This window comes from Musa acuminata, chromosome BXJ3-3 (assembly GCF_036884655.1).
Source record: "Musa acuminata AAA Group cultivar baxijiao chromosome BXJ3-3, Cavendish_Baxijiao_AAA, whole genome shotgun sequence".
Classification (NCBI taxonomy): domain Eukaryota; kingdom Viridiplantae; phylum Streptophyta; class Magnoliopsida; order Zingiberales; family Musaceae; genus Musa; species Musa acuminata.
The window spans coordinates 27,668,240-27,740,328 of record NC_088351.1 but is presented as its reverse complement, the minus strand read 5'-3'; the positions used below and the strand labels follow the sequence as shown (position 1 = coordinate 27,740,328).

The following is a 72,089-nucleotide window of genomic DNA, read 5'->3' as shown; positions in this document are numbered from 1 at the left end:
TCAAGACACCACTATATGCCTAGCATCAGACTAGTCGATGCACATTTACGTAAGGTAGGATCGAAAGCTCCTGAGCTCATCGTCAACATGGGAGAGGCTACGTGTATACAACGCCTTGCTAGGCAACAACAGCTCAGTGCTTATATGCTACATTCTTGAAAATATAACGATTATTTTAGACACGAGTAAACCATAAAGACTTAAGTGATTCATGATCAAAATCATAAGAGCTAAAATGGATCTTAACCAAAATTTCAACCAACAGACGGTGTCGTTACCATCCCCAATCGCCCTCACTATTTTGTCCGGAGATTATTAGGGTTAGGGTTTTGCCGGCCCTCATTGTAACCTCATTCCTTTCCTCAATTCGACCCATTAGGTTTCTACTTCTTCCGATATCATTAGGTTCTTGATTCCTCGGTGCTAATCTTTTTAATTTGGCATTTTGTTTGCCCAATTGATCAAAATCCGATTATTTTTGACATTTTTCCTCCCGATAATATCTCTTTTTTTGGATCGGAAAATATTTTGGTTCTTTGCGTTTTAGGTCTTCTTGCATCAAAAGAATCTGCTTAGAATTTTGATCTGATCACATCAGACATCTTCTCTAATGGTTCTTGTTTCTAGATGGATTGGCAAGGCCAGAAGTTGGCCAATATTTTGATGCAGATCATTCTTGTAGTGTCCACGATCACTGCTTTCGGCATCGGATACTCCATCGGCTCCTTCCAAATGATGATGTTTACATACGCTGGTGGAGTTGTGCTCACTGCGCTGATCACTGTGCCCAATTGGCAATTCTTTAACTACCACCACCTCAAATGGTTGGATCCGAGCGAAGCAGAGCGTCACCCGATGCCACAGTTGAACGATGCTGCTGTTGCTGCTCCTAAGAAGAAGGCAACAAAGATCAAGTAGGAGCAGGTAATCTAGCACTGATGAGCATATTATCGGATATTTACCTTGTTGTGGTGATCAATATCCGATAATATGCTCATCAGTGGATATCGGCTTTACCAGCATATCTGCTGTCAAGAAACAGACGATCAAAGGTAGGAATGAATAGCCTAACACTGCTTAACACATGAAAAGAAAGACAGGACAAGATTAGCTCAATCCTTTAGAAGTTTCAGATATCGATTAATCATTGGCTAAATGTATATGAAATATCAAAATTGCCTTGAGACAACAGTGATGTGATCAATGACATGACTTCAGTTTCTAATGTTAGTATAATGGGAAGCAAGACTGTCTTGCAATTAATTGCATGTTAGTGTGAAGGATCAACCGCAAATTCTTATCTTTTTTGTGCTTGAATGAATGAATGAATGAATGAATGAATTTAGCACATGATAATTTCTGAGTTAGAACAATTATTGAAAGGTATGGAGAAAAGATGAAAGAATTGCATGTAGGTTTGTCGATTTAGAATAGCTTATGATGGAGTTCTTAGAGATGTTTATGGTTGTTCTTGATAAAAGGAGTCCAAGTGGATAGATAGAATGATGTGATCAAATACATGACTCAAAGTTACTAGTGTTGGTATATTAGGAGGCAAGTCCTCCTTGCAATTGGAGATTAGTGTGAAGGATCAACCTTAAGTCCTTATCTTGTTGTTCTTGAAAGAATGAATTTACCACACATTTTCTCAATATTTTGTAATTAAACTTTAACAAACATCAATCAATCATGGAACAATATTAAGAATAATGATGATACTGATAACAATGTGAATGTGGTGAGGTATGTTCCATTCAATCACTGGTTCTTGTGATTTGGGTGGCCCAAATTCCCACCAGATTCTTCCTCCCCAGGCAGGTTGGCAACCATTTGTCTGACATATGGTGTGTGTGTGTGTGTGTGTAGTAAAAGATGAAGTTTTTGGTTGCAAAGACACAGGCCACAATTCACAAGAAAATAAACATAAAAATTCACATGAAAATACTTTCTATCCCTCAAATTTTGTTGTCACAACTATATTTTCCTTTATAGAAAATGATTCAGCCATGCAGATTGTAATGTAAATGAACAATACTCTCATCCTTCAACCATCTCTTGATTGTATATATCTATATATTGTTTGCCTATTATTTTTGTTTCTTACAAGACAATTTTCCATACACCAATATTATCTTTGGTCATAAGCTCTCTCTCTGTCTCTCTTCCCTCAAGATTTGGTAAAACATTTGGAAATAAAATATTTAATACTTCATTTATTTGACTGGCTAGAAATATTCCATGCATTCAGCAAAAGGAACATCCACAATTTGGGGGATTTGCTTCTCCACCAACTCCTATCCTGCTCCTGATAAATACAAAAGAAGTAAGAACAAGAACCCTCACTACACTGCTTGCCACAAGAATCAGCACTTGGCTTGTTCTCTTAGTTCTTTCCTGTCTGTTTGCATCAACCACCACAAGATTTATCTGCTGTTGCTTCTCTTCTTATCTCAAGCCTATCACTCATTATTAGGTGCCACAAGATTCATCTGCCACAAGCAGTGCAGTCTTTTCTTTATGCTGATTGATTGAGTAGAGTTGGTGTCAAAATCCTAGCCATATACCGAACCTACTCCTTGAGTTCAAAGATTAGGAAGAATGCAACATCACATGATTCATGAACTATTATAAAAAGACAAAATTATGTTTAGCTGCAGCTTTCTTTGAATTGGCAAACAGTTGCATTAAACTTTGATTTCCTGCCACACATGGAAGCTTCACTTTAGTTTCTTTTGTTTATACCATGGAATATATATTGCATCACATGCACATCAAATCCTTTTTGAGTCCATGTTAACAAATTTAATAGGAATGATTTGTCTCAACTACAGTTGATTTGGTCTCTTTTTAATTGTCTATGTGATTTGGTTGTGGAATGAAAAGTCTTCTCCATTACTATCAAACCAATAGTGTTTTGACTGAGTCTTCAAATATATATATATATATATATATATATATGCCACTCTTCCCATTTGTGAAAATTTTTTAATATAATAAAAAAATAAATCTAATACAGTAGACTCCTACCAGTGCATGTATATATACTATAATATTTAAAGATAATCCGTATCTTTATTTCTTGATCTAACATATCACCCAACCATATCTCGTCATGATTGACCACATCTCTGCTCTCAAGCTTCATCACAACCCCTATCATCCGCAATATTTTGACCCACTTCCTCCATAAGGTCATGGAAGCCCAACACATCCATCACACTTACCGTAATTCCTAATCTTCAGCTTTGACGACGTGTTGCTTGGCATTTAAATTAATCATCCATCTCAAACCCATGCTTATCGATTTGTGTCTTTTATATGGGAAAGTTTAGGTGGATAGGGGTTAATTAGTATCGGATTTGATGTTAACCACATTTAGAAGCCCATTAAAAAGGCAATCTTCCACCAACCCATCCATAATGCGACATTGATTAACGTTGTTAATGAAAACCGACCCGAAATTCACGTACGGATCCTCAAAATTGGATCCATTAAGATTAAGTGCATGAATTTAAATTTATATTTGGAATGTGTATAAATTTGGTACCTATTCTGAATTCTCATTTTGGATCCATAAGCTTATCCAACTATAATCCTCTAACAAGACCTTCATAATGATGATAATAATAATAGTAATAATTATAATAATAAATATTTCCATATATATTGGACAGGGGTGCCAATTATGAACATTATTTAAACAATTATATATGAGATAATGTTAATATGATGTATGCACATCGATTCGGGAACAACACATTCGGATATGAATAACATGATCCATTGGCAATAATCTTTTGGGATATTATATGACAATCATTTTATAAAATACTTTACATATATGATAAATCATGAAATTAATAATTATCTTACAAGGATATTGAACTTTTTTATTATATAATTGAAAGAGAAGAGAATCTTATTATATTTATAATTCTCTCGTTTCTTCAAAATATATGCTCTCGTTGGCTTCCTTCTCATCCTTTTTCATTATATTATTAAATTATTTATATAATAAATATGTTTTTATATATTTTTTACTATAATATGCAATCATATATTTTATTATTATTATTATTCTTTTTTTTGTGCATGTCCAAATCCCTTTGACTAAAATGCTCCTCTCTCTCTCTCTCTCTCTCTCTCTCTCTTTCCATTTCCCTTCAAATACTCCTCTCTCCCCACTGCTTTACCTCTGTTTCCTCCCCTTCAATTCCTCTGCTGCTGCCTCCATCTCTCTTTCCGCATTCTTTGCTCATACCATTAGCGGATTGGCATCCAAACTCGGGTAGATTTCATCGCCTTACCCCCTCATTCTTCGTTGGCATCGCTCCTCTCTTGCGGGTCGGAGCCCCCAAGTTTTGATTTTTCCGTTGTGATTCTTCTCCGAAAACCCTCGTTTGATCTCACCTTGCTTTTCTTTTCCATTTTCTAGGCGGTATTTTTTTTTTCGTTTTCTTTCACCTCGTTGCTTAGGAATTTTTCGAGCGGATTCGGTTTTCTTGGATTAGATTAGAAAGCTAATTTTTTTACTCCTTGTTCTTATTTGTCCATTATATATAAGGATAAGGTTGGTGTGGTATTCTAATTTTGATTGCAATATCTGAAGTTGTGTGTTCATATTCTTGCATCTTTTTCCCCAGTTGTTTTATATTTTGATGCATTTTGTTGTTAATTCTTTTGATCTTGTCATATTTCTTGATTTTTGCGGTGTTTTTGGTGCGTTTCTTTAAAGAATTGGGATCAGGACAAGGAGGACTAGCTTTTGATTGTGAGGTGCTGAGTGTATGATAGGAGGCAGGTGTTGCTTAAGCTTATATAATATTTTCCAGTAATTGCTTCAACATATCCTGGAAGCTGCTTTATAAGATTCTATTTTAAGTTTTTTATCTTCATATGTTACATTTCACACTTAAGGTTGTTACTTTATCTTTCTATACTTCCACTTTAAATTAAAGTCCTTTTTTTCTTAGGAAAAAATAAGAAGGAAAACAACTTGCCTGGTTTTTTTTGCCCTAAGAAAATGATCTTTTTTGGAACATTAAATTTGTTCACATATAAGCAGTTTCTTATGTTTATTCTCCCAATTGGTAATAGCAACCTTGGCTAAGTTGGCTTGGTTAAGATATTGATTCTGTGTATATAAGTTGCTAAAGAAGATTGGTCTAGGAATTGGTTTTGTCCTTCTAGAGGACCATTGGATCCTTCAGATCATATATTGTTCTCTAGTTAACTTTATGTTGATATATTTCTTTTTTATCTTATGAGTGATGAAGGTGATGACAACATGAGGGATAAAATGGATCATTTTTTAGATTACCTTACCTCCTCAGGTTGTTTGAGCGAAGGGTTTAGGCCTTCTTGTAAATGGTTCTGGAAATTATAATGAGAATATGGGTTATTTTTTTCTATTTTATTTCTAAAATTTGCTTTGGTGGACTGTACAACTTGATATGCTTCTCGGAGGAATAAAGGATGTTGACAATGTACTTAAGGACAATATTGTTTTTAAATGTTAATGCTATTTTTGAGTTATGATTTTTCATATCCTCAGATGAATCTTTCTTAGAAACAGGAAGCCTTTCCTTACATGTCAAATCATATGAAGTTCCTCATCATTCATCTTCTTGCATAAACTGATCATTTTTAGTTACAGTTAGGAATATTATAATGGTTTTAACAAGGGATCACTCGTTTGCTGATATAATCTTATGAAATTTATTGTGTTCGTTGAATTATAGAAGGGTCTTAGATGTGTGTAGCTTGCCATCAATGGTCATATTTTTGTTGTATTATTTAGTATGCACTCTAAAAAAGGGGTTATTTGCACTTCCATCCAGATACTGTCTTGTGGGTCTGCACCTTACAAAGAAAAAAGCTTGCGTGTGCTTAGTTAGCCACTTTTTTATGAAAAGTCTTGATTCATCCATTTCTGATACTTTCTTTTCCTCAATTTTTCTGCCATATTGAAGTTATAGATAATAACCATCTTCTCGTATGAATATCATATGTTCAAAGTGGGGCATCAAGTTCAATAATGAGAAATTGTACAAAATATTAATAGGTACCTGCTTTATCAGATACAAGGCTCTCCTAGTAGAACTTGCTGGAAATTGTTATGCTTTACATTAATCATTAATAGTTAACTATCTGTTTCTAACATCAGTAAGCTGGCTGGAGTTAGTCTACCATTTTAAAATAGACTACTGGATGATTGATTAGAATTTGAATAACTTTTTTGGGCATGTGTGTTTTGGGTGAAGAAAGTTTTAGTTTCTTTTCACAGTACATTTGGTTAATGAGGTACTGGAAAGATGTAATATCTGAACTTCTATACCTATTAAACAACATTTATTACATAGTTCTTGTTATATTATCCATTTAATTGCAACCATGATTTACTTCTCATGAGCATTCCCATTATGTTATTCATTTACCTATAGCCATGTGTTACTGCTTGCAAGCATTTTCTGTAGAACCTGAAGTGCTTTTTTTAAAGAATTTCGAGGGTAAACAAAAAAAATTGACAATACCTTTCTGCATTTTCTTTCAGTTGATTCTGAATGGATTCTACTGCTGGTTAACTATAACTAAAATTTATGGCCTTTGGTAATTATCTTTCTCTCTCTCACTCTGTATTTATATTTCTTCATTTATGTATCTTGTGTGTCTATGAATAACAGCTTTATCTTCTCGATAAATTTACACAGATTTTGGGGTGATGTTCTGGGGGGAGAACAAGAATTATGTCATCAGATTGGATCATAGTGCCTGCACATTGATTTGGAAGAGCTATACTAAGAGCAGCAACTGTGGAATGGCATTCAGAACATCCCCAAGAAAACAGAAAACATCCTTGGGATTTGCACCTGTGCTTTTTGAATCTTTGCCATCTTTTATACCTTTGTCTATCAAGATCCCTATGGATGATGGTTACCATGAATCCTTTTCTCTATATTGCTGTTTTTTATAACATTATTGATTTCTATACGAGGCGCTCAAGGATTTGATTGAGCCAGGAAGGAAATTTATAACATTCTCAAAATGCCCAGTTTAGGAATTCATGGCCTTCTTGGTGGTAGAAAAAGATTTGTTGATTTGGAGGTGCAACTACATGTTCCAGTTCAAACTAATCTGGCCCTTACCCTGCAAGCATCGCAGGAGTTATACTGCCCTGTTATTCCTGGGTTGCCTGATGATGTGGCCAAGTTCTGTCTCACGCTTGTGCCCCGCAGAGACCTCCCTGTTATAGGTGCTGTTTGTAAGAGATGGATGTCATTCATTAAAAGCAAGGAGTTCCTTGCTGTAAGGAAGGAGGCTGGAAAGCTCGAGGAGTGGGTGTATGTCTTAACTGGTGATGCCGATGGAAGGGAGAACCATTGGGAAGTATTAGTTGGCTCTGGGGAAAAAGGCAAGGTGCTGCCCTCAATGCCTGGTCCTGTCAAAGCTGGGTTTGGAGTTGTCGTTATTGATGCCATCCTTTTCATTATTGCTGGTTACTCAGTTGACATTGGGAAAGCATGTGTTTCGAATGATGTTTATCAGTATGATTCTCGTCTTAACAGGTATCTGATAAATCTTTATCATATTATGTGTATGTTTTCTCATTCTTGCCTAGTTGTGTTATTGAACAAAGGAATCTTTGACTTAAATAAACTTTGACTGTAATTTGTTTTCTAGTGCCTCTTGTTTAATTGGTATCAACAACCTTGGTTAGTTTAGCATGTTAAGAAATTAGAGTGTATATACGTTGCTAAAAGGAGCTTGGTCTGGTGATTGACTTTGTCCTTCTAGAGGACCATTGGATCTTTTAGATCATATAGTGTTCTCTAACTGACTCTATGATGATATATTTCATTTTGATGTCAGTAGTGATGAATGTGATGACGGCATGAAGAATAAAATGGGTCATTTTTGAAGTGAACTTACCTTCTTAAGTTGTTTTAATGAAGAGTATATGCCTTCTTGTAAATGGTTCTGGAAATTATAATGAGAATTTGGGTTTTTTTCACTCTCATTTTTAAAATATGTCTGGGTGGACTATACAACTTGATATGTCTCTCATAGGAATAGTAAATGTTGATTATGTACTCAAGAACAATATTCTTTCTTTAGCTCAGGGAGTCAATCTGGTCAAGAAGCAGGCCTCATGAGCTTTAGGCCAAAGGTATACTAACTAATGAGGCATCTCCATGTCTGATTCTTCTGAGTGATTGTTCAAATCAACACAAATAAATAATTACTGTAAGCTTCATTGTTCATTGTTGCATTTTGTTGGTTTTATTTGGACTCGCAGAATATCTAAGAACTATAGCAACTACCTCATCTGATTCAACAGTATCCTATGAGGAAATTGTATAATAAGAGTTAATCTTTTATTACAGATGGAGCACATTAGCCAAGATGAATGTTGCTCGCCATGACTTTGCTTGTGCCGAGCTTAATGGCAACATATATGCTGTGGGTGGGTTTGATTCTAATGGTGACTGCTTATCGAGTGTTGAAGTTTATGACCCCAACAGAAATATGTGGACCTTAATCGCAAGCCTTCGCTGCCCAAGGTGGGGTTGCTTTGCTTGCAGCTTTGAGGGCAAGCTTTATGTAATGGGTGGGCGTTCTAGCTTCACAATCGGCAACTCCAGGTTTGTGAATGTGTACAATCCACAGCACCAGTCATGGTGCGAGATGAAAAGTGGCTGTTTGATGGTTACTGCACATGCTGTGCTGGCCAAGAAGCTATTCTGTTTCGAGTGGAAGAATCAGCGGAAGTTGGCAATATACGATCCGGTTGACAACTCATGGCGTAAGATCCCTGTGCCTGTTACAGGGAGCTCAGCCGTAGCATTCCGCTTTGGGATATTTGATGGCAAGTTACTGCTTTTCTCACTCGAGAAGGTACCGGGGTACCAGACACTGCTTTATGATCCTGATGCTCCTGTAGGATCTGAGTGGAAAACATCTTCACTTAAGCCTTCTGGCTTGTGTTTGTGCAGTGTCACAATCAAGGCATAATGGTCACATGCTTAGGGTTCTGTGAATGGTTGTTATTGTTCATATGTTCTTCACATTGCATATAAGACCTGTTCTCCTATTATGTCAATTAGGTCTATGAACTCTGGAATTGTTGACTGCATATTCCTGCAAGTTGTGGTGGATTTTTAGTAGCATTTGCCTCTTATCTATTACATAAAGTTGTTCATGGTTGCACTCAAAACTTTGATTTTTGTGTTATGAAGTAATTGACAAATATTGACTTCATCTGGAATTTGGTTGTAACACAAATCTCTTTTTGCTAAAATGTGGTACTCAGTGGTCAGCATGCTTCAATTCTAGTTATTGATTGATATGCGAAGAAATGAAGAAAATTAGAGATCTATGCAAACTTAATTATTCTCAGAGTTGGGATGAGATCTATGCAAGTGACATTCATTTCTTATTAAATCAAGCACAATCTTTTTCCAAATTACAGAATGTGGTAACAAAAGGAAAATGACTAATGGGGATTTTTGCATTATTATGGATTCTTTTGGTTTGGTGCTGTTGCTGCAGCTGCCGAACTGACCTTTCTAGTTTTCCTCCGCAAACAAGCTTTGTGATCTCAGACCATCCATCATCTTTATCACAGTGTTCTTGTTTTCTACATTGTGAAGATTTGCAAAAACCCGATATCATGTTATGAGTCGGCTGGATTTGGTCCGATGTGATCCAAATGCTTAAGTCTAAATTAATGATAATACACGCATAATATTATGCACTAACTCATAAATCTTCTTCCACTTTATGATATATTTTGCTCGACTACCTCTTCACAAAGCCTTCTCCCACACTAATCGAACAGTTCTAATTTACTCCAAACGATTCTTCAATCACCTTATGGTCTCTGATTTGCATTCAAACTACTCTTCACTTGGAACTGCACCTGAGAAAATTATTTTCATCCCATGTGAGCCATGACTACCTCAGGAAGAACAACATGAAATCAGAAAGTTGTTGGTGCCAATCTTTGTGATGTGTATCGGAGAGCTCTTAACAGTTCCTACTAATTGCTTTTTGAAGGTAATCAATCACCTTGACATGTTGTATTTTTCACTCGAGTGAATCCCAGAAAAATTTCAGTAGAAAAACATGAATCAAAATAAATTTCGAGGATAAATGACAGATGTCATGAAATTTATACTTCTTATGCGGTGCACCGTTTTCATTAAATTCCTTATTCATTATCATTAAATTTCTTCATCCATTCTTATTAAATTTCTTTATTCACTGTGGTCCAAACGTTTTGAATTTAAATTAAGAATTATGGTAGTGGAGAAAAACATTCTCGATGCTACAACTATATAAATGAGTTTTTGATCCTCGGGCTTATCTCAAATTTTTTAAGAGTTCTCTACACAATAAAGTAAGAATTGTGGGCCAAAAAGTACTAAAATACTAAAAGAAATTATTGTTGAAATTCTCAACAACAATGACAGGAGATATATAATTTCCGTATTAGTAATTTTTGCATTAGTTTCTTTATATTTTTATTATGATATTTTAGAAACATATTTTGGTCTTTAAATTGACTTACAATTAGCACCTAATGGATGTAGTAACATTGAAGGTTGTGTTGCTATGAGATCTTTACATCTCAACTTGGGATGGATTTTAGTTGTTCTAACAACTAGGCTGATGGAGCCTTTAGGATCAAACTATACTGATTCAAAGTATCATTGCTAATTCATCATTAAAAAAAAGAAATGATTGTCACTTTTGCAACATTCAAGTCAAATATTTTTTCCCTTTTGACTTGTAGAAAAATCCATCCCCAAAGATCTCAGGGAGAAGTGAGATTGATTGATTTTTCTTTTAAAGAAGTGATGAATGTGATAAAGGGGGTAGAAAAAAAGCAATAAAAAGGTGTGTTCAATTGCAAGCCACCTTAAATCACTTCAACCTTTTGATGCCTTGTCTTGGGGATTTGTCAGTTTCTGATGTCTATGAAGTCTGGCTGGATATGGGTAGTAGTAGGACCAGAAGAAAAGTCATGCAGGGTTTGAAGACTGGTTTTGGTGTCTGCCATGCAATTGCAATAGGAGGAAGATTAGTGTCTGCTTCCAATTAGGAGTAATTAAGACCAACTTAATCATGGATGCAATATTAATCCATAAAGCTGTGTGTGTAGCACATGATAGCCTTTATGAAGAGCATGAGCTGGGCATGCTCTTTGACTAAATTTCTACTGCTTGTTCTGATAAGTTTTATTAATCATCATACAATTAGTCTCTCTTCTCTCTCTCTCTCTCTCTCTCTCTCTTGATAGATGGAAAAGGCAAAGCTCTAATAGTTTATTAAGCTACAGTTTGTAGATTACATTGAAAAAAGATGTTCATAAATTATGGCTATATTAGATTTAAGCATTTTTGAGTCATGTAATTTAGATTGATCAAGTTAATATTCAATCATTTATGGGATCAAATAATGGTTATTGGTATGTGGGTGAGAGATTCGAGTAGAAGGAGATGGTGCAACAAAATGTTACCCTCATTTAATTTGGTAATAGAAATCGAAACATGATCCGAAATCAATATAGGAATGAATAGATGAGTCAACCATCCGACTTCATCAAGCATGCTGGATCACATAATTTAAACCGATTAAATTAATAGATCAGTCGTCCCATCAGAAGACTGATGAGATGAGGAGTTTAATATATATATATATATATAATAAATAATTTTTGATCCCCATTCAAAATATTTGTCAGGCTGTATTCCAATTCCCAACACTAAATGACAGGAGGAGTTAGCAAACTTGATGTGCCATAGATTTCTCAGTACGATGGCAATCAAACCGATGAATACACTCACTCGCAAAATGGAATTACGGACAATCAGATCTTCATTTATGTGAGCAGCAACAAAGAACAGATGCGTGTTGTATTCAGAGTACGATTGCAGGGACCAATGAGGACGAGGAGAGACAAAACCATTTGACCTGTCCCGCGAAAGAGAGAGAGAAGAAGCAAAGGTTTCACCTACATGACAACACCTGTTCGCGTAGCCGTTCACGGGACTCTGCCCCCACTTTCTCTGGATTGATTGAAGAAGATGTGTCAAGCTCGCTCGTCGAGGGCATCATCAGCTGGTGTTGGACCAATGATTCCACCCTTCTCTATTCTTCTGAACCCAATGAGAGAGAGAGAGAGAGAGAGGCAGCCGGTGTGTTGGCCTTTGGGACGCCGAAGAGCCATTTTTAGCTCCGCCCGTCTGTTTCATGGATGGCTGCTGTGATCGGAACACTTGCCTTGTTCGGATTGGTCGACCGCAAACTAGATCTGGATCGCAGACGATTGAATGTCCAGGACCGGTGTCGAGTAGTTTGCTTGGGGTGGAAGATTTGGATAAGGCTTGCTTTAGAGTAGACGAACAGTTCAGCTTGAATTGGGTCCACCGGTGCCGTCTCCACCTGCACAACTGTAAAAGCCGCTCCTCCTCCACATGCACGACATTAGCGTCCAAACCATCCTCCGCTTGCCACGTTGACTTTCACATGCAAATCGCATATCTATTTCACGTATTTGTTCTATTCGATGAGAAATTTAGGTTTTTCTCATAAACGTGAGATAAACATTGAATCATTCATTTACGATCTATCTAGTAAGATCTGAGAAGCAAAAGTAGTAGTTTATCTATCTTTACTTGCAAAGATCTCGTGCATTGAGTTGTCTTATAAGATTTGAGAAGCAGAAATAATTGATCTCTCTCTATTTTATGGTGTCTTTATGCATTCAGAGTTGGAAAATCACATCTCGAAAGGAACTGAAAAGAGAGTTTGAAGAGAGGAATTTCCTTCTTTTGTTGCTGTTAAGATCAATTTCATGTTTGAGCCCTGTATGATTTGATAATGACAAATCATTGACCATCAAGGTTAGGTTATTCTGTGGTATATGCTAAATGGAGGATCAGCTCCCCAATTTCAAATCAGGAAGAGTTGTTGTCTCAGAGTGTAACACAAAATGTGATGCAACTGTGGGAAGAAATGGAATGGCCTATTCAAAGCATCTCTAAAACTTCGTATTGGTTTGATGAATCTTTTCAATCAAGTCCTATTTCATGACGGCTTTAGAAAATTAAGAATTTAAAGAGTCAGATTGATTAAATTCACTACTTAACAAGTTTTCGGTGTCAAATTATATATAATCTCATATAATAATCATGTCTTTTTGCTTAGGCTTCTTCCTTATTCTTTTTCTTCCTTTCGTAAACCCCTCTCGAAAGCTTTTATTGTTAGATTCTGTCTTTTTTTTTTTTCTTCTTCTTCTCCATGTATATATCTCTGTCTCTCTCTCTCTTTACTAAAGTGAAAAGGAAAGATAGAGATGAGCATCGTTTCTTCCCTCGAATGCCACAAGAATACGATGGGAACAATAGTCATTCTCATTCACACATCTATGTGATTGTATTCCTCCAAAAAAAAAGCTGACTTGAGGATAACCCTAATCAAATTTTAGAAACTCATCGAGAAATATAAAGTTTAGGAATTAATTTAAAATAGGACTGATAAATAAAGGATTATGCATGTAATGTGATGATTAATAATTGTACATGTTCGAGTCCTTATATACTCTTGCTATTAATTACATTATCTTGATAGGTTATCCGTTTTCATTCATGAACAATTATACGTAACTTCGATTAAAAATAAAATGAGATCAAATTATTTAAGATAATATGAATATTATTAAAAATTATTATCAAGACTATCACTCAATTTTTGTAGATAAATTTATCAATCACAAGAAGCATCAATCATGGGGGAATTCCACAAACCGATTGATTATTTCCTGATTTCTTGAGTTCCAAAGGTCTTTGTTACACAATCAAATTTGACTTGATTAATCGATTATATATATATATATATATATATATACCCTTGATTGATAATGGCACTCCACCATGTTCTGGACAATGTCAAATACCAGTTATACTACTCGACTCCATGCTTAATGCCATATTCTTGCAACACAAGGAGACATCCAAAAAGTCCAATTGTCCCTTTGCTTTCATTGTGCCTTGCTAGCAAGGAAGAGACCACACTGCCTGTCCTTTCCCTACACCCAAGTCCGAAGCCGCCTCCTCCTCTTTCCCTTCTCTCTCTCTCTCTCTCTCTCTCTCATGTTTGGGTTGCAGGCATCAATGAAAATGTATCAGTGAGACTCGAAGGGTGGAAGAGGAAATGAGAAGGATTAGATTTCGGTGACGTCTGATGATGATTCGAGGGTGGCATGGATATTTTAGTCCACCGATGGCATCCACCAGGATATGGATATGCCCACCGCTCCATCCGCCTCCCTCCTCGTCGTCCCAAGGGAAGACAAGCTTGTCTTAAGCTGTCCATGGCGAGGGAGTTGTAGATTTGCAAGGTGACATTATTTGCTCTAATCTAATCCACATGGATTCCGTGCTCCGTCCTTGTTTCATTATTTTAGCTTCCCAATTTTTTTCTTTTACCTCCGAAAGGGATGTCAAAGGGGCCACAGATGGCCTCCTTCGATGCCATGGAAGAAGATATGGGCATTAAACAAACCTTCGTCCTGATGCCTGTGACCCCTTTAAATGTACAGTGTGCTTTCGGTGTCAGTTCTCATCTTCCTCCTTTCCCCTGTCAGTTGAACCTGCTCCATTGTAGGCGAGGCGAGCTCAGCATCCATGGAGGACAGCTCGAGTTCATCCCCACCTGCTGCTGCAGCAGTGGTGGTCGATGGAGGAGAAGGAGAGCTTGATCCTGAAAGCAACTCGCTGCAGCAGCCACTGCTCAAGCGAAGCCCCACCCTCACCTCCAGCCATTACGCCATGGTCGGTGCCAAGGTTTCGCACATCGAGAGCTTGGACTACGAGTAAGAACTCCCGCGCACCCCCACCCCCCCCCCCCCCTGGCCCTGCGCTGGAAGCCTGGGTTCCTTCTTCTCTGCATCTGCTGACGTCTCCGCGAGTGCAGGATTAACGAGAACGACCTGTTCAAACACGACTGGAGAAGCAGATCCAGCACCGAGGTGCTGCAGTACATATTCCTCAAGTGGACGCTGGCGTTCCTCGTCGGCCTCCTCACCGGCGTCACGGCTTCCCTCATCAACCTCGCCATCGAGAACATAGCCGGCATCAAAATGCTTTACCTCGCCCGCTTCGTGAAGGACCAAAGTTGAGTTGCTTCTCCTCCCCCGCCTTTCCGTGTTGCGGCGAGCGAGAACTCCTCCGTTCTGAGACCGAGAGGAATTCTTGTTGCCGGTGTTTGCAGGTACATAACTGGCTTCGTTTACTTGGCGGGTGTAAACCTTGCTCTCACCACGGTGGCGGCATCTCTGTGTGTCGTCTTCGCTCCCACTGCGGCGGGCCCTGGAATTCCGGAGATCAAGGCTTACCTCAACGGAGTCGATACGCCGAACATGTTTGGGGTGTCGACATTGGTGGTCAAGGTGAGATAGACTGCAGATACTCTGAAGCTTGGATCTGAAGACGATCCGCAGTGAGATTGGATCCTTCGCTTTCACCTCTGCAGATCATTGGAAGCATCGGATCGGTGTCCGCCGGCCTCGACCTGGGAAAAGAAGGGCCGCTGGTGCACATCGGGGCCTGCTTTGCGTCCTTGCTCGGCCAAGGCGGGTCGGAGAACTACCGCCTCCGGTGGAAGTGGCTACGCTACTTCAAGAACGACCGGGACCGGCGCGACCTCATCACCTGCGGAGCCTCCTCCGGGGTCTGCGCTGCGTTCCGCTCGCCGGTGGGCGGCGTCCTGTTCGCGCTCGAGGAGGTGGCGACGTGGTGGCGGAGCGCGCTGCTGTGGCGGACCTTCTTCAGCACCGCGGTCGTGGTGGTCGTGCTCAGGGGATTCATCGAGTACTGCAACTCCGGGAGGTGCGGCCTGTTCGGCCGCGGCGGGCTCATCCTCTTCGACGTCAGTGACGTCACCGTCACGTACCATGTGAACGACCTCCTCCCGGTGGCGCTCGTCGGCGTGTTGGGCGGCTTGCTGGGCAGCCTCTACAACTACGTCCTGTACAAAGTTCTCAGGGTCTACAGCCTCATCAACGAGTGAGCTTCTGTCACGGATTCCTTCCTCCATGGGAGATCAGATTCGATGATGTTTGTTGTTATTGTGATGCCGCAGGAGGGGAAAAATGGCGAAGCTGCTGCTTAGTCTTGCTGTCTCGCTCTTCACCTCTGTCTGCCTTTACTGCCTCCCGTTCTTGGCACCATGCACGCCCTGCGACCCCTCGTCGGAGACCATCTGCCCCACTCCCGAGGGAAGCGGCAACTTCAAGCAGTTCAATTGCCCCAATGGCTACTACAACGACCTCGCCAGCCTCCTCTATGCCACCAACGACGACGCGGTGCGCAACATCTTCTCCACCTCCACGCCCAACGAGTTCCGCAGCATCTCCCTCCTTATCTTCTTCGCTCTCTACTGCGTGCTGGGCCTCGTCACCTTCGGCATCGCCGTCCCCTCGGGGCTGTTCCTCCCCATCATCCTGATGGGCTCCGCGTACGGCCGCCTGCTGGCGCTCGCGCTCAGGTCCTTCATCCACATCGACCAGGGCCTCTACGCCGTGCTCGGCGCCGCGGCGCTCATGTCCGGCTCCATGAGAATGACCGTCTCCCTCTGCGTCATCTTCCTCGAGCTCACCAACAACCTCCTCCTGCTGCCCATCACCATGTTCGTGCTGCTCATCGCCAAGACCGTGGGCGACTCCTTCAACCCCAGCATTTACGAAATCATACTCGAGCTGAAGGGGCTGCCGTTCTTGGAAGCCAGCCCTGAGCCATGGATGAGGAATCTGACGGTGGGGGAGCTTGCAGCCGCCAAACCCCGCATCGTCAGCCTCCGGGGCATCGAGAGGGTCGCCCGAGTCGTCGACGTGCTGAAGCACACCAGCCACAACGGCTTCCCGGTCGTCGACCAGGGAGCGCCATCGTCCCCAACCGGCACAACGGAGCTGCACGGCCTAGTCCTGCGGGCGCACCTCGTAGCGGTGCTGAGCAAGAAGTGGTTCCTGAAGGAGAGGAGGAGGACGGCGGAGTGGGAAGTGCGGGCGGCATTCACGTCGGTAGATCTAGCAGAGAAGGGGCAGAAGGTGGAGCACGTGAAGCTGACGGAGGAGGAGATGGACATGTACGTCGACCTCCACCCCTTCACCAACACGACGCCGTACACGGTGGTGGAGAGCATGTCGGTGGCGAAGGCCGTGGTGCTCTTTCGACAGGTCGGCCTCCGCCATTTGCTGGTGATCCCCAAGTACCAGGGCGCAGGGGTGAGCTCACTCTCTCTTCTTCCTCCACATTTACTTGAAGAGTCTGCCATTAGCAAACACAGCCTTCATTTGCTTCTACAACAACAACACAATAAAATCAATGAATTCTCACCTTCTTACATTGTGTCTGACATGTTTGGAAAAGAATTCGAGTATCACATAGCTAAATATCTAATAAACTAAGATGTCAATTAGCTTAGTTGATAAAGAAATATACAGAATGATGCATAATTCAATATTGATGATCCTTATTATGACACTAATAAATACTGGTCGATATGTCCTGAAACTAGAAACCATGACTTGGTATGCTGCTAAGTTGCTAATTTATGTTGTTGTGCAGATATCTCCTGTGGTAGGAATTCTGACAAGGCAAGATCTGAGGGCCCATAACATTTTGGGTGCTTTCCCCCATCTAGCAAACAAGAGAGGTGGTGAAGAGGGAAGAAGCAAGAAAGGTGAAGTGGGAAAAAGTGCAGAGTCCTGTGTTGGGAGGAAGTAGCATTCATCAAGTTTGCAGAACATCGTGATCATGTCAACACTCCATCAAATTTTACTACCAGAAATTTTTGTTCTTTTTCTCTTTTCATTTCATGAGAATTGAGGAAATAAAAAACCACAATTTCTACACAGCATTAATGCCTGTTGCTGGCGCCCACATCTAATCCAACAAGTGAACTTGTTATACCGGGCCACAGTTTCATGTAAGAGAGTGTGTTTCAGAGCTTTTGTTCCTTGGTCCCAAGTTAAAAGAGTAATAAAGCTGCAATTTTTTTGCCTTCTTTATTTATACTTGTGAGCAAAGAGTAGTGAGTACAAAGACTGATGCCACTTGTTATAGTAAACCAGCATTCCCTTGTGCTTGCCACTTCATCGTAAATCCAGATACTGAATACTATTTAATAATTCTTTCAATTTTATCCAGCTATCCATCCAACTTATACCTAATTAATTATTCAGGGAAAAAATATTTATTTTTTTTAGTAAATCCATATATTCAACTCGATTTTCTTTTTAATTGTTTGACACTTAGATAAAACATCACTGACCTAAAGACTCTTATAAATTATTATTTTAAAGTTAAAGATATATCACACAGAACCTATTAGACACGCTTTATGAAATTTTAATATAGTTAATAACTATACTATTGATATTCTTTATAACATCAATATAACATATTACTTTCTAAAATCCATCATATCATATGCTTTCATCCATAAAAAGCATATGTAAATCTTTTTTCATTTTCTCTATCTTTTTCTTAATTAACTTAATAGATAAGTAGCTTCTGTTGATCATTCAAGCATAAAATCGAATCAAATTATATTTATTTAATAGAGTCAATATTTAGAAAGGTACACTGTGACTCCTAATCATTAATACTTGATCTTTGGATCCTCATCCTGAAAATACTAATCATGTAACTTTGTTAACCAGTAAATATCATCCTTAGAAAGTAATTGAGGTTTTTAATCTCCACCCAATAAAAGAAAACACTATGGGAATTTAAGGCTCTCGTAGAGTAATTTCAATGATCTGAACCTAACAATCAATGATGCACTTATAATACACTTAGACTACCACAATTTTCTCTTCTTATCAGCTAAAATCTGAAAATATTTCAATCCAGGAGAGCAGCTTGCAGATTCAAAAGAATCACTTGGATGTCATTTGCGATTGGTGAAATCACTCGCCTGATAGAAATGCACAAATAGTATAGCAATATAGGGAGAATGGAAACAGGATACAAGGCACTAATAAAACAATATCCTGAGTCCATGGGTTCACGGAGGGAAGTATTCTTGCAGTGGATATGGTGGCAGGTTTAGCATGCAATTAATACATAAAGAAAACAGGTTTACAAAGACTGACACAGAAGACCTCCACAAAAGCAATGGTGAAATATTAAAAACTCAGCTGACCCTAATTAGCTAATGATGAGTCAGTCTATTAATACACTATGAAATGCACCATATATATCAATGTTTAGTTGCTATGAAGACTTCTTCTAACATGCAGCAAACCACAGAAGATAAAAAGCCCAAATGCACAAGTTTTGTCATCTTAGTCTGTCTGTTTGAAAATCTAAAGAATAGCTCATATTCACTACCAGTCATTAGTTTCTACCGCCACCATAGCCACGATAAGCGTGGAAGCTGCCTCACATAAACAAGGCTACTACTTATCAGTAAAAGCAAACATTTGATTAGGTACAATCCAAATGACACTCATCAACAACCCTGCTTGAATAGCTCACAAAGATATTTGACCTTAGACCTTTCTAAAGATAATCGAAGATACAAATGAAAACCTCCCAATTAATTGTAAACCCAAACAAATTATAACAATATAATCGACCAAGATGATATCATACACCCTCTGAGTCTACAAGGAATCAAAAGAAATATCTAGAAAAGCAACAGGCAGATATTGCACCTTTACTATCGATTTTGTCTACTTCCAAGTATCAGTTTGAGAATTGCAAGCATCGGAAACCGGCACCTGTTTTCACTCATGTGCCGAGCTAGTCAGCAGAAATTGCACTCAGCAAGTACAAAGAAGCATCCAGTGCTCTTGTTGGTTGCCCATTTCTGATTTTAACTTAAATTCCATAAAATCAAAATGCCAATGTCAACCAAAATTTTGTGCACGAATATTTCTTGATCAAGCCATTTTTGTTTGGATTTGCCGGTGGACATGTACAAGGAACTCAACATAGGAGAGGCCTCCAGGAGTTTTATCTTCGACCATATATGACATAAAATGCATGCCTGTATCATTGAGTTTCACAAATTAAATCAACCACTTGTGTATAAAAAATTCCAAACAAAATATTAAACAACAAAACAATATCATGCTTCATATGGTTTCAACTTATAACTGACCCGAGGGATCGCCCTTTCTGCACAGCCTCAAACTGCAGAAAAATTAAAATTTAAGCATGTTTTACAAAAATGGATCTGTTAAGAAACAATGACAAAAGCAAAGCATCTGCTAACCGTAGATATGAACATCTCTGCTTTCGTATCTCATTAACAATGTCATTTAATTTCTTTGACAGATCATTATCAAATTGCTCCAATACAAGCTGCATTGACCAAGAACAGTAAGTAACAAAACATGCTAACTGATTAACAGTGGCAAAGGACCATGTCTTTGGCAGTTAAGCACGTGGATAGTTAAAAATCGGACAAATATCCAATGCATGTACTACTTAAAGCTACAGCTTAATGAAATTGTAATATCTTTGATGTATAAAATCTAAATAAACACCCATCATGTTAGTACAGTATTTGAAATGAGGATTGTTATAACATGATGTAATCATGTATTCTGCAAAGAGACAGACACGTGAACAAGAAAAAACACAAATCAGAATAGACAAATGGACACATAGACGCAGAAGAGTTAGATCATCAGATACATTACTGTAGATGAGCGGGGTAAATAATCTTAGTTAGCCATCAAAGTTTCATCAAGATCATGGATATTTTAATGTTTTCAGCTTGGTGAGTAAATAGAAAGGACCATGATATATAGATCAGTTGTCAATGCAAAGAAGCTGAAAGAAACAAATGTTACCTGAGCTGGAAGCCCATCCACAGAAGAAACTCCAAAAATCTGTTGAAGAGTCTCTGGGTTGGCCATGTTCCCAATATAAATCAGGCCATCTTCACCGTTTTCCAGGAGATAAATTCCATCATCATTTATGTGCTCACTAGAAAGAGGAATACTAGCAGGTAAAAGGGATTCATCATCCTCCTGCAGCATAAGAGTAGTTTGAATGCAAACAAACTTTTGATAGAACTAGCTTTAAGTTTGATGTTCAATTTTAAACAACAATTGACCATACATACCTTGGCAGTCAGGTTATGAATTGTTATCATCCTGGGATATACTAAAGGAATAGCCAATGATATAGAAAGTGATGTGACAAGACTAACCCAATAAGAACGATCATCCAACCGCGCATCATTTCGCAACCCAATGCTTTTAGCCAAAGCTGAAGAAAGCAGAATAACAATAAGGGTGGTGATTCACATATGTTACAGAGCAGAATGGTTCTTATTCATGCAATATACACTAAGTATGACAATGGAGATGATAAGTATCGAAATATCTAATCCAAACATACTTTAAGCTCAATGGAAATGACCACGATGCTAATATATATTAAAGGTCTCTATATTACATTACTTACCAATGATAGAAAATTTACTAGTTTAAAAGTAAATATTATTTCATGGACACAAGCACAAAACTGTGATACAGATGTGTAACCAATATCCAATTCATTGGGAGAATAAAATGGAGACATGAGAATACAAAACAAAATTAAAAGGTGTAATATGTAGATAAAATATAATGTCGTGTGAAACTCTGAAATTTAAGTTCAGAAGAAACTTTAGAACCATAAGAGATCCACTTTCTATAAAGATCTAACTGAAAAGTTCGATGAGCATCCAACTTGCAAAAACATGGATGCATAACCAACATAAATGTAGTTGTTGGATGCAGGAATCCATGCCAAAAATCAGTTCTAACCTCGAATAATTGGATATGGTTTGTTAGTCATCATAACATTTAGATCAGAAAGCAGAGAGGATAGTCGGCTTATTTCGAAGATTATGTATATTAAAATCAGGATTCCCCTTGTATCCCTCTGTATGTAAGCAGATAGTCAACAATCCCCTCTATATGGAAGCAGAGCTCAACAATTTCTGGCACCACACAAATAGTTTCCTTTAGAACTTATTAATAAGTTTCTCCCATGTAAATGATATCAACATCAAGGTCCAAAATCTCATACCAGACACATAACAGTTGCTGGTTAGATTGATAAAGGTCCAATACATATAATCATACTGACACAGTATGACAGCATATTGGTTAGCACAGACCAAACAGAAAGAGGTAGAGAACAAGGAGGAGGACGATGATGATGATGAAGGAAAAGGTGGAGAATTAGGAGGAACAAAGGAGGAAGAGAAGGCGGAGAAGACGGCAAAAGAGGGAGTGAAGAGGGAGGAGGAGGAGGAGAGAAGGAAAAATAGAAGGTGGCAGAGGAGCAGGTGGAGGAAGAATAGGAGGAGAAGAAAAGGAAAAGATGGCAGAGGAGGCATATCAGAGGGGAAGTGACAAGCAACGGGACAGGTGGCATGGCTACGGAGGGGAGAGTGATAAGTGAGGAGAGGAGGGGGGAGGAGAGAGAGAGAGAGGAGCAAGGGAAGGAAAAGAAACAAAAAAAGGATAATTGACAGATGTAAATGAAAAAAGATATTGGTTTTGGATGCCTGGATGGTAAGCTTACTGATTTTATCTGTTGAAAGGATTTGGCTTACCATCAGTACCAGAGGGTAACCCCAGTCTGGTCGGATTACCAAACATTAAGCCTGTTGCAGACCAGGTTGAGCATCATGTTTTCTGGTTGGACCAATAAATACCGGTTGGTGCGGACTGGTTCGAACGGCTTAAAAACCTTGATTGGCAATTTAGCATTATGTGTTTTAGTTTCTTGCAAGCATTTGATCACATTATCATAAGAACTGATAATCATATAGCTAAAAGAAACATGCAGTAGCCAGCTTAACATTCTGTGACAGGAACAATTCTTAGAAAATTGAGCTTCATAGACGATTGTGCAAGACCAGGTATTCGTTTTGTTCAAGCAACTTTACCATCCAACTCACCAACCTAAATATATTTAGAAATTACAACTTGATTATCTTAGAAGAGCTTACCCTATAAAAAGTTTTCGTTAGTCACTTCAACATAGTTATTAGATAGAAAAAAGGTCAACAGATTATCAGAAGCTACTTTGATATTAGGACTTGAGTAAAAGAAAACATATCTCAACAGTAGGACTGCATAGCTAGGTAATGAAATAGCAAATCTTTAAAGCACAAATACAGGGAAACTGAAGGTGTGGCAACATCCAATAGGCACCAAACACATGAACATCAAATTTGTATCATACATGTTGAACCAAGTAAAAATTGCAATTCATTCAGAACCAGCAACCTCCACCACCGGCATGTGTATGCAGCAAGTTAAACACTAGTGTGATATATCCCTAGTGAGGCAGCAAGCAGCAACATCATGCAACGCCAACATCCTTTTTGACATTCATTGCTCAAAATGCACCACCACCATGTGAGGCAGACTTCAGAACACAATAAATTCTGCCTTTGTACCATTTATTGCTCAAAATGCACCACCACCAACATCACACAACCCCATTTATGCCTTCATTTCAGCAGACTTCAGAACACAATAAATTCTGGTTTTCTTCTTTTACTTTTTTTTCATTTTCTTTTTTGGTGGCATATGGAAAAGACAAACAATTGTCTGGAATTTCATATGAAATTAATGGCATTTTTTTCCATAAGATTCCACAGTTGCATCTGTCTGAACTTTCTTTGCTTTTTCTATTTGTTGGATCTTTAACAGCGAGATAGGACTTGGAACTTTAAGTATAAAGATAAGAAAGCAAGAAAATAGGGCTTCATTTGTGAAGCTAACTGGACTAATGACCTCATTTATTTTATAAGAAAGTGTGAGTTATTAAATTAGATTTATTTTAATTTATATTTTAATATATTAGTATTAATATATTGCTTTGTTGGAATCAAAAGATTTGGCGTTACCCTACTTGTAATATATTATTTATTCACAATATTCAGTTCATATTCCCTACTTTCTTTATCGTATCCCTATATCCATGTCATATCCATATAGTGTCTCCCTATTTGCACTTCTTAGCTGAAAATTTTGTACAAAAATTCAAACTGAAGAAAACTAAACATGTCAGCGTCTTCATCAAATATGATATCCATAGCACAACCAATGAAAAACTAGGTTGAGTAGAGTATACCATCAATCACTAAATTGATAATTTTGACAATATATTCTGTGGACAGTAATATCATATCTTGCTCAAGTTAAATTCAAAAACTATATTTCAGGTAACATATATACCAAATCATTCAAATACAGCATGATAAATGGCCAAGGAGAATCACCAAGGACACAATGAAGCATGATATCTTTGATGTATAAGATCATACCTAGGGTGTATAGTGGCAAAAGCTTAAGAGCTTCAGGAAGAATTAATTGTCCTGATGATGATACCGTTGCACAATATTTACGGTAGGCATGTAAGATGTTGATGCAGAGGTTTGTGATATGCTCACGAACTTGAGAAAGAGAGCTCACAGGGATAATGCTTGCAGCTACAAAGTCCAGACAAATGCAAAAAACAATTAGCAATTAAGAAATGTCAACTTTACATCTCGTTAATGGACTCTTGCAAACATTTCCACTCTCAAACTGAACATGCCAATAGCAAACTAATGAATAGAAACACAGCAGGTTATGACATGAACAATAGTTGATAACGACTATAGCTTTGGATAACAGATTTCAACAACTCATATCAAGGCATTGATGTGAAGGAAAGTAGCAGACTTCCAAATATTTTACCTTGCTTGAGAAAACAGGCAAACTGAGTATCCAAGTCAGCTGAACGGAACAGATTACTGAGCATGCTTGTGCAAGGAAGGGAAAGGTTAATAACTCTTATTCTTCTTTGCCCATACACAGTAGTATAAAGAAGTGCACACTGCAGAGAGAACAATAAGCAGAAGTCATCTGCTACCAAAATTATTTCACAGAAGTAACAAATGCCTTTGCTATATAAAGTTATCATAGTTTTGTCAACTAGACATGTTAACCAAGAAGTAATATAGGTTGTAAAATAGGCAATGGCTTTGAAGTTCTACTACATACCTGAAAGCCACATTCTGAGTTCTCCTGGAACTTATCATCATGTTTAAATGTGACCATTATTGTTTTGTCACTGTCAATCTGCATCAGACAGATTTCCTTAAATCAGACACATATGTAAATCAGAACACAATAATTATCAGGAACAGTTTCTAGAAGGTTGAATATCAGGATTATGACTTATGACAACATAGATTGATAACCATGTATAGATGATATTAGCAGTTTATACTTTATAGCAACCTTGATGTAAAACATCGGTCAAACCAACCGTTCTTCACTGCTCTGACCAAGGAAACCTCCCAGTGTACCACTCTTTTTCATTTTTCTATTAGTTTATTCAGCAATATCTGTATAGCTGGATATTCACAGTATCTTGGTATTGTACCAATTGAACAGGTTTCAGAAACCAATTTGTGTACCAGTAATTAAAACCATGATATAGAGAAAAATGAATCATAGTTATAAGATGTAGATGGGAAGAAAAGGAACAAAAGCTGACTTCATACGGATACCATTCAGGAGTACTCAAATTATTGCTGGAGCTCGACAAACTAAATGTAGTCCCAACATGGGACTAAAGTTAAACCTAAATGACTCATGCCACCACAACGCATTTATTGTTGTCCCACCCGACATGGTACGAAACAGGCAGTAATATCAGTCTAGGCATGGGTCGGTATGCAGACCACCCTCGTTTCAGATGATCTGGCTCAGTTCTATAAAAATAATAAAAAATAATGATGGGGCCCATCCAACTAGGTATTAAAAAAAATAAAATAGACATTAGGTTAATCAAACACGAGCCTTCTTCTAGTGTTCAACGTTTTTTTCTGCAAAGGTTATGTGACGAAGGCGAGATTCCAAGTCAAGACCTTGCGATAAACTATCAAAGTCTTTACCAACTAAGTTAGCTGACACCTTTCACATTCAATATTGCTGTCATTGTCACTGCTAATATCATTGTCATCGCATTCCTTCTTCCCAGTTACGCTCCCACCTCTTCTCTTCTTCCTTCTCCTCCACCGATTCTTCTTTCGCCTCCTCCACTGCTTCCTTTTTTTCCTTCTTCCTCCTTTGTTCCTCCCCCCATCTCTTCTCCTTTTTCTTCCTCTTTGAAACACCGATACTGAGCAGTATGTACCGGTCCAACTGATCACCGAAACAGGTCCAATACCCGAAATGATGATCCTGGCTGCTACAAATGTCCTTTTCACTCCCCTCATCAGGCTGAGGATTCACCACCTTTTACAGTGGCCAAGCAGCATCAATTGCCTGCACTAAGGCCCTCCTTAAATTCCAACTGGACCAAACTGATTTTTCATTTAATTTACCCAGCTAGGTGGTAAATGAGTGATTGAACACACTACATCTAGCATGACAATCACCTCTAGGGGTCAATTGTGATACTGAATCATGATGAATCTCCATTATAGCTGTAGCATGAATCTATTGCCAAATGAATGCTTATGTACTTTAAAGTGGTAAACCTACATTGAGGATAAACAAGTATAAGTCATGATAAATAGCAGTGTTGACCAGACATGTAAGATTAGGAATGATGAGATGGAACACTAAGCATATCTTATGGCACATGTTTAGTGTAAGTTTTTCACTTTTGGAGCTTCTCCATCCATTTTAAGTTTTCAACTGTATTTTTCTTCTTTTGTTAGCTTAAGATGTATTTTGTACATTTGGTGTCGGTTCTAATTAGTGTAGAATCCTAAGATCTCCATATATCTAATTTAAAACTAATCCACAACTTAAGTTCTCCCAAGTAAAGGCAAGTTGAAGTATGTTTCTGTCACGTCACTACAATGATGAAAATCAAGAAAGAATGAAAAGAAAAATAGGGTGAATCAAAGATATAACGAAGAATGATTTTGATAAACAATCATATTTTTTTCTAAAAAAACTCTTTTGGTAAATGGCAAGATACAAAAACCAAAGACCGAATCCTAGAAATGGTCATCCCGATTTTTTCCATGAGAACAAACTTTGCAAAACTGAGATCTTACTTTATATCGATGTAAAAGTTTATACAACAATCAAACAGAACCATCTAAAAACTTTGAGCTTAGATGCCATAGTCAATAGTGTTTTTTATTATTAAAGGAACAAATCTATCTTCAAACTAGATAGTTTCAACCTTAAAAAATTCATAGCGTAAAGGCTACTTGGCTTTCCCCTTCTTTTGAGTCAACTTGAAGATGTCTATCCAACTAGATGGGTATTTGACAAAAAAATCAATCCTGAAATAATTGGATCCTAGTCAATAGTGTTTTTTATTATAAAAGGAACAAATCTAACTTCAAACTAAGATAGTTTCAACCATAAAAAACTCATAGCGCAAAGGCTACTTGGCTTTCCCCTTCTTTTGAGTCCACTTGAAGATGTCTATCCAACTAGATGGGTATTTGACTAAAAAAATTCAATCCTGAATTAAGGCTGGTGAATCACTAAAAACATGGAAAAGAAAAGTTACATGTTCAACAGAAGTTGCATTTGATTTGAAGCCTTCCTATACGTGTCGTGCTTTGATAGATAATACATGTAATGGTCATCTGTTTGTCATAGTTATTCTTAATTCTAGATGTCACATTTTGCCCTTCCAGTTAGCCTATTATCATAGCTTAAAGTGATCTGTAAGGAAATTAAAAATATAATTTCCAATAACAATGTAAGAGTACTGACCCCAGGAAGATCAATATCAGTGGGAATACGCTTGCAAAAGTTTCCTGAATACTCTTGAACTTGGAGACCCTAGCAAAACATTAGAAAAGACAATTAAATCCTGAAAAACAAATTTGGGATATTCAGTTGCAGGTACATTATATACCAAATCACTTGTACCTGGCTACATCTGACACGCATCACTGCCTCAAAACCTTGGGGTCTACTGATGTTCCATCTAAGATCATTGTAGAGTTTGCCAGGATCAGAAAGAGCAGAAAACGGATAATAATAATATACCTGCAATGACAAAATTGGAAATTGTGTTAAATACATCAGCATCAAGGAATGATATTTATGATATCAAAGTAATGAAACAATGGAACCAAAGGAAAGTATAACAGAATCTTCAATCTAGAATCCTTGAATGGTAGGACCAAGTATAATAAATCTTATGTAAATGAAGCAATAATTACATGTCAGAAACAGAAAGACACTACAAGAAGAAAATGGTACACATGGACCCTAACTGAAAGTTTGACTGGCTTAATCCGATCCCAAATGACACCAATAATCCTGTCAAATTCTAGCTTTTTCCATCTGCTTCCTGGTCATTTCAAAGGCCAATGAAAGCTCTATTGATGTTCCTTGGCAACTGGGCACAGTAAAACATGCGACCATATTGTGACAGCATGTATGGCACAAACGTGGTATCCCATTGAATAACAAGGAGCGAGGAAAATGGCCTATAAAACTGGGGCTGCAAATAACTCACCATTTAAATGCTTACTGAGCATAGACTCAACGAATTCAAAAATATAGAATGCTGACAACATCATATGTACCAATAAGTAAATATACAATAACAACAGCAAAACAACAAGGCCGTAAGTCTCAACTATATGGTCACCAATTACTATGATCATACTTGCACCAACAATTAAATAAATTGGGATTAAGAATTGTTATATAATAGGGACAGTGCCAAAAGGTACATAAAAAGGGAATCTCTTATCAACTTTTAGCAAGATGCTTATACTGTCACAGACAAATCTATACACGGAGTGTTTGATGTATGTTTGTGTAAGTCCATATCTTTCGATTTTATTCATGCTTCACACAACATGTAGAGAGCTTGTAGTAAGCTTGACAGTCCTATTTTGGTTAGTTTTTGTGGTCGTTTTACTCTTGTAAACATAGTTTGTGTGCAGTCGTCACACAGAGACAAAACTACTAAAAAACAAATTATACAAGTAATCATTTTGAGGGTTTTCTAGCTCTGTAGAGTGGTGCGGAGTGTCAACTAGCACGACACCCAAGAGCTACTCAGGTGGCACATAGCTGGATGGGGGTAGTGTCTAGGTCTGGTTCGCTACCTTGTTTTGTAGAAGTGTCATGTGAGCACTTGTAGGGATTTTTAGTCATAGCAGACCACCTTGGACCCTTTGTCGTGTAACCGTTCAGAACTTGCGAAATCTATGTTTGTAATTTAAATTTTCTATCAAGTGTTTGCTAAAATAGCTGCTTGTGGGATCCCAAGTTAAATGTTTCCTCTAACATGTCTTTTCTTTTGTCAATCCTTAAGGGACCATAAGAGGTTTTGAGGAGGTTGACCCTTTGCGAATGGTGACGCAATGGTGCCATATGACTTAGGTAAAACCAGCTAAGTCCGTGACAGTACAACAATACAAATCATTTGTTATTGCAGAATTCTACTGATGCTAGAGGAACACAAACTTCAAGAGGTTTTAACTTGAGCAATAGTGTGAAGTTTTAGAATGCACAGTGTAAGTGGAGAAATGATATCTTTAACTATTAAAAAGAATTATTTCCACAAGACAATAAGATGACCAATCATCTAAGGTGGTTCTCACATGTACAAGCAAACAAATAGGTATCACATGTATCATAATCAATTCAAGAAGTAGATTCCCTACACAGGTTTTAATTACTGAACCATACCAGTTTTGGCAACCAATTGGACCAATTTGGCACCAATATATAGATGGTATCCTGACTTATATACATCCAGTGTCACTTTAAAAAAAATTAAAAACTAAATACTGGATGGTATCGACCTATAGGGTCCATGATTGGTTCTAGATCAGATCAGTAAATACTGGTCTGTACATCACGGCCTAACCGGTATTTGAAACCTTGCCTCTACATAACCCATCTTCCAAAATGTGGCTAGAGATCTAGATCCGACCAATAACTAAATTATTATCCAGTGTATGTTATCAACAATTAAATACCACCCACGATGTCTTAATCAAGAAGATCCTACAATAAAGAAAACTAAGCTGACTTATACAAAAAAGCCCTGCATACCCAAAAGGAGACATTTTCCAACTGTCTCACACTTGTCATTGACTTTTCAAGTTACTTTACATTCCATCATGTTTTACAGTATTAAGATTAAAGGAAAAATTTACCTGCCCTCCTGTGGTTCCTGGTACAACAGAAATGGAAGCAATGTCAACATAAGTCTGGGTGGTTATGAACATATCCACGCAAACCTGGAGAATAAGGCAGACATATTAGTGTGATATCTAATTCAGTGATGCATAGGTAGCAAAATAAAACCCAGCATCTTACCTGGTACTCGGCAAATTCTCCAGCCATTGCTTTCAGTGTCTTGTCTGCTGGTTGGAGCAACTTATGAGCCTCCTGGATTGCAATGTTATAAGATAAGAGATACCGCATAATCAATTTTATCTAGACAGGATATTTTGTCACTCATAAGCAAATCAAGGGCAGCTAACTTCATCAGTTTATTTTTTTTTTACTTAAGTCTGCAACAGTAAGTGTATTATCTAATTATTATATTAGCATTAACTGGAGAAAACATGTTTCAAATTTCAATTACATTGTGTCAAGGCAACTTAGTACATAAAAGAAGATATACAAATACAAGCACATGCACTGAGCACGTGGATTACTAATAATCATGATTAAAACATGCAATTTATTTTTCATTGCTTCGGCAAACGCTGGTTCTAAGCTCAGATGAAAAAGGTAAAGAGTTGTGTTGGATTATTGGCAGCCACCGTAAAACTATATCAGATCACATGCACATAAATCATAACTGTTATTGTTGTTGTACTTTTCATTCTGAATAAGTTATATGAGGTTAAAAAATATATATTATAAAAAATAATACTAAATCAATTAAATAAAAACATAAGGAAAGAAGAGGAATATACCTTATCACCAGCAGAGACATTTGTTCTTCCCTCAGCTTCTCTGGAAGAAAGAGAACCAATACCAACTGATGGCAAGACTGCACAAAGTAGGATAAAAAAACTTTTCTGTAAAACATATCATTAAAAAAATGAACCACATATACACACAATCTGAAAGTTAGATATAGGGACACATAAGCCTAGGCTGATGAAGCCAAGGTTTACCAAGCTTAGGTTCGATCAGTCTTCAAATAATATAAATCTTGAGCTTAAGATTTAAGATCAGGCTAGAATTATTTACATCTATACTGACTCTTGGTTGAAGTTCAATTCAGCTGGAGAAGAAAATGAGTCTATTGAACATCTTAACAGCTTGAAATTAAAGTTCAACTTGGCTAGAAAACCAATAGTGATTTTATGTTTATAGCAAGACTATGCAAATTAATTTATATCTATAGCAACTCTTACACACAACAAACTAAACCATGAGAAGCAAGTAAAAGTTAAACTGACTTGGTTCAGCTTAAGTATTTTACTGGTACATGCAACATAATTTAAAATTCCTGCACATAACGTTCATCTTCTTCATATATGGCCCTTAACTATGTTGCCCTATTTGTATCAAAGGAATCTAGATGGCTCCTCATGTAGACTTCCTTAAATTTCTTTGTTGCTCAAGTCCATGATATCTAACAATGCTCCAACTATTTTTGAGCTCACCACATGCATCTCTACACAATCAGAAATGTGTACATTTGCATGATGGCAGTCAGAACTAATTCCACATCATAGGTCCTGTTTCACTCTGTAGAGATATGCCTAAATTTATCTGTTAAGGAAAATCAGACACTTTGATTGTATAAGGAAAATATTATCAACTTAGTTTGGCCAGAATTAAATGTCATGCAATTAAATTTCATCCTTGAAAAAATTTAAAACCCTAGACACCAACCAAACAAGTCTTATCAAATACAATGATCTTAGTGCAGAAAACACACACCGAACAACTGCTAATAAGTATCAATAAAACACGTAATACCAAAGTAACATATCAAAGAATTAGAACTACATTAAACTTCCTGGTTAATATTTACCAATTTGATCAATAACACCTTCTGGACCATATAGCTAGGTACCATCAGTTCTCTTTTTTCCTTTTTCCTGGATAATATACATCAGTATGGGACCACTATTCAAAACCTTGCTTCTAACATGTCATTCCTCAAGGGCTGAAATTTACCTGTCAAATATCTTGTCATGTGAATATACATGTGTTACAACCACTAAATGGTCAACAACTATGCCCCTCCACCTATTATCTAGCTGCATATTTAAGAGTGAAAAACCATGCAGAATCCTCCATCAATAAAGCCATTTCATCAACAGACATGATTGCCATGTCCCTTAGCAGTATTATTTTCTCCATCATGTGTACACACAATGAATGTTCAACAACCGAAGTATAGTATTACACCTTATATTAAACCATTTGTCTTGAAACAACTCTTTTCATGATAAGCCACACAATCACAAACTTATAGCAGTGTTCCATGTGGCCTAATATGCCCATGTTTTCATTCTTTACAGACTTCCAAAGATCTAGCAGCATATTCTATACTCATGATTCTGGAGTAGTAGTTAAACCCAACTGATCAACTAATATTCAATTACATTTCCAACGGCTCTTCTCCATCTCTAAAAAAGAATTTTCTTTAAATGAGTCTTCTTTTGTATCTATCATCACAAACATAAATGCTTATGGAGATAGATTCTGGCATGCAATATATCAACATCCCCACCCTTGCATGCAGGATATACAAATTCAAGCCTGTTGGTGGAATGTTTTTCAGTTCTTCATAAAAGAATTCTGTGTTTTAGGTCACCTTGCAATCTTCATCTCCTAAAGAACCTCAGGAGAAAAAATTAAGATCACAAAAACATTAAAGAAGTGACCACTCAGTTGTAAAACTAAATAAGATTTAATTGATCCACTGTTCACAAAAACTCCTAGTCCAACCAAACAGCAGCTACATGCTTTATGTATATCAGTGGGAAGCAGCAAATTCTAGATATATTTCCAACCAAAATCAGAATGTTCTGGTCCCAATGAAAACTGGTGCTAAATCAATCATGTACCATCGCAATTAAAAGGATGGACTATTCTGTGCAAACAGAGTGAAGAACAACCTAGGACCACGACACATGGTGGTGGAAATGGTGTATGAAGCAGATGAGAGAATGACAAGTGTCTTAAATCCCATACAAATCTACTAGAGATAATTAAACAAGGAGCAAAAAGTACACAGTAGTGATGGAATAAGAAATGAAAAAGAATTTATGCTTACCTGACTGAAATACAAGAAGCTTTCCACCTGTTGGTTTCAATGCCAGAAACCCAGCCTGTAGTAGATGAAACATCAAATTTTACACTTGAATACAAAATCCAGGTAAAATGTGAGGTATATTAACCTTGTCTGACTAGTTTATAGTTAATTGCTTGAGAGTCTAGAAACTACTGTATGGGCAGGTGTTGAAAGTCCTATACCCAATGGACAAGAAAAAGCTGGAGGAGCAGAGAGACAGTTACGACTATGAAGTATCCCAATATCAAGATTAATAATTACCTTGATAGCTGCGCCAAATGCAGATTCAGCAACTTTATTGTTTTCAAATATGTTTGGGATGTTCTCTAGCAATTGTTCCAAACTTTGGCGGCACTGAATTATCGAAAATAATGACAATGCAGTTTAAGCAAGATACAACAGTAAAGCTTTACAAACACCAGAAACATCAATACAATAAATTCATTAATAGAAGTGCACAAAAGAATAAAGGAAGGCCAACCTCAGCAAGTTGAACAATTATATCTGTATGGAGGGGTGTATAAACATCATGTACATCAGGAACAATGAGCATTAAGGGCTGCAGTGAGAGAATATATTCAAGTCATTCCACAAAACCATTTATCAATTAGAGTTGATACACATGTTTGAGTGAAAAAACAAATGTCACATAAATAGACATATTATTCAGAAAAGATTAAGAAAAACTTAAGTAGACATACCATCAATTATTAACTTTATTGTATTTAAATAGACAGTTCAACCAAGAACCCGGAGGGGGATGTTGATCAAATGAAACAGCTAAATCCATTTCGAGTAGGTGCAGTTCATTTTTCAGACAAATTTCATTAATTATTTTGGTAAGATGCCTAGAAGTCCTAAGCAAAATCTTAGTCATTGCATAGTCAACAAAATCCTAGAGAATCTACAGCATTCAGTAACCATAAATACACCTTTTTGAGGTTTGGCCTATGTGGTATCAGGCTTGGGTCATGACATATTATAGGTTTGAATTCAGTTCAAAAATTCAGTGTGATTCTTGAGGTCCTTAGAGTCCAGAGTGCCTTTTGAATTTGTTTTAGCCATTCTCTTTATCGATTCTCATACAAATTTTATGTTATTTTAGACAAAATAAAAGCCTGTCATTTTCAGGTTACAAAATCCTAAAGAATCTGCAACAAATTGCAATATAGCTGTAATATCTAAATCCAGTATTGGAAGGTTCAAATTTCTTTCATGGTTAGTCTAGGAGGAACCTCATTTTTAGTCACATGATCATAAGCATTACAGGAACTCAAATGTTGTCAAAGAACCCAGGAGAAACTTGGTGATGGACTTCGCTTAGCCTTGTGGTCACCATGCTTTTTATATTCAAACAATCTAGTACAACATATCTCCTGTCATATTTTGACTTCCACATCTTGATTTTTATCTTCTTGTGATAAAATTAGCATCAACAGAAATGTGTGCAAATGTAAGCATTTTTAGACAAGTATATAGATACAAATGTAATCCTTGTATATTTCTTCCAGACTGCAAACCTATGAAGTCTGGAAGAATCTGCAGAAAATTGCGATATAGCTGTAATATCTATTGGAAGGTTCAAATTTCATTCATGGTTAGTCTAAGAGGAACCTCATTTTTAGTCACATGATCATAAGCATTACAGGAACTCAAATGTTGTCAGAGAACCTAGGAGAAACTTGGTGAGGGACTTCGCTTAGCCTTGTTGGTCACCATGCTTTTTATATTCAAACAATCTAGTACAACATATCTCCTGTCATATTTTGAATTCCACTTCTTGATTTTTATTTTCTTGTGATAAAATTAGCATCAACAGAAATGTAAGCAAATGCTAGCTTTCTTAGACAAGTATATAGATACAAATGTAATCCTTGTAGTATATTTCTTCCATGTTGCAAACCTATGAAGTCCACCAAACAGAAATAGTTTATACAGATTCTCATTTTTTAATTCTTTTCCATGAGTTTTTACACCATCCACGTACCAAGTATGTCATAGGACTATGCCAGTGGAGTGCAGAATGCAATAGGATAAATATAGGAATATATATAAAGAATATGTTTAATGCATTCTTTATACATGATCCTATGTTCTTCCAAGTCCTTAATAAACCCTTTATAGTTATTGCTTACTCTAGCCAACTTGTTATTATATTCAACAAAACATCTGAAGTTAACATCACTTTTTCAAATAAAAAATATTTGTATACTTTCATATTAATTGTGTCAGCTACTGCTAGGAAAACAAATAATGTGTATGCTTTATCCAGTCCCTAAAGACTTACAGCAGGCATTTAACAATGTAGATGTATATAAATAAACATATGTTGATGTGGAGTCAAAAAGCCAGCATAAATACATCTATTTAAACTCGTATATCCATAGTTATGCTTTAAAATTTAAGTTCAAGGCCCAAAGGAAGCTCGCATATGCATCCTTCTATTCCAGTCATTGCCTTCAATTGAACTATGTATATGCAAGGCAAAAGTCCCTTAACCACAAGTTCCAGCTACCTACAACTGTGGTACCTGCACCCATCTAATGGCCAAGCAATATTGCATTTCCCTGATTAATCTAAACCCAATCAATCTTGTTTAAGCCTGATTGCCATCCACAGTCAATGGCACAGCCTTTTGCAAAAATCTTGGGATGCAGGTCAACAACCTTTTGCCAGTAAACTACATTTGGAAAAAATTGTGCCTGACAATATTTTCATGTTTTCCTATATTTTCTTTGTGTTGTTACCTCTTACTTAAGTATTTAATCAGTTATATCTCAGCAAAGAACTCACATTATATTTTATGGAGAGCAGGCTAAACTCAGAATCCCACATAGATAATACTAATTTTTAAACAATACCATTATTAAGTCTAAGATGAAGAACAATCCAATAAACAGACAAAATGTTGGTAGACCCAGAATGTTATAGTCTATATACCTGCTGTGAAGCTCGTCCAAGATTATAGAAATGAATAGTGCAATCAAAAGTTGCAATACCAACCATTGTCCGTGGACCATCCTGAAATGAAGCAAGCATTTACATGTAAAACTAATCTAACTTCACATATGTGAAAGAAAATTCTCAATGGCTGATGGCACTAAAAGATAAGAATTAAGATAAAATTATAGATCTGATAGTGCATGAACCAAGGTTCATAATTTCGTATCGTACTAACGTTTTGAGCTTTGCTTGGTATGGTGCGGTACGGTACGGGCATACTGAGTAGTACATTAGGGTGTATATGTATATGTATATGTATACATATAATAAAAATATAAAAATCAATATAAGAATAATAAAAAAAATAAAAAAAAGGAGGCATACGTTGCCTCGACAACGTTGCCTCCTTTTCTTTTCCTTGTGTTAGACGAGGAGAAGAACGTGGGCTTCCCTTCATTTGCGACGTTCAGCGAAGACGTTGAAGGCTGCAGACGTCTCCGGCCTTCAGCAAAGAACGTAGCAAAGGCCACAGGCATCTCCAACCTTCAGCAAAGAAAGCGACAAAGGCTGCAGGCGTCTCTGGCCTTTGGCCAAGAACGCAATGAAGAAGAAGTCGAGTTGCCGCCTCTTCGTTACCTCCTAGATCGGGATCATCGAGGGAGGGCAGCGCCGGATCGAAAAGTGTTGAGGTTCTCCCGATTCTCCCTCTTCTTTGAGCACTTTCTCTCTCTTCTCCCTCGACACTTCTTCCCTCGCCGCAACCAGGCTGATACCGCCCAGTACGGGCAGTAACATTCGAAATTAAAATCCTTGGTATATACTAGTGTCATTTGACCACAATTAAGGAAATTCAGAAGGCAAGGATGAGTTATACAGGGATGTCTTCTTAAGTGTTAGTTGATATCAATATTATACCAGTAAAATGCTGACGAGCCCCTAGTCGAATCTAAACCGAATCACCAATAACAAAACAAGGACTTATAAATAAGTTCGAACTACCACCCGTTTTTAATGATCAAAATCAGGGGTAACAAGCAAATAAGCATACCACCAAGAACCCCCATCTCTTCCCCTCTCTTCCTCCCGACATCTCTCCCTCCTCTCCTCCTCCCTCAATGTTAACTAGCATTAACATTGTACTAGTTAACCACTAAGCACCTAGTTGAATCTAAATAGAATTGCTAATAACCAACCATGGATTCAAAAACCAGTTTGAACTGAGGGAGGTACTAAACAATAAGCCTAGCACCTGGTACCCCTATCTTTTTCTTATAATTATTTGATGGTTATTTTATTTTTTCCTCCCATGTCTTCCTCAACCCCCTTCTTCATGCCATCACCATCACTCACCACTTCCTCCTCCCTCTCAGGTATGCTGCCGCCTCCTTCATCTTCATTTTTTTTACAACTTTCAACAACTGTCTGTTTTGATAAGCTGATCTGATAAGTTTATCAACAGTATCTATTTCTGATATGCAAAAATAAACCAGCAGAGCAGTCATCAATTTTTAGGATTCAACATGCCTGAACCAATATCTAATTCATAGGGTACATGTCTAGTACACTTAAAACTGTTATCAAATCAGGGTTTGGATCCTGGATGTCCTTACTGCTTTACTAGATGGGTCTGGCCCAATCATCAAATAAAGCTAAGTCTAAAGTTCTTGCGTCCAGGCAAAATATAAGAATGCAATACACCTTCCATATGTTACTATGTAATTGTCTTGTTTGTACTTCTTCATTGTGAATGTATTGTGATAGTGCAGTTAACTCAGGTGTATATTAACAAACAGCAGAAAGAAACAAAAACTTACAGGAAGATCTGCAAGAGACTGACTGATTGCACTGCAAGCTGCTGCAGTTGCACCGGTCTGTACAGCATTCATTGAGACATCAATGAGGAAGAAAAAGACAGCAGGCATTGGATCACGTACCTGAAACCAAATGTTCATGCAAAAGTTAACACAACGCCTTAAAACATACACATAATGGATAATTGTGCAAACTTCAGTTGCATATGCATTTTGAAATTTTCATCCATAAACCATACAGCAGAAAAAAAATTTTGTGGTATGCCAAAAATTCTGTTCCTATGTTCAAGCCCACTTCACATGGATGGAGATATAATAGAATTAAGGTGAAAAATATTGTTAGTTAAACATAGTTAAGTTGATGTTCAGTCACTATTTTTTCTTTCCAGTTAAACATAGTTAAGTTGTTGTTGAGTCACCATTTCTTATTTCTTTCTCTTTCCTTTTTCTTCTTTTCCTTCTTTCTTCTTTTTTTTTATTACAAAGATAGTAGAGCCTAGTACCTAATTCATTAAGATCATGAAATATGTAGTACAAGAGAAGGTGACATAGATAATGCCACTGTTATGTGTCAGTCACTTATCTATGCATCCTCAAGAAAATAGCATCATGTCAATAACAGATGAGGGCACTATATGGCTCACCCACATCCAACAATGCAGGAAGGTTTAAGAAATTTTGGAAGGAACAGATACTATTATATAAAGAAAGCTAGCCTGCTTAAGTGAAAGAGTAAAATAGAAATGTCCACATTTAGTCCCAAGATATGAAGACACATTCCAGATGTAAGAAACAAGAAACATTAGAGTGCAGGAGAAAAGAAAATGTTACACTGGCAGGAAAAAAAAGCATCTTCCACATAGGTTTTACAAAAAAGAAGGTCATAGCAAAAGATCAAAGACCAAAAAGACCATCTTGAAAACTTTCTAAATATAAACCGACAGACTTAACAAATTTTGATAGGAGGAAAACAATAATCTTCAGAAAAAGAGGTAGAGAGAGGAACAGAGCAAGGAGTGAATTTGACTTCTTTTCTTAAGCTCTCCCAAGCCACACAAATGGGTACTAACCACTCTCCACTATATGAATCTTCAGAACCACTCTTTTTAAGGCAGGGTCTGGGCATGATTTTGAGCCCATCAGGATTAAAATTCTATTTCAATTCATGCATGGCTTCAAGTCTAAGATATTTTGTTGCACCGTTTCTCTTCATGTAGATCTGCCAAAATTGCAGGAAATAATAAACCACTCATATGCAGGCAACACACACATGAGAACTGCACAACCCATAATTTGTGAACCCCAAAGAAAGAACATGCATATGTAAGAGAATATGTCCTCCGACAGTTGCATTTTGACAACTAAAATGTTCATCCAAAAAGTTAAACAATTTGCACAAGAAGGAATGCACAGAGAGAGAGAGAGAGAGAGAGAGAGAGCGAGAGAGAGAGAGAGAGAGATCACATTGTTAATGCAAAATCCATCAGAACTGGAAGAAATAATCCAATTCCATAAAATAATTCTGCTCATGTCTAATAACTATATCAACTTTTTTGATGAATAGTAAAACTGCTAGATCTTAGGAGGCAGCTGAAAATTAGACCAACCATGTACTCTCTAGTAGCAACAAATTCAACCGTTCCTCTACAAAGTTCGGGCCTTTCATCGGCATCACGGCGCCTACCATCTGGCCCAAGATTACAGTAGTAGTCCCGCGGAGTATCATTAGTAAAGCCTGTAAAAAATGCACAACCAGGACTTAAAGACAAAAAATAAAGGTGTACTGCAAAGAACCCATTAAAAGAACTTTAGAAACTTCAAATAAGTAACTAACAAGAAGAGCTGCCACTGAAGCAGGAAAAGATATTTACAGAATTTAAATGATTATAGAAAAAATCGAAAGGCTATTACAAAAATATCAAACCAACTGCTAAGTACTCACCACATAAATTGCAAATAAATCTTCGTCCATGATCAATGAATTTCATGAAAGGATTTATGTAACCTTTGCATCGAGAACACCGTATAGGTCCACTTTCACCAAAATCTACAATCTATACTCCACAAAAGTAGTCGAAGGAACACAAATATTAAATTCATTAGACAAATTAGACCTCTGACAGAATGAAGCTTCAACATAAACATGAATGAGACATTATACGAATAACAATACCAGGAACTTTGAAACTGCCTAAACTACAAAGAGATGTAATTGATGTAAGATTGTCTGTCCAAAATTCTTTCATTTACCAACTTCAGACGAGGAAAGAAGCCAACTGTCAATTTTTTATTCATAATACATAAGTATTAGCAATTAATAAGTTGTGGAAACATGACATCAGTAACCATCATCTAACTGTGTATAAGACCCATATGGCTAAGGCTGAGGCATTCAGCACACTTAAAATTTTAAACATTTCTCTTTTCGACAATAGTAATATCCCATGAAAATTGACTTTACAATCCCCATATATTTGTCTCATGTGCATAAACCAAGTGCAGGATCAATAACATCAACATCAGTTATGAATTTAGCTATAGTATTATTTTTCAAGTAAATCATGACAAATCAAAGAATTTACAATCAAAGCTATGCATTAGCAGCAAAAAAGATCCATTTTAAGCTACAACACCAATAGTTTGTGGGATCAGATTATCTAGATCTAAACTCACTGATCTCTTTACAACGATTGCTGATCAGTGATATGTCCTCACTCGAAAAAATATAGTTCACATGCTAGCTTCCCGCCTGGCCTGTACTAATTTCTTTATTCAACAAGTCACATCTCTTCTCAATGATTAGCAATGTCCTAAAAATATGTTTCCCTTTCAAATTTCTTTATTCATTAAATTAAAAAAATACAATAACACTAAGCCCATTGAGAATCTAAATTTTAAAAGGTTAATTGAGCAACCTCATTACATGACAATGTTGAAGATGTAACTAACACTTGCTATCTCCAATTGTAATATTCCAAACAATAGTATAGACTATCTGATGATTCAGTAAGAGGTGTTCATTACTTGGATAGGCTCCTCGGATGAATGTGGAAGAGCCAGCGGTTGCACCATCAAGGCCAAAGGCATGCTAGATGTAGACAAAAGGTCTCCGGTGCATGGTATCTATCATGACATGCACTTGTTTAATACTAACAGATGGTCATCACAATTAGCCTGTAAAAAAATGTTAAATGAATCCATACCTGATTCATGGTGCATCTCATAAAGCGAGGACTGCAATTACCATTATCCTTGACAACAAAATTGCTTGTTGCAGGCTTAGAAGAGAACAATGGTGAGTCAGAACAACCACTAGATGAGTTATAATAAAACAGACAAGACCTCCATTAGACAGAAATCTTTTCAGAATAGGATACCTAGCACTATTAAAACCAGTACAAAAACTAGAAGGGACATGCAAATTTTAATATGAAAATATCACACCTTTTAAGTACATACCGGTGGTACATTTGCTTGATTTCCTTGACGAGTCTCGAATAGTGTGACTGAGGAACTTGGCAAGGGTCGGGGAATTTGGTTAGGATCAATCTTGGATGGCGTCGAGACTTGAGACCCTGCAAGGGGCGAGTGGCCCATAGCAGGTGGAACCGGAGGCATAGTATGACCTGGTGTGCCTGGCGGCATGCCGAACATTCCAGGAGGGGCTTGCATGTTGCCCGGCATGGAAGGGGGCACCTAAAACCAATTTAAATGAGTACCCTAATGTCAGCTTCAGTCACATCCTTTAACTGGACTTGGCATAGGTAAAAGCAATGAAGAACACCACCAAAGCAAGGCATGGCGTTAACCAAGGAGGATATAGAAGGGTTTAAGATCAATCGAACGTTAGTAACCAACAAACGAAGAAAGAAAATTCACATTTTTAGCATCGTTTAGATTCAATTGAAGGTAAGTCTTCTGACTGTAGGCAGAGAACAAAATTTTACTCACCTGCCTCGGTTGTGATGGCCAAGCTGGAGCTGGAGTGCCGAAAGGGGCGCCCATATTAGGAGGCCCTGGGAATGGCTGCGAAGATGGTGGGCCGACATATGACGGCGAGGATGGCCGTCCTGCATACGGCTGGGAGGTTGATGAGCCCATATACGGCTGTGAAACTGGCGGTCTGGTGAATATCTGCTGCGTGGGTGGTCCACCAAATTGCTGCGATGTGGGTGGTCTGTTGAAAGGTAGCTGCGTGGTGGGCTGTCCGGCCAAGGCTGGCTGTGATCCAGCGAAGGGCGGCTGCGAGGTCGGCGATCCGGACAAGTGGTGCGAGATTGGCGGTCTACCGAATTGCTGCGAAGCCAGTGGACCTGTGAACGGCCGCGATGCAGCAGCAGCCACAGGGATAGCGGCAGGTGGGCTCCCGGGAAACGGACGGACAACCTGAGCCTGGGAAGGCGCAGCCGACGGAGAGGGAGCCCTGATTGACGCCGGAGCGCCAACCGGCGGCGTCTGCTGGGCATGAGAAGGAGGGGGGATCCGCGGCGCGACAAGGCCCTGAGGCCCGTTACTGGCGACCAGGCCCTGCGGAAAGGCCGCAGCTGGCGGGCGGGATGCGTAATGGGGAGGGCCGGGACGGGAGAAGGCCGGGAGAGGTGCGGAGAAAGGCGAGGGCGGGAGGGGAGCGCTGGGGGCGGTGGAGGACGGCAGGGGGCGGCCGATCTGGTTGATCTGAGGGGCGCCGGCGACGTTTGCGTTGGCGGAGGGGGCAAATCCTGGCCGTGGCCTCGGGGGCCCCGCGGCGAACGGCGGAGACGACGACGCCATAGATTAAGAATTAAGCTCAGAACTTGGATTGGCGAGAAAGCGAAAGGGGTGAATCCTCCGATACGAGCAAGGCGAAGGGAGAGATCGCGATCTGAGGAAGGGAGGAGAAGCTAATTGGAGCCGAGGCGGGATCGGGAGCGAGGGACCAAAGCAGCGGAGCTCCTTAAGGACCGTGTAATGAAGCGAGCCGTCTAAGGTAGCGCGAGGGGATTAAGGGGTACAGAATGAAGGAGGGTGGATCCTGTCGGAGGGCGAGCAGACGGAGAGGGAAACCGAAGGGATGCGTTAAAGGGCGGATGGTTTTAGTCGCTGCCGGAAGGCAAGTAATTACGACGATTAGAGTCACGCGATACACGCGTGAGGCTTCATGGTTGATGATGCTCAAACAACTTAGGAACTAAAATACATTTGATTTCGATAAATGAGTAAAATATTTATTTCATAAATAATTTTTGATCATACACATGGAGTCGATTTTAATGTTTAATAGCATTAACCATAAGAGGTATTTAACATGGGTTAACAAGCAAGGGGATGAAGCTCAGATGGTAGAGCGCTCGCTTTGCATGCGAGAAGTATGGGGATCGATATCCCGCATCTCCAACTTACTCATTGATTTATTAAACCATTTAAAATTATTAATTTTCTATTTATTTTCCTATAATTGATTTAATATTTTTTTAAAAAAATATGCATAAATTATATATTTATGTTTATATGAAATATAATAAAAAAAATTATTATATTATAATAAAAACTAATGTTATGGATGATTATAAGAAAAGACTAGCTTTGGAATAACTCTTTCTCTTATAAATCTATGCACATTATTAATAAAGAATATATATATATCTCTTAGAGCTAACCAAAATAATTTATATTTTAAATAAAAAAAATACCTTTCGTGTTTAATTTTTTTGTGATTAGATACAGTCTCCCCAACCCTCGAGACTTCAACACATCTCTCAAGTGGAATTGGTAAGGTATTTTACTTTATAAATTTGAGTTTAGAAGGCAGTAGCCACAATATTAATGTTTAGGGATCTTCATGTATTGATTTTACTCAATTTTTGTAAATGGTCTATTTTCTTCAACAATGATTAGGTTTCAAACTTTTGATACATTGTTAATATCATTCATGACAAAACTTCGAGTCAAGTCACTTACCCTCGACCAATGGTGAAGCTAAAAGATGATATATGGTGTCTTAATGTTTCACCTCGACTTCCTACTTCTTAGATGCATAGATTTCTCGACAAGCAATCCGATATTTGTTATATCTGCCACCGGCACGATACTTCGATTCCTTGAAGCACGCCTTCTTTGAATATTCCATGCCTCCTCCTTGTTGGGTCCAGCCCATATATGGGCTTGGACAAATTTGGGCCATCAGCTCAAATCAAAGAAATCAAGAGAGAAAGGACAAAAGGTAAAATTGAGTGAGCGTGCAGTGTGCACAGTGAGAGTGCAGTGAGCATGCAGCGTGCACAGTGAGATTGCAGCCTACGGCGTGCAAAGAAAAAGAGAGAGAAAGATTAGGTTTCTGAGTTTTCTACTTGACGATCGGTGGTCAAACGTTGTCAGTTTCGACCCAAATTTTATGTGGAGAATCCTTGTAGTAAACTCTACAATCCTAACGGTGTTGATCTACAATTTACCCTCTCTAAGGTACTTTCCTACGATATTCACTCCGTGAGACCTAGAATTCTCTTTTGAGGAGATTCATCCTATGTGATGAAGATATGTTATTCTTGAGCCAAGATCTATGATCTTGATGTTATTCTGATCCTCTAGTTATTCTAGAGAAGACCTACTGTAAACCTGTTATCATTATTATTGATAGTGGAAGTTTGAGGTGGACTACGGTCCCGTGGTTTTTCCCCCAATAAAGATTTGGTCTCACTGTGTGATTGATTTATTGCTCTATTGTTTATGCTGTACTGATTGATATTAGCATTTTGATATCAAGTTGATATTTTGATGAGGAACCTATTTTGATACACAAAGAGGGAAAAGAATCATTCCGCATTAACAGGTTTCTTCCCAACAAGTGGTATCAGAGCAACAGGTTGTTTGGTGCTAGTTTTCTTGTGTGATTGAAATGGAGTCAGATGGTATGATTAAATTGAACTCATCAAATTATTCCACTTGGAGGCGTCTGATGGAAGATTTGCTTTATTGCAAAGATTTATATAAGCCTATCAAGGTTAAAGATAAACCTTCTACTATGGACGATGAAGAATGGGAAGTTCAACATAGAAAAGCTATTGCCTATATTAGAAGATGGATGGATATAAACTTGCATGAGCATATTTCAGATGAAACCAGAGCTGATGTTGTATGGCAAAGGTTAGAAAACCTTTTTGCGAAAAAGACTGTGGGAAATAGAATTTCTCTCCTCAGAAGGCTTGTAAATTTGAAGTATAAAGATGGTGGTGGTAACATTGTTGAGCACATAAGCCTATTTCAGAGTCTTGCAAACAAGTTGGTTGCTATGAAAATGAATATAGATGATGAGATGCAGGGATTATTACTTCTCAGCTCTTTACCAGAAAGTTGGGAAACGTATGTGGTGACTATTTGTAACTCCACGCCAGAGGGGACTCTAACTATAGATATGGTTAAAGACAATTTGCTAAATGAAGATGCCAGAAGGAAAGAACAGGGTGAATCTTCTTCTGGGGCATTTGTTACTGAAAAACAAGAAAGACGTGGAAGAAGTCATAGCAGAAATCCATATGATTATAGAGGAAGATCCAAGTCTATAAGAGATATCAAATGTTTTCACTGTAATAGGCCAGGTCACATGAAGAAAGAGTGTAGGTTTTGGAAGCGAGAACATAATGAAATGAAGAAAAATGAGAAAGAGATCAATACAGTTGCTGCTGAAGGTAATATCACTATTGTCTGTGATGAAGGTTGTGTTAGCCTTGTAGCTCAGGACAGTAATTGGGTAATTGACTCTGGTGCTTCATTTCATGTTACTTCTCATGGAGATTTCTTTAGATCTTACACTGCCAGTGATTTTGGTAATGTCAGAATAGGAAACAGTGGTACATCTAAGATTGTGGGTATTGGAGATATTTGCTTGGAGACCAGTATTGGGAGCAAATTGATACTCAAAGATGTAAGGCATGTTCCAGATATTCGTCTTAACTTGATATCTACAGGTAGACTTGATGATGAGGGCTTTGCACATTATTTTGGTGAAAGTAAATGGAAACTCATTAAAGGTTCTCTAATTGTGGCAAAAGGAAAGAAGATTAACTCTTTTTATATCATGGAAGCTAAGCTACACAAAGGAGAGATTAATACAATTCGAAAAGGTGAAACTATAGATCTTTGGCATAAGAGGCTTGGACATATCAGCGAGAAGGGACTTCAAACTCTTGCTAGAAAGCAGTTCTTACCAGAGTTGCAAGGTACATCTCTTAAATCTTGTGATCATTGCTTAGCTGGAAAAACACATAGAGTTGCATTTCAGACATATCCATCATCTAGAAGATCTGATGTTATTGATTTAGTTCATACTGATGTCTGTACTATGCAAACTAGAACTCTTGGAGGTGCTCTTTATTTTGTTACTTTGATTGATGACCATTCTAGAAAAGTGTGGGCTTTTGCTTTGAAATCTAAAGACTAGGTACTCGATGCTTTCAAGGAGTTTCATGTCAATGTTGAAAGAGAAACTGATAGAAAGCTAAAGTGTGTTCGATCAGATAATGGTGGCGAGTACAGGGGTCCTTTTGAGAATTATTGCAGGTTCCATGGTATCAGGCTTGAGAAAACAGTTCCTAAAACTCCTCAGCAGAACGGTGTGGCAGAAAGGATGAACAGAACCATTGAAGAAAGGATTAGGTGTATGCTTTCCCACGCCAAGTTACCAAAGTCATTTTGGGGGGAGGCTATGAGAACTACAGTTGACCTGATAAATCTTTCTCCATCAGTTCCTCTGCAAGGTGATGTTCCAGAGAGAGTATGGAGAGGAAAAGATATATCTTATAATCATTTGAGAGTCTTTGGGTGTAAAGCATTTGTGCATATTCCCAAAGATGAGAGGTCCAAGCTTGATAATAAGGCAAAAGCATGTATCTTCTTGGGATATGGTCACGAAGAGTTTGGGTACAGATTATGGGATCCAGTGAATAAGAAGATTATTAGAAGCAGAGATGTTGTGTTTCTTGAAGACCAATTGTTTGATGATGGTGATAATGTTGAGAAGCTAGAAACCTTTGTTTATATTCCTTGGAGTTTGGGTCCAGTTCCTTCACCTGTAGTTCATGATGATCATGGGGGAGATGAACAAGAAGATCATGGTGAGAATGTAAGTGATGATACACCTACAGTTGATGATGCTGAACCAACTGAATAGGCACCTCCACCACCAGTTGAGGTTCCATTGAGAAGATCCACTATAGAGCGACAACCCTCTACTAGATATCCTCCACATGAGTATGTTATGCTTACTGACGGGGGAGAGCCAGAAACTTACCAAGAAGCTATTCTACATGAGAATAAGAGTGAGTGGGTTAATGCCATGCAAGAAGAGATGAGATCCTTGCTTGAGAACCACACCTATGACTTGGTAAAGTTGCCTAAAGAGAAGAAAGCTCTCAAGAATAAGTGGGTTTACAAATTGAAGACTGAAAGCAATAGCTCACAACAGAGATACAAGGCACGACTAGTTGTGAAAGGATTCAGTCAGAAGAAAGGTATTGACTTTGAAGAAATATTTTCTCCGGTTGTGAAAATGTCCTCTATTCGAGTTGTTCTTGGTTTGGCTACCCGTTTGAATTTAGAAGTTGAGCAACTTGATGTAAAAACAGTATTTCTTCATGGTGACTTAGAAGAAGAAATTTACATGGAGCAACCAGAAGGTTTCAAAGTCAAGGGAAAAGAAAATCTGGTATGTAAGCTTAAGAAAAGCTTATATGGACTCAAACAGGCACCTAGACAGTGGTACAAGAAGTTTGATTCCTTTATGATGAGCCAAGGGTATGATAGAACCACATCTGATCATTGTGTGTTTATGAAGAAATTTTCAGATGATGATTTTATTATTTTACTGCTATATGTTGATGATATGCTGATTGTTGGCCATGATGTTGGAAAAATTGGAAAGCTTAAAAGAGAGCTAAGTAAGTCTTTTGCCATGAAAGACTTAGGATCGGTGAAACAAATACTTGGCATAAAGATTCTTCGTGATAGGAAGAAAATGAAGATTTGGCTATCTCAGGAGACTTACATTGAAAATGTTCTTGAAAGATTCAATATGAGTAAAGCCAAAGCAGTTTGTTCTCCACTTGCAGGTCATTTCAAACTGAGTTCGAAACAATGTCCTACAAGTGAGAAAGAAAAAGAAGAAATGTCCAGAGTGTCTTACTCATCTGCAGTAGGCAGTTTGATGTATGCTATGGTTTGTACTAGGCCAGATATAGCTCATGCAGTTGGAATTGTTAGCCGATTTCTCTCAAATCCTGGAAAGGAACATTGGGCAGCAGTGAAATGGATATTAAGATATCTCAGAGGTACTTCCAGGTTGTGTTTATGTTTTGGCAGTGATGAACCTGTGTTAGAAGGTTACACAGATGCAGACATGGCAGGTGATACTGATTCCAGGAAGTCCACTTCGGGATTCTTGATGACATTTGCAGGAGGAGCAGTCTCTTGGCAGTCTAAGTTACAGAAGTGTGTTGCTCTATCAACCACAGAAGCAGAATACATAGCAGTTACTGAAGCCTGTAAGGAAACTTTATGGATGAAAAAGTTTCTACAGGAATTGGGCTTGAAACAGAAAGTATATACTATTTACTGTGACAGTCAGAGCGCCATTCACCTCTCCAAGAATTCAACATATCATTCTAGATCCAAGCATATTGATGTGAGATATCATTGGATTCGTGATGTGCTTGAGATGAAAGAATTACAGTTGGAAAAGGTGCATACCAATGAGAATGGTTCAGATATGTTGACAAAGTCTTTGCCTAAGGAGAAGCTTGAAGCATGTAGGCGAAGAGCGGGCTTGGTACAGCCCACCATATGAGCTGGAGGGGGAGAATTGTTGGGTCCAGCCCATATGTGGGCTTGGATAAATTTGGGCCATCAGCCCAAATCAAAGAAATCAAGAGAGAAAGGGCAAAGGGCAAAATTGAGTGAGCGTGCAGTGTGCTGGACCCAAAAATGACGAGGTGGCCGTGTCTTCGGGAACAAAAGTATTGTAACTGATGAGTCAGAACGATTTGGTCTACGGATCGATGTCGGGAGCCTTCTATCGCCTGAGCTAGATGACGAGGTGGCCGTGTCTTCGGGATGGGATGCTTAGTAGGGTTTGTGGGCCTCCAGGCCGGTTGGTAGCTCGCCCTTGCACGTAGAACTTAAATCCCCGGGTTGGGATGTTCACGGCTCGGGTGGTCGTTCGCCTGCAAAAATGGCCCTCGTCGGGTGATCCCCGACTTTGGCCCCTCCGACGAGCAAGTCAGTAGAGGATTAAATTGCCTTCTTTTTTTCTCGCCTCCTGGCTAGATGCCGGCCAGGGGTTCTTATACCATTGTGCAAGGGTCGGTTGCACGTCGGTTCGGTATGGCCGCTGACCCTTGTGGGATGGGACGGCGTTTCAGATCAGCTGGCGTCTTGGAGAATGTCAGAGCAGCGTCAAACGGTATCGCCCCGAGCTCTCGGGATGAGTCGTGTCACATAGTGTCTTGGTACAGATCCTAACTTGACGTGTGACATCGGATTCTGACGGCGTGTGACATCGGATTTTGTCATCGGTGGTGACTCGGAGTGTGACATAGGCGGTGACTTATCGGGGGCCTAAAATATGCCTTATCACTTCTCTCCCCCTCCTCCAAGGCATGCCACGGGGTCCCTAATGGGTCAGGAGGCATGCCTGAGTCAGAGTGATGCGATTGTGCTGGCTGCTTGTGAGGGGAAGCTGGATTGTCTCATCATGGGATGGTTTGGAGGGGTAGTGCCCCGCGCCCCGAGGAGGGTAGACTACACTAATCAAGCGGTCGGGATCAAATGCGGTGATACCTACGCCTCCTCGGAGGCCTCAATGAGCTCTACTGCGCTTGAGGCTCTCAAGTCGTGGCATGACGTGGACTCGATGGTGACCGAGGACCTTTCGAGAGTGCTCTAAGATCTCTACCGCATCCTGGAGTGTTACGCCCTGCACGCACCTCAGCTTGGGCAGCGGTAGTACGATCGATTTTCCGACGGGTTTGAGTTAACCATGTGGGCACTTAAGGCGGGGCTGCAATTCCCGATGCACCCCGTCATCAGGGACTGTCTTTGCTTTTAGGGGATCTCTGTTAGGATCGAGAGCACTAAGAGGGGGGGGGGGGGTGAATTAGTGCAGCGGAAATCTTTCAGCGATTAAAAACGAAAGTTACGTTCGTTCGATAAAAACGATTTCAATGTAAAAGCCGATTCTAATATTACTTAAGATCGAGCGTAGTTTACGTCTAAACACAGTTTACGTCTAAACGCAATTTGCGTCTAAATGCAGTTTGCGTCTAAATGCAGTTTTACGTCTAAACGTAGTTTTACATCTAAACGTAGTTTGTGTCTAAACTCAGTTTACGTCTAAACTCAGTTTACGTCTAAAACGTAGTTTTACGTCTAAACGCAGTTTGCGTCTAAACGCAGTTTTACGTCTAAACGTAGTTTTACGTTTAAAAGTAGTTTACGTCTAAAACATAGTTTTATGTCTAAACACAGTTTGAAAAGATCTGAACTTAGAAACTCGTTCGTAAAATCGCAAAAGACAGTTTGCAGTTATAAATGGAATCAAAATGTAAACGTAAACTGTAATGTAAAGATCGTACGAAAACACCGATTTACGTCTGAATGCAGATTCGGAAAGATCAGAACTTAGAAACTTGTTCGTAAAAGCGTAGAGAGCAATAGCTATGTAGGAGGTTTGCAGTAATGATAAAGTGCTCAAAACAAAAGCAAACTAGAGATTTAGAGTGGTTCGGTCAGCCTTGACCTACTCCACTTTTGGCTTCCTCCACCGACGAGGTCACCGACGTCAACTAGAGGCCTTCCTTCAATAGGCGAAGGCCAACTGCCCTTTTACAGTTTCACTCCTTTTGACGAGCTCAGGAGACAACCCTTACAGAACCTTTCTCTCCTTTCTTTACAACTCACGACTTGAAGAACAGAAAGAGGAGAACTTTTGGACTTAACACAAATTTGAGCTCTTAGAATCACAGAAAAGATCTAGAATTCGGTGTAGGTCTCTATCTCTTCAGTGCTGAATGGGTGGGGTATTTATAGGCCCCAACCCAGTTCAAATTTGGAGCTCAAAACGATCAATTCCCGGAATTCCGGGATCAGGCAGTTGCACCTCCTGACTGGAGCGGTTGCACCGCCTGGCAGAGCTCGAAGACTGAGCCCAGGCGGTTGCACCTCTCTATCAGGGGTGGTTCCACCGCCTAAGTCTGTCTATGAGACTGAGCCCCAGGCGGTGCCACCTCCTGACTGAGGCGGTTGCACCTCTCTACCAGAGCTCGAAGACCGAGCTCAGGCGGTGCTACCTCTCTGTCAGGGGAGGTTGCACCGCCCAGTCTTGCTCGAAGACTGAGTTCAGGCGGTGCCACCTCCTGGCTGGGGCGGTTGCACCACCCAGTCTCGCTGGGAGACTTAGCCCAGGCGGTGCCACCTCCTGGCTTGGGCGGTTGCACCTCCTGGTGCAATCAGGGTCCGAATGGGTAGCTCTATTCGGCCCAATTTCAGTTTTTCAGGGGCCCAATTGCCCCAAGATTAAGCTAATGGGATCACCTCCCATTTCCAACTTAATCAACGTGCTAACTACGATTAAATCTAAGACAATTTCTGCAGCTTTGCTTCGGTGCGTCACTCGCTTCTTCCGGCGAGTTTCCGGCGAACTTCCGTCGATCATCCGATGAACCCTCGGTGATGCTCCTGCAGACTTCCGGCAAACTCTTGGACTTGTGACGATCCACTTGGTGAGTTCCGACGAGCTTCACTTGGCAAGCTTCTGGACTTCTCGGATTTGTTCCCGCAGAACCTCCGACGACCGTCCGAACTTCCGTCGAACTCTCGAACTCCCAACGTGATCATAAACTTGACTCCGGCGCAACTCCTGCTGCTTGTCTAACTTTCATCGTAGTTAATCCTGCACACTTATCTCAACACATAGATTAGACAACAAATGACAATTGACTTCATCATCAAAATCCGAGATTCAATAATCTCCCCCTTTTTGATGATGACAATCAATTGATAATGGAGTTATCTTTAACTCCCCCTGTCTATATGCCATAGTTGAGATAAGTCAACCTTGAATTCAAGACCTAAGAATTCAAGTGACGTATTGATAAGTTAGATCAGTTAAACTTATCAATACTCCCATCATGATACCTATCATGATGTATCTCTTCAAGGATGATGTCAAGGCTTGACATACATCATCAAGTTTGTATGATTGTGTTTGTAACTATTCATCATGCAGTTGAACATTATCATATAAAGCTGTGAAGCATTATTACATGATGTACACACTTCAAATATTCTAGCAAGTTTTGCATTTTCTTCACATGGTAAGATGTCAACTCAAGGCATAATGCAAACTATAGCACATGTTCATATATCTTTTGGTGATGCAAGGATGGCATAATCATAGCAGTGTTTATAGCATCACTCAAGTATTTCTCTGTGATGCAAGTATGACATAGGCATAATCATGGCAGTGTTTATCAATTCATATATTTCTCCCCCTTTGTCATCAACAAAAAGCATAGTAATTGTGATACCAGGAAAATAATATTAGCAAGCTTATAGAGTAATTTTGCTTTGAATACTTCTTCCCCTTTTTGTTATAATCCATTGTATACGTAAAGATATTGCAAGATGGAATACATACACAGGAATCACTTCATCAAATCTATTTCAGAAACTTATTTTTCATGAAAGTGTATGAGAAAATCTATTTTATAGCATTCGAATAATGAGATGCATTCGGACAAGATATTATCATGAAGACAAAATATTTCAACACATGTTATGTAATGGTAATCAAGTGAGTTGATCATTCAATAAAGTCCAAAAAATAATTTGAATTAGTTTAAGTATTCGGACACATCAACATTCCTAATTCTCTTCTTATGAAATCAAATTGTTCTTCACTCATAGGTTTTGTAAAGATATCAGCTAGTTGATGTTTCGTATTAATGAATTCTATGATTACATCATGATTCGTAACATGATATCGTATAAAGTGATGTCTGATATCAATATGTTTTGTTCTTGAGTGTTGTATAGGGTTTTTTGTTAGACATATTATACTTGTGTTATCACATTTAATGGGAATATTTTTAAGATGAACTTTATAATCTTCTAAGGTATTTTTCATCCAAACAACTTGTGCACAGCATGCACTTGCTGCAATATATTCAGCTTCGGTTGTTGATAGTGCAACCGAGTTTTGTTTCTTAGATGACCAGGAAACAAGGGCATGTCCTAAGAATTGACATGTTCCTGATGTGCTTTTTCTATCTAATCTACAACCAGCGAAGTCCGCATCAGCATAAGCAATTAACTCAAGATTCTCTGATTTTGGATACCATAATCCTAGATTTTTGGTACCATTAAGATATCTGAGTATTCTTTTAACTGCCTTGAGATGAGATATCTTAGGGTTTGATTGAAATCTAGCACAAAGTCCTACACTGAACATTATGTCTGGTCTAGTTGCAGTGAGGTAAAGTAAACTTCCTACCATACCCCTATAGGTTTTTTGATCGAAGCTTTCTCCACTTTCATCAATTTCTAACTTAGTAGAGGTGCTCATAGGAGTGTTAATAGCTTTTGAGTTATTCATATTAAACTTCTTTAGTAAACTCATAGCATATTTAGTTTGACTAATAAAGATACCATTGCTTAGTTGTTTGATTTGTAGACCTAAGAAGAATGTTAATTCTCCCATTAGACTCATTTCGAATTCAAGACTCATAGTTTTAGCAAAGGATTCACAAAGAGATTCATTCGTAGAACCAAAGATAATATCATCAACATAAATTTGAACAATGAGAAAATTATTTTCAAAGTTCTTGATAAATAATGTAGTATCAACCTTGCCTTTTATGAAATTATTTTTAATAAGAAAAGAACTAAGTCTCTCATACCAAGCCCTTGGAGCTTGTTTTAAACCATAGAGATCTTTAGTTAATCTAAACACATGATTAGGGAGACTATTATTTTCAAATCCAGGAGGTTGTTCAACATAGACTTCTTCGGAAATAAAGCCATTAAGAAAAGCGCTTTTAACATCCATTTGAAATAATTTAAAATTATTACTACTAGCGTAGGCAAGGAGCATTCTTATGGCTTCTAATCGAGCCACAGGAGCGAAGGTTTCTTCATAATCGATACCTTCTTCTTGGTTGAAACCTTTGGCCACTAATCTAGCCTTGTTTCTAATCACGATACCATTTTCATCTTGCTTGTTTCTAAAGACCCATTTAGTACCAATAACTAAATGGTCATTTGGCCTAGGAATAAGCGTCCACACCTCATTTCTCTCAAATTGATTCAATTCATCTTGCATTGCGATAATCCATGAATCATCTTTCATGGCTTCATCAACACATTTGGGTTCAATTTGGGAGAGAAAGGCGGCGTTAGCACAAAAATTTTTAAAAGAAGATCGTGTTTGAACCCCCTTTGATGTGTCTCCTAAGATTAGCTCCTTGGATGAGCATCTACATACTTCCAATCCTTGGGTAAGGAAATCTGGGAAGTGGATGCATCCAAGTTGCTAGTTGGAGACGGGGTTGCGTTTAAATTCAAAGAATCAAAATTAACATCATCGTCAATATCATTTTTCCTAATTTCGGAAATCTCATTGAAAACAACATGGATGGATTCTTCAATAATTAAAGTTCTTTTATTGAAAATACGAAATGCTTTAGAAACCGAGGAATAACCAAGAAAGATTCCTTCATCAGATTTAGCATCGAATTTACCTAAGTTATCCTTTTCATTTAAGATAAAACATTTACACCCAAAGACTTTAAAATATGAGACATTGGGTTTTTTGTTATTCCATAACTCATAAGGAGTTTTGGTGAGTAAGGGTCTTACTAGAACTCTATTCAAAATATAGCATGCAGTGTTTACGGTTTCGGCCCAAAAATATTTGTGTAGGCTATGTTCATTCAACATGGTTCTTGCCATTTCTTGTAGATTTTGATTTTTTCTTTCTACTACCCCATTTTGTTGAGGATTTCTTGGAGTAGAGAAGTTATGGTTGTATCCATTGAGTTCACAGAATTCTTGGAAGTCATGGTTTTGAAATTCTCCACCATGATCACTTCTAATTGACGAAATCATAGAACCCTTCTAATTTTGAACAAGTTTACAAAACTTGGTAAAATATTTAAAGCATTCAATTTTTTGTTTTAAGAAGTAGGTCCATGTATATCTGCTATAGTCATCAATAATGACAAAGGCATACTTGCTACCTCCAAGACTCGATGTAGAGATTGGTCCGAATAAGTCCATATGGATCAATTGTAAGGGCCTATAGGTGCTTATTTGATTCTTAGCTTTGAAACTACCCTTAATTTGTTTACCTTATTGGCAAGCATCACATACATTATCTTTGATGAACTTGATATGAGGAATTCCTCTTACAAGTTCTCTAGATGATATTTGAGTGATTAGTTTCATGCTAGCATGACCTAATCTTCTATGCCATAGCCAAGCATCCTCTTTCATAACCGCAAAACACATTTCATCACATAAATCATTGATGTCAATAGTGTATACGTTATTTTGTTTTAATGCAATCATAGACATGTTCTTATGTGGTTTTTCAATGATGCAAGCATTAGATTCGAATTTGACAGTGTATCCTTTATCACATAATTGACTAATGCTCAAGAGGTTATGTTTTAAACCATCAACTAATAAAACATCTTCAATAAAGAAGTTGGATTTGTTACCCATGGTTCCTTTGCCAATGATTTTACCCTTGTTGTTGTCTCCGAAGGTGACATAGCCTTCATCTATGCTAGTGAGCTTAGAGAATTGAGATGGATCTCCGGTCATATGCCTCGAGCATCCACTATCAAGGTACCATCTCTTGCTCCTAGCTTGCGATGGTGTGGGTTTCTACAAGAAAGGATGATTTTTAGGTACCTATTTGCTTTTGGGTGCCTCAAAGATAGATCTACATTGTTTATCATGTTGCATAGAATTTATCATTGTTCCTTTAGGAACCCAAATCAATTTGTTTGGACTTATTTTCTTGAATGGATAACAATGTGTTTTGTGTCCAAATTTGCAACAAAAGTTACATTTTGCTTGGTGTTGAACATGTAAGATGGGGCCTTTTATAAAGGTGGTTGGATTTAGGTGAGGACTTCTCACAAATCCAATTCCACTTCTTTTTGGAACGTGACCCTTATTCGTAAGGATCATGTTCAATGACTTGCTACCAACCTCGAATTTCTTCAAGGTGTCCTTAAGTAGTACGTTTTCCTTTTGGAGAGTTTCTAGATCATGACATTTGATACATGAATTTAAACTATCATGATATTCAATTTTTAACTTATCAAAATCACAGGTAAGACTATCATGCTCCTTTTTCAGCAATTTGTATTTTCTATTGATAATCTTGCATTCATCAAATAAGTCATGGAAGGTATTTAATAATTCATCGAAAGATAAATCAGCATCTAATAAATTCGTTACCTCCTCTCCGATGGCCATTAAGGCGTAATGAGCAACTTGCTCGGTGTTGGACTCCTCTTCTTCAGACGCGCTTGAATCATCCCATGTTGCTTTGAGCGCCTTCTTTTTTGTTGTTCTCTTTTTGGCTTGGGGACAATCACTCTTGTAGTGTCCCGGCTTTTTGCACTCATAGCAAATAACTTGGTCTTTCTTGGGTTCAAGTTTACTTTTAGTGTCATTCTTAAACTTGTTTCTTTTAATGAATTTTTTAAATTTTTTTATAAGAAGTGCCAAGTCATCATCACAGTCCTCATCACTTGAGTTTTCTTTCAAGTGATCTTCCAAAGTTCTAAGTGCCATATCCTTCCTGTTCTTTGGAAGGATGTCTTCTTGCTCTTCATGAGCTTTGCAAGTCATCTCGTAGGTCATTAATGACCTAATTAGTTCTTCAAGAGGGAAGTTGTTTAGATCTTTTGCCTCTTGAATAGCAGTGACTTTAGGATCCCAACTCTTAGGAAGGGATCTTAGAATCTTATTTACGAGCTCAAAATCTGAAAAACTTTTTCTGAGTCCTTTTAGACCGTTGACAACATCCGTGAAACGGGTAAACATGTCGCCAATAGTCTCACTCGGTTTCATCCGAAAAAGTTCGAAAGAGTGTAACAAAAGATTGATTTTTGACTCTTTCACTCTACTTGTGCCTTCATGAGTCACTTTGAGTATGTGCCAAATATCAAATGCAGTTTCACAAATCGAAACACGATTAAACTCGTTTTTATCAAGTGCGCAAAATAAGGCATTCATAGCCTTTGCATTAAGAGCGAAAGCCTTCTTCTCCGAATCGTTCCAATCGATCATTGGAAGAGAAGACTTTGAAAAACCATTCTCGACAAGATTCTAGAGTTCAACGTCCATAGAAATAAGAAAGATCCTCATTCGGGTCTTCCAATAGGTGTAGTCTGTCCCATTAAACATGGGTGGACGTGTAATGGAATGACCCTCTTGGTTTTCGGCGTAAGCCATCTCTCTTGGGTTTTAATCCGTTTGAGAGTTAACCGGGCTCTGATACCAATTGTTAGGATCGAGAGCACTAAGAGGGGGGGGGGGGAGGGGGGGGGGTGAATTAGTGCAGCGGAAATCTTTCAGCGATTAAAAACGAAAGTTGCGTTCGTTCGATAAAAACGATTTCGATGTAAAAGCCGATTCTAATATTACTTAAGATTGAGCGCAGTTTACGTCTAAACACAGTTTACGTCTAAACGTAATTTACGTCTAAATGCAGTTTGCGTCTAAACGCAGTTTTACGTCTAAACGCAGTTTTACGTCTAAACGTAGTTTGCGTCTAAACTCAGTTTACGTCTAAACTCAGTGTACGTCTAAAATGCAATTTTACGTCTAAACGCAGTTTGCGTCTAAACGTAGTTTTACGTCTAAACGTAGTTTTACGTCTAAACGTAGTTTTACGTTTAAAAGTAGTTTACGTCTAAAACACAGTTTTACGTCTAAACACAGTTTGAAAAGATCTGAACTTAGAAACTCGTTCGTAAAATCACAGAAGACAGTTTGCAGTTATAAATGGAATCAAAATGTAAACGTAAACTGCAATGTAAAGATCGTATGAAAACACCGATTTACGTCTGAATGCAGATTCAGAAAGATCAGAACTTAGAAACTTGTTCGTAAAAGCGTAGAGAGCAGTAGCTATGTAGGAGGTTTGCAGTAATGATAAAGTGCTCAAAACAAAAGCAAACTAGAGATTTAGAGTGGTTCGGTCAGCCTTGACCTACTCCACTTTTGGCTTCCTCCATCGACGAGGTCACCGACGTCAACTAGAGGCCTTCCTTGAATAAGCGAAGGCCAACTGCCCTTTTACAGTTTCACTCCTTTTGACGGGCTCAGGAGACAACCCTTACAGAACCTTTCTCTCCTCTCTTTACAACTCAAGACTTGAAGAACAGAAAGAGGAGAACTTTTGGACTTAACACAAATTTGAGCTCTTAGAATCACAGAAAAGATCTAGAATTCGGTGTAGGTCTCTATCTCTTCAGTGCTGAATGGGTGGGGTATTTATAGGCCCCAACCCAGTTCAAATTTGGAGCTCAAAACGATCAAATCCCGAAATTCCGGGATCAGGTGGTTGCACCTCCTGACTGGAGCGGTTGCACCGCTTGGCAGAGCTCGAAGACTGAGCCCAGGTGGTTGCACCTCTCTGTCAGGGGCGGTTGCACCGCCTGAGTCTGGCTCGGAGACTGAGCCCTAAGCGGTGCCACCTCCTAACTGAGGCGGTTGCACCTCTCTGCCATAGCTCGAGGACCGAGCTCAGGTGGTGCTACCTCTCTGTCAGGGGAGGTTGCACCGCCCAGTCTTGCTCGAAGACTGAGCTCAGGCGGTGCCACCTCCTGGCTGGGGCGGTTGCACCGCCCAGTCTCGCTGGGAGACTTAGCCCAGGCGGTGCCACCTCCTGGCTTGGGCGGTTGCACCTCCTGGTGCAATCAGGGTCCAAATGGGTAGCTCCATTCGGCCCAATTTCGGTTTTTCAGGGGCCCAATTGCCCCAAGATTAAGCTAATGGGATCACCTCCCATTTCCAACTTAATCAACGTGCTAACTACGATTAAATCTAAGACAATTTCTGCAGCTTTGCTTCGGTGCGTCATTCGCTTATTTCGGCGAGTTTTCGGCGAACTTCCGTCAATCATCCGATGAACCCTCGGTGATGCTCCTGCGGACGTCCGGCAAACTCTTGGACTTGCGACGATCCACTTGGCAAGTTCCGATGAGCTTCGCTTGGCAAGCTTCTGGACTTCTCGGATTTGTTCCCGTAGAACATCCGCCGATCGTCCGAACTTCCTTCGAACTCTCGAACTCCCAACGTGATCATAAACTTGACTCCGGCGCAACTCCTGCTGCTTGTCTAACTTTCATCGTAGTTAATCCTGCACACTTATCTCAACACATAGATTAGACAACAAATGACAATTGACTTCATCATCAAAATTCGAGATTCAACAATCTCGCCATCCCAGGTGTCGCCAAACCCGTGGCGCTACTTGGTGGCCTTCATCTAAGAGTGTCGGGGGGCTGGGATCGAGCCATCCCGTGCCCTCTTATTGGCCTGCTTTCGCCTGTGCAGGGGGCAAGGTATGTATTACCTGACCGCTCGTGGCAGTTTCAAGATCAACGGTGCACCTTCCAACAACAAAGGTTGGAAGAAGCGTTTCTTCTTTGTTAGTTGTAGTATAGAATGGGGCTTCAGCATTGGGTGGGCCTTCCAGACCATCGACAACGCCCCCTTGTTACTCTCTGATGGAGAAATAGCGGTCGTGGATTGACTGAGGGGTATCCTGTCCTCTTCTCGGGTAATTAAGGAGATGACCGAGGAGTGGATGGTTGAAGCGGAGCTGAGCCCCGCCACCGGGGGTATGGCCATTCACATATGATGGCTCGTTTGCTCGTCCCGAACCATCTGACCACTGCTATTTTTTGTAGAAATGGTGGACCTGTGATCAGTGAAGAAGACGTCCAGCATCAAGGTCGCCGAGCCCCCATATCGGGATGGGGAGGGTTCCGGAGATGGGGTTGCCATGTTGGAAGGCATCTCCGGCAATGGGGCGCCCTCCGAAGAAGATGAAGACTGTGGCTCGGAAGACGCCTGTGGGCCCGACCACTTGCTCGAGCGCCATCCTGGAATTGCTGGGGGCCGCTCCCTAGGGTGAGGGCTCGGGGAGCGTGAAGGGGAAGGGGTCGGCCGGGTCGTCCGGTAGTGACCCTTCCAAGAGGGAGCTGATGCGCCTGATGCCGATATGGGAGCTATGTCGCGTCTACTCCTGGGCCGATGGTGAGTAGTACCAGGCCCTGAATATGGCCGATCTTTCGACCGGGGAGCCGGGAGCCCCCTACACCACTCGATGGTCGACCCTCAAGGCTGAAAGTCGCATCTGGGGTGACAGGCCAACTGCTCAGGAGTTCATCCGAGGGGCGCTCCACCTGGTCATAGCCAAGGACCTATACAGCTCCCCCTTCGAAGTGTTGGTAGAGTGGGCGGCCAAGTCACTCGTCTGAGTAAGTGGTGGCTTCCTTTCACTACTCGATCCCCTCTTGCATGGGTGCTGACACTGACCTTCGTGCAGAACCAGCACTATGGCATGGTGTTGATCGATTGGGTCCTCGATGTCGGGCAGGTGATCGGGCACCAATCGAAGACCTACGCTGCACTCCGACTAGAGAACCTGGATCTGAGAGCTAGGTGGGGAGCCAGAGGTCGTTGCCATGGCCAAAGAGCGTGCCTTGGCACTGGGTGAGGAGGTGGCTCGTTTGAAGACCGAGTTGGAAGAAAGCCGGTCACTCAACGAATCGTTAGATGACAAGCGACTGACCCTCTCCCATGATGTCGAGACTACCAGGTCCTCAGCCCGGGTCACTGAAGAGATTTTGAAGGAGGCTGGCGTTGCCCAAGAAGGTCGAGAAGGCGATCGCCGGGTATAAAGCATCCACCAGGTTTGAGTGTGGCTTGGTGAGGTCAGGGCGGGCCATGTACGAGTGCGGGTATCAGGTGGCCTGTGCTCACTTCCGGGTAAAGTACTCGGACCTAGAGCTGGAGTCGGACCCATTTGCTGACTACCCGGTAGATTAGGATGTCGACATGCCAACGAACGTCCCCTTCGATGACGGGCTCGAGACTCCCCCCCTGAGCTAGGGGCTATGCCTACTTTCCTTTGTTCTGGTCGGGTTTGGAATTGTACCACCCGACCACCATCTGTATTTCCTCTTTCATTAAGAAGCACTTTTATTTTGAAATTCTGACTGTGGGTACGCGTGCTCCGCGTGTCTTCTCTGCATCCCGACTTACTTCTTTTATGGGTAAAACTTGTTTAGGTTTGCCGCATTCCACGTCCTTGGCAAGGGGCTCCCTTCCAAAGTCTCAAGTCGGTAGGTCCCCTTTTGGACCATGTCGTAGACTCGATACAGGCCTTCCCAGTTAGGTGCGAGCTTTCCCCTGGCTCGGGTCGGGTCACTCACCTCCACCTTTCGGAGGATGAGGTCCCTGACCTTGATTTGCCATGGACGGACTTTGCGGTTATATACCCGAGTCGTTGCTTTCTTATATGCCAAGGTACGTAGATATACCTTGGCTCTCCTTTCTTCGAGGAGGTCTAAGTTTGCTCGTAGGCCTATCTCGGAGTCTTCTTGTTTGTAATTTGAGGTACGCAGGGTGGGGAACACCATCTCAAGCAGAAGGACCGCTTCGGTCTCGAACGCCAAGCTGAACAAAGACTCCCCCGATGTGGTTTTGGTAGTTGTTCGCATTGCCCATAAGACGCTGGGAAGCTCGTCCACCCAGGCCCCGTGCGCTCCCGAGATCCTCCTCTTGAGGCCTTCCAAAATTGCCCGATTCATCACTTAGGTCTGGTCGTTGGTTTGGGGGTGCGCAACCGAGATAAACCACAGTTGGATCCTGTATGACTAGCAATAGGCATTGAAGTTAGCATTGTTGAATTGAGCTTCGTTGTCGGTGATGATAGCCTTTGGGATCCCGAACCAGGTGATGATGTTCTTTCATGTGAAGCTTCGGATCTGCTTCTCAGTAATGGAAGCCAAGGGCTCTGCCTCAACCCACTTCGTGAAGTAGTCGACCCCGACTATAAGAAAGCGACACTACCCTGATGCTGGAGTAAAAGGTCTAAGGAGTTCGAGCCCCCATTGTGTCACGGACTTAGTTGGTTTTGCCTAAGTCGTGCGACACCCTTGCGTGTCCGTCCGCAAAGGTTAGCCTCCCCGAAGCCTCCCATTGTCCCTTAGGACCAACAAAAGAGAGAATAGGTTAGAGAGAACGCCTCAATCGGGATCCACAAGCAAACATCTCAGAAAAATACTTCATAGACAATGCAAATTACCAACAGACTTTACAAGCTCTGAACAGTTGCACAACAAAGGGTAAAATGGTCCATTACAGATCAAAAATCTCTCGCACGTGTCCACATGACACAACCTTTATTTACAAGCCTAAAGAGGCCACCAACCCATTTAAAATGGGACTATTAAGCCTTCGGCCGCCCCTCTTAATGTTGTACAAGGCATGAACATGCCAAAAGATATGAACATACATAAGCATTACATCAAACATCTTGTTTAGAAATTTGTCTGTGACATTCTCCCCTACTTATTCCTTCGACGTCATTGTTGAAGCCTTTGTCGACACTACAACTCCTCGCCTTTGCTGAGTCTTCACTCATCGATACCCCGCATCTCCAACTTACTCATTGATTTATTAAACCATTTGAAATTATTAATTTTCTATTTATTTTCCTACAATTGATTTAATAATTTTTTTAAAAAATATGCATAAATTATATATTTATGTTTATATAAAATATAATAAAAAATTATTATATTATAATAAAAACTAATGTTATGGATGATTATAAGAAAAGACTAGCTTTGGAATAACTCTTTCTCTTATAACTCATTGATTTATTAAACCATTTGAAATTATTAATTTTCTATTTATTTTCCTACTATTGATTTAATATTTTTTTTTAAAATTATGCATAAATTATATATTTATGTTTATATAAAATATAATAACTTTTTTTATATTATAATAAAAACTAATGTTATGGATGATTATAAGAAAAGACTAGCTTTGGAATAACTCTTTCTCTTATAAATCTATGCACATTATTAATAAAGAATATATATATATCTCTTAGAGATAACCAAAATAATTTATATTTTAAATAAAAAAAATACCTTTCGTGTTTAATTTTTTTGTGATTAGATACAGTCTCCCCAACCCTCGAGACTTCAAAACATCTCTCAAGTGGAATTGGTAAGGTATTTTACTTTATAAATTTGAGTTTAGAAGGCAGTAGCCACAATATTAATGTTTAGGGATCTTCATGTATTGATTCTACTAAATTTTTGTAAATGGTCTATTTTCTTCAACAATGATTAGGTTTCAAACTTTTGATACATTGTTAATATCATTCATGACAAAACTTCGAGTAAAGTCACTTACCCTCGACCAATGGTGAAGCTAAAAGATGATATATGGTGTCTTAATGTTTCACCTCTGAGTTCAAAATTATATTTGAAAACTCTATTGAAGTAGACTTCCTACTTCTTCTTAGATGCATAGATTTCTCGACAAGCAATCCGATATTTGTTATATCTGCCACCGGCACTTCGATTCCTTGAAGCACACCTTCTTTGAATGTTCCCATGCCTCCTCCTGTTGCATTTTCTTTCGGGATAAGTTAAACAACTACTTCATTGGCTTAGTTGAATGGCCTGTTAGTGAACAAAAATATCGTGGTTGATGAGTCAACATGGTTTGGTCTATGGATCAATGTCGGGAGCCTTCTATTGCTTGAGCTGGATGACGAGGTGGCCGTGTCTTCGGGATGGGGTGCTTAGTAGCGTTTGTGGGCCTCCGGGCCAGTTGGCAGCTCGCCCTTGCGCGTCGAACTTAAATCCCCGGGTTGGGACGATCACGGTTCGGGTAGTCATTCACCTGCAAAAATGGCCCTCGTCAGGTGATCCCCGACTTTGGCCCCTCCGACGAGCAAGTCAGTAGAGGATTAAATTAGCTCCTTTTTTTCTCCCCTCCTGGCTCGATGTCGGCTAGGGGTTCTTATACCATTGTGCAACGGTCGGTTGTGCGTCGGTTCGGTATGGCTGTTGACCCTTGTGGGATGGGACAACATTTTAGATCAGTTGGCGTCTTGGAGAATGTCGAAGTAGCATTAGATGGCATTGCCCCGAGCTCTCGGGATGAGTCGTGTCACACAGTGTCTCGATACGGATCCCCACTTGGTGTGCGACATCAGATTCTAACGGCGTGTGACATCGGATTTTGACATCGGTTGTGACTTTGGTTGTGACATAGGCGGTGACTTGTCGGGGGCCCAAAATATGCCTTATCACTTCTCTCCCCCCCTCCAAGGCGTGCCGCGGGGTCCCTAATGGGTCGGAAGGCATGCCTGAGTTAGAGTCATGCAATTGTGCTGGCTACTTGTGAGGGGAAGCTGGATTGGCTCATCGTGGGATGGTTTGGAGGGGTAGTGCCCTACGCCTCAAGGAAGGTAGACTCTGCTGATCAAGCGGTCGGGATCATATGCAATGAGATTGATGCATCGTAGGTCGGATAACTAGTTTTGGCGCGCTCGGAGTTACGATCGGCGAGACCGACACATCGTAAGTCAGATAACTAGTTTTGGCATGGCACAAAGTTACGACCGGTGAGTTGCAAGTCGAAGATCGACGTGGAGCGACTTGGTTAGAGATTTGATGAGTCATAAGTCGAAGATCGATGTGGAGTGACTCGGTTATCGACGTGGAGCGACTCGGTTAATGGTTTAGTCTAGCGAGGTGTGGCTCGGGAGTAGGATTGGCCGAGATGCGACTCGGGCATTTAGACTGGCCACGAGGCGTGGCTCGGGCATTTGATTGGCCGAGATGCGACTCGGGCATTTGGACAGGCCGCGAGGTGTGGCTTGGGCATCGGGTTGGTATTGTGGGCTAAGTGACTATACTCAGGCTCCGATTCTAGGGCCGACGGGTCGAGAGTCGAGAGCGAACTGGAGCGACCCGGGCCTGAGTTGGGCATGTTGGCCAAGTGACTATGCTTGGACACAGGTTCTGGGGCCGGCAGGTCGCAAGTCGAGAGCGAGCTAGAGCGACCCGAGCCTGAGTTGGACCTATTGGCCGAGTGACTATGCTCGAGCTCAGGTTCTGAGGCCGACGGGTCGCAAGTTGAGAGCAAGTTGGAGTGACCAGGGCCTGAGTTGGACCTATTGGCCGAGTGACTATGCTCGGGCTCAGGTTCCGGGGTTGGGGGGTCGTAACTCGAGAGCGAGCTGGAGCGACCCGGGCCTGAGTTGGACCTGTTGGCCGAGTGACTATGCTCGGGCTCAGGTTCTGGGGCCGACAGGTTGCAAGTCGAGAGTGAGTTGGAGCGACCCGGGCCTAAGCTGGACTTGTTGGCCGAGTGACTATGCTCGGGCTCAGGTTCTGGGACCGGCGGGTCGCAAGTCGAGAGTGAGTTGGAGCGACCCGAGCTTGGACACTGATTCATGCCTGGATGCCTGGACGTTGTCGTGCCATGTGGCGGGCCAAGCGGAGCGTCATGGGGCCTGGCGAGAAACTTCTGTTTTGAATGGCCTTCGGTGGGGGGTCTCGGGTGACGGGATGCCCTTGGCAAGAGCTCCGAGGCAGGCGAATCTAGCGGATCCGAGGGGTCATGACATGTCTTAAATGCTGTGACTGTTTCTCTCCTCGGGGAGCCCCAATCGCCGCCTCACAGTGGGCAACCCGCCTTTTATAAACCCCACCCAGAGCGGTTGCCATCACCCTTGCCATCTGTCCTCCGTCCCGCACCTTGGCTTCTTTCTTGCAACTCCGCCATCATCTTTGCTTCAGTCCTTTGTCCCCGACTTCTTTCTTACAACTTTGAGGTCGGGATGTCTCTGTCTTTGTCTTCATCTTCATCCCCATCTCCTTCTCCTTCTCTTTCTCCTTCTTTTGGGAGTCCACAGGACGAAGTGGTCAGTGTTGTTGGGAAATCATGGGGGCGACATCACATGCGTAGTGGAAGAACAAGAAAACAAAATCCCCGATTCCAAAAAAGATGTTCGTCGTCGTGCGAAGATTGGTGCACAAAAATCCGTGAAATATGAAACTACGTATAGAGTAGATTGTGTTACATAGGGAAATCGTATATCCCTGTTTCCTTCCAGATCCTTAGGAGAGGGTAAAGGAGGTCAAGCGTCCTCCTCTCTAGCGGTGATCCACACAGCAGGGTTGCGACGACGCTCCTCAAAAAACTCCAGGCCTGATCTGAGGTGGAGAGGAAGAGGAGAATAGGAAAGACAAGCAAAAACTCTGGCCTATGAGGCTCTGAATCCCTCCTATTTATAGAGGTCCCCTATCAAACCCTAATGGGTCCTCCCCTAGTGGGTATTGGATTTGCATCCAAGAAGACAAGGGCTCCTTCGGATATCTCATATCCGAACCTCTACTCATCGCAATACCTACCATATGTGTGTGACCCTCTAGGCCCAATATCGAGCTGGCCGTGAGTCATACCCGTCAGAACTCCTTCTAACTCAGTGAATTATTATCTCTGTAATAATTCACTTGACTCATCGACTATGGAAGTACTAGGCCACTACGCTGTAGTCCCCAGACGATACAGGGGAATCTAATCCATTGGACCTGTTTGTCCTCAGTTACCGTGTACCTATAATCCCTCATCCATCTAATATCCTAGAGACCGTATATCGAGCATGGTGTTGTCAGACCCATACAGTTTCTACTCGAGTCTCGCTCTAATCGGATTCTCCCAGAGAACTCTTTCTCTCTCAACCCGAATGACCCTGGCTAGAGATTTGTCTGAGCAAGAACACATGGGATATTCCTCTCATGACGCCGAGAGTGGATGATCCTCTATCGACACTCAATAGCCCTCATAAGATCGACTACCACTCCCAATGACCAGCTGTACTAGATTTGGGACAATCAAACCTATAAGTCTGGTATCAAAGAGTGGAGCACTCATACAAGACATCCTTGGTGTCTCAAGTCTAAGGACTAGATACACCACTAGGACTACGGAATCGCTGTCTGACAATAAGGCATCATCAACCATCCAACATTCCATAAGTGGATCAATCAGTGAACTCATTCTCCAATGAGCACCTGTACTGTATCCCTAGTGTCCCTACACGAGCAGCTATGAGACCAGCTACATCCATCATATGGACGGGTATACAGCACACCAGTCTATTCGGTTATCACGATATCCCTCTCGAGTAACCTATGACCGGGATTATTTAGGATATGTGTTTAAAGGTGAATCGATCTCATTATCGTGATCTCATCACGATCCGATTTCCATTGCACAAATCCAAGGACATTACAATATATGTATGCATTTATGCAATAATTATAAAGTGATATACGCCAAAATATAATAAGCAAAAATATTCTGTATCAAGTCACACGTGCCATCACTCACGTGATTGGCTTGCTGGGTACCTATGACTAGCAATCTCCCACTTGACCTAAAGCCAATCACCTATGTGTCTGATCCCCATCAGACCTCTGTGACGCTCAAAGACAAAATGAGACAATGACTTTGTTAGTGGATCTACAATGTTATCTTCGGATGGAACTCTTTCCACTGCTACATATCCTCGGGTTACGATCTCTCTCATATGTTGGAACCTCCTCAGAACACTTCTGATGAGACCTGGGTTCCCTTATTTGAGTAATCGCCCCGTTATTATCGCAATATAAGGAGATCGGCTCCCCGCTACCCGGCACGACTCCCAAATCTGTGATGAACTTCTTCACCCATACTCCCTCCTTTGCTACATCTAATGCATCAATGTACTCCACCTCTGTGGTCGAGTCAGCAGTGGTATCTTGCTTGGAACTCTTCCAGCACACTACTCATCCATTCAAGGTGTACACATACCCTGAATTCGACTTGCTATTATCGACATCAGATTGAAAACTTGAGTTAGTGTAGCCTTCAACCTTAAGACTATTACCTCCATATACTAGCAAAAGATCCTTAGTCCTTCTCAAGTACATAAGGATACACTTTACTGCTTTCCAGTGCTCCAAGCCTGGATCCGCCTGATACCTGCTCGTGACACTCAGAGCATGCGCTATATCAGGCCTAGTACATAGCATGACATACATGATAGACCATATTGCTAAGGCATAAGGTATCATATCCATGTTCGCCCTTTCTTAGAATTTTCAATGTCAAACATTTTGACAATGGTTTCTATGTACTTGGATTGGGACAAGCCAAGCATTCTCTTGGATCTATCTCTATAGATTCTGATCCTCAAGATATAGGATGCTTCCCCTAAGTTCTTTATGGAGAAGTGTCTAAATAACCAAGTCTTTACTGTGGATAGCATTCCTACGTCATTCCCAATGATGAGGATGTCATCCACATATAACACCAAAAAGGTGATAGCGCTCCCATTTACCTTTCTGTATACACAAGGCTCATCTTCGTTCTTAACGAAGTCATAAGATCTGATTGCCTCATCAAATCTTATGTTCTAACTTCGGGAAGCTTGCTTTAGTCTATAAATGGATCTAAGCAACCTACACACCTTATCTGGGCAGTTTTTGGACACGAATCCCTCAGGTTGCATCATATACACCTCCTCCTCGAGGTTCCCATTGAGGAATGCAGTTTTCACATTCATCTACCAGATCTCATAATCATAGTGTGCTGCAATAGCCAATAGAATTCTGATGGATTTTAGCATTGCTACGGGTGAGAAGGTTTCGTCATAATCAACACATTGCCTTTGACGATACCCCTTAGCCACTAGCCTTTCTTTATAAGTCTCTACCTTTTCATCTACTCCGATCTTTTTCTTAAAGATCCACTTGCAACCGATGAGTACAATACCTTCGGGCGCATCAACTAGGTTCCAAACCTTGTTGGAGTACATAGAATCTATCTCAGAATTCATGGCTTCTTGCCACTTCCCGGAGTCTATACTCATAATAGCCTCCTTGTAGGTCTGAGGATCAATATCCTCATCATCCTCTCCTCTAATATGTCCCACATATCTCTCAAGAGGATGAGATACTCTATCATACCTGCGTAAAGTTGAAAATTATATATTAGGTACCTGAACAGACTCGGGCTGTAGAGTGGTGGTTGAGCTTGGTTCTCCAACCTCGCTCAACTATATCATTCTCCCACTGTCTCCGCCAAGAATGTGTTCCTTCTCAAGGAACACTGCTCTCTTAGCTACAAAGACCTTTTGGTCCTCGAGATGATAGAAATAATACCCATAAGTTTCCTTGGGGTGTCCCATAAATTTGCATCGCTCTATCCTTGATTCTAACTTATCGGGGTTGTGTCTTTTAATGTGGACAGGGCAGCCCCAAATCTTAACAACCTTAAGATCAGGCTTCTTCCCTTTCCATATCTCATATGGTGTAGACACTACCGACTTAGTTGGAACTTTGTTCAGAAGGTAAGCTGCAGTTTCTAGGGCATATCCCCAGAATGAGATGGGTAGGTCAGCGAAACTCATCATGGACCGTACTATATCTAATAACGTATGTTTTCTCCTTTTAGAGACACCATTGAGCTGAGGTGTATAAGGAGATGTCCATTGGGATAATATCCCATGGTCCTTGAGGAACTGAGTAAACTCTGTACTTAAGTACTCACCTCCTCGATCTGATCGAAGAGTTTTGATACTCTTTCCAGTCTGGTTCTCCACCTCATTCTTATACTCTATGAATTTCTCAAAGGCCTCGGATTTGTACTTCATTAAGTACACATATCCATACCTTGAGAAATCATCAGTAAATGTAATGAAGTAAGAGTAACCTCCAATGGCATGAGTTGACATGGGTCCACATACATCACTATGTATGAGTTCCAACAACTCAGTGGCTCTCTCTCCAATTCCACTAAATGGAGAGTTGGTCAATTTTCCACGAATGCAAAGTTCACAAGTTGCATATGACACGTAGTCGAATGGATCTAGATATCCATCATTTAGTAACTTTTGAATCCTTCTTTCATGGATGTGACCTAGCCTACAATGCCACAGGTATGCGCTGTTCACTTCATCTCGTTTCCTCTTAGACACATTTACATTCATGATATGTGGAGTAGTGTCTAACATAAATAAACCATTATGCAATGTTCCTTTCGTGATGATCTTATCATCTAATAATATCGAACAACCATTGTTCTCAAAAACAAATTTATATCCACTAACTGTTAAACATGAAATGGAGATAATGTTTTTGATAATAGAAGGAACAAAATAACATGCATCTAATGCAATAAAAGCTCCACTAGGCAGATGTAGGGAGACCTTGCCAATAGCTAATACAACAACTTTTGCTCCATTACCCATCTTAAGGTCCATCTCGCCTCTCCCTAGTCTCCTAGGCCTTACCAGAACCTGCAACGAATTGCATATATGATAAGCACTACCGGTATCCAATACCTATGTGTTATTATAAAAGTCTGACAAATGGAGACTAATCATGAATGTACCAGAAGCTTCATCAAGCTTTTGTTTCGCCCTTTCTGCAAGGTACTCTTTGCAGTTCCTCTTCCAGTGCCCATCTTTACCACAGTGGAAGCATTGGCCTTTGTCCTTTACTGGGTCATTCTTAGCAACTTTTGCTTTACCTGGTCTGCCCTTGCCCTTTCCCTTCTTAAGAGACCTTTCTGCTTTTCTTTTCTTTCTGGTCTCACCAGTGTAGAGAACTGGCTTCTCTTTCTTAATAGTACTCTCTGCCTCCCTCAACATATTGAGGAGCTTTGGGAGAGTCACCTCAAGCTTGTTCATATTAAAATTCATTATAAACTGTGAAAAGGAATCTGGTAGGGACTGAAGCACAATGTCCACACACAAGTTATCCTCTAGACCTGTGAGTTTCTCTATCCACTCAATCATCTTTAGGACATGGTTCTGAACCGGTGTCTCCTCAGTCATCCTAGCGCGGAAAAGGCTCTTGGATATCTCATATCGTTGAGTCCTTCCCTATTCCTCAAACAATTTACGGACATGTAGGAGAATGGATCTGGCATCCATTTTTTTATGTTGTCTTTGTAACTCAGGAGTCATAGAGCCCAACATATAGCACTGAGCAAGAGTGGAGTCATCAATGTACTTCACGTAGCGAGCGATCTCATCCTCGCTTGCCCCTTCTTTGGGCATAAGCATTACTGTATCAAGGACGTACACGATTTTCTCCACTGTGAGAACAATTCTCAAGTTACAGAGCCAATCCGTATAATTTGGACCAGTGAGGCGGTTGACATCAAGTATGCCACGTAAGGGATTCGAAAGCGACATTTTCTGAAAAATAAACATGCAGATTTTGCAAGAAATAAACTATCAAGATATGGACTTCTATCTTAATATGCTCCCACTATTTTACTAACGAGTCACGCGACACCCTCAACACGTGAAACGGAAGTCTCCGGCAGACTTCTAGTGGGGATCAGGATCCAATCAGCGTCTTAGTGTAACCTCGAGGGACTCGACCAATCACACTAAGCCTAAAAGGTAGGCAACTCTTGCCGATCACAACTCCTTGTGATTCCCATCCTGTTCGGCCTCTGAATTACCATGGCCTCGAGGGACTCGACCAACCATGATGCTCGGTTAAGTCAACAACTTCGTTACCAGATGAGTCTGATTTGATGATATACCATCGAGGGACTCGACCAAGTATACCATGCCCTCAGGTCATCGGTGACATCTCTATGTCATAAGCAAGATAGCGAATCGCGATATACGTGAGTCTCGAGGGACTTTACCAACTCAACCTCCACCGGGAATCGGTTCCTACTTATAATGATGGAAGGCCACGTGGGTCAATCTAATTGCCTCACGTTTACCGACTTAATATTATCGAGAGATGTTTCTAAGATTTGGTCTCCTAATATGACATGTCACACATATACATATTTAATATATATATACATCGCATGCAAATATATATACTTATCTAGTATGTGTATAATCAATTACACCAGATGATCATGG

At 40.0% G+C, this 72,089-nt stretch overlaps 4 protein-coding genes across 6 annotated transcripts; 3 read left to right on the top strand and 1 right to left on the bottom strand.

Moving 5' to 3' along the window:
• The first annotated feature begins 627 nt into the window (after positions 1–627).
• Positions 628–918, top strand: LOC135633425 (signal peptidase complex subunit 1-like). Its single transcript, XM_065142861.1, has one exon. The coding sequence runs from the start codon at positions 628–630 to the stop codon at positions 916–918; it is 291 nt and encodes a 96-aa protein (XP_064998933.1).
• Positions 919–4,150: 3,232 nt separating this feature from the next.
• On the top strand, positions 4,151–9,164 carry LOC135633962 (F-box/kelch-repeat protein At1g67480-like). 2 transcript variants are annotated; one of them, XM_065144009.1, is made up of 5 exons: positions 4,176–4,288; positions 4,736–4,797; positions 6,554–6,609; positions 6,711–7,565; positions 8,385–9,164. In XM_065144009.1, the coding sequence occupies exons 4-5, from the start codon at positions 7,045–7,047 to the stop codon at positions 9,010–9,012; spliced, it is 1,149 nt and encodes a 382-aa protein (XP_065000081.1). In that variant the 5' UTR covers positions 4,176–4,288; positions 4,736–4,797; positions 6,554–6,609; positions 6,711–7,044; the 3' UTR covers positions 9,013–9,164. The 2 variants fall into 2 exon arrangements, with proteins under 2 accessions (XP_065000080.1, XP_065000081.1); XM_065144008.1 differs by lacking the exon at positions 4,736–4,797 and having other exon boundaries at positions 4,151–4,288.
• A 4,857-nt stretch (positions 9,165–14,021) lies between these two features.
• Positions 14,022–18,077, top strand: LOC135583868 (chloride channel protein CLC-b-like). Of its 2 annotated transcripts, none has more exons than XM_065142464.1 (7): positions 14,022–14,404; positions 14,671–14,878; positions 14,980–15,180; positions 15,277–15,454; positions 15,538–16,070; positions 16,147–17,287; positions 17,631–18,077. In XM_065142464.1, the coding sequence occupies exons 2-7, from the start codon at positions 14,691–14,693 to the stop codon at positions 17,787–17,789; spliced, it is 2,400 nt and encodes a 799-aa protein (XP_064998536.1). In that variant the 5' UTR covers positions 14,022–14,404; positions 14,671–14,690; the 3' UTR covers positions 17,790–18,077. The 2 variants fall into 2 exon arrangements, with proteins under 2 accessions (XP_064998536.1, XP_064998534.1); XM_065142462.1 differs by having other exon boundaries at positions 14,651–14,878.
• Positions 18,078–19,456: 1,379 nt separating this feature from the next.
• Positions 19,457–43,106, bottom strand: LOC135633731 (protein transport protein SEC24 C-like). The gene is made up of 24 exons (XM_065143584.1): positions 42,002–43,106; positions 41,510–41,746; positions 41,254–41,328; positions 41,075–41,173; positions 39,993–40,104; positions 39,658–39,785; positions 38,054–38,173; positions 36,237–36,317; positions 33,778–33,855; positions 33,558–33,650; positions 33,279–33,333; positions 30,955–31,031; positions 30,347–30,418; positions 30,184–30,267; positions 27,929–28,048; positions 27,770–27,838; positions 25,079–25,156; positions 24,773–24,911; positions 24,358–24,522; positions 21,148–21,293; positions 20,873–21,052; positions 20,290–20,378; positions 20,176–20,207; positions 19,457–20,061 (listed from the first exon to the last, which is right to left on the bottom strand). Exons 1-24 carry the CDS (start codon positions 42,818–42,820, stop codon positions 19,955–19,957), a joined length of 3,255 nt encoding a protein of 1,084 aa, XP_064999656.1. The 5' UTR covers positions 42,821–43,106; the 3' UTR covers positions 19,457–19,954.
• Positions 43,107–72,089: the final 28,983 nt, after the last annotated feature.

Coding starts and splice junctions, on each gene's coding strand:
- LOC135633425 (XM_065142861.1), top strand. CDS start 628: ATGGATTGGCAAGGCCAGAAGTTGGCCAATATTTTGATGCAGATCATT.
- LOC135633962 (XM_065144008.1), top strand. CDS start 7,045: ATGCCCAGTTTAGGAATTCATGGCCTTCTTGGTGGTAGAAAAAGATTT. Junction 7,566..8,384: donor TATGATTCTCGTCTTAACAG/GTATCTGATAAA, acceptor CTTTTATTACAG/ATGGAGCACATTAGCCAAGA.
- LOC135583868 (XM_065142464.1), top strand. CDS start 14,691: ATGGAGGACAGCTCGAGTTCATCCCCACCTGCTGCTGCAGCAGTGGTG. Junction 15,181..15,276: donor CGCTTCGTGAAGGACCAAAG/TTGAGTTGCTTC, acceptor CGGTGTTTGCAG/GTACATAACTGGCTTCGTTT. Junction 17,288..17,630: donor CCAAGTACCAGGGCGCAGGG/GTGAGCTCACTC, acceptor GTTGTTGTGCAG/ATATCTCCTGTGGTAGGAAT.
- LOC135633731 (XM_065143584.1), bottom strand. CDS start 42,820: ATGGCGTCGTCGTCTCCGCCGTTCGCCGCGGGGCCCCCGAGGCCACGG. Junction 41,747..42,001: donor GGCCATCACAACCGAGGCAG/GTGAGTAAAATT, acceptor AATTGGTTTTAG/GTGCCCCCTTCCATGCCGGG. Junction 30,268..30,346: donor GAGAATTTGCCGAGTACCAG/GTAAGATGCTGG, acceptor CTTATTCTCCAG/GTTTGCGTGGATATGTTCAT.